We start from the raw sequence: 64,301 nt of genomic DNA, 5'->3' as shown, positions 1-64,301 counted from the left end.
GTGTATACATGTTTTACAAATGAAATAAAGTAAACAATAAAATAGATATATAAAATATACAGAGGTTGGTATGTGCAAAACAGTGGTATTTATATACAGTATGGAGTGCATAATGTTGAAGTTCCAGTAGTGAGGGTGAGGTGTCTATGAAGTGTTCAGCAGTCTGATGGCCTGATGGAAAAAGCTGTCTCTCAGTCTGCTGGTACGGGACCGGATGCTGCAGAACCTCCTTCCTGATGGAAGTAGTCTGAACAGTTTATGGCTGGGGTGACTGGAGTCCTTGATGATCCTCCCCGCTTTCCTCAGGCACCGCTTCCTGTAGATGTCTTGGAGGGAGGGAAGCTCACCTCCAATTATCCGTTCAGAGCACCGCACCACTCTCTGGAGAGCTTTGCGGTTGTGAGCGGTGCTGTTGCCGTACCAGGTGGTGATGCATCCAGTGAGGATGCTCTCAATGGCACAGCGATAGAAGGTCCTGAGGATGCGGGGGCTCATGCCGAATCTCTTCAGTCTCCTGAGAAAGAAGAGGCGCTGCGACGCCTTCTTCACTGTTTTGTTTATGTGTACTGACCACGTAAGATCCTCAGCCAGATGTACACCAAGGAAGCGGAAGCTGCTCACTCTCTCCACAGCGGCGCCGTTGATGGTGATGGGGGTGTGTACTCCTCTGCACCTCCGGAAGTCCACTATCAACTCCTTTGTCTTTGCGACGTTGAGGGTGAGATGGTTGTCTTGACACCAGTGGGTCAGGGCGCTGACCTCCTCCCTGTAGGCCGTCTCATCACCGTTGGTAATAAGACCCACCACTGTAGTGTCGTCCGCAAACTTCACAATGATGTTGGAGTTTCTAGTGGCCGTGCAGTCGTAGGTGTAGAGTGAGTACAGGAGAGGGCTCAGTACACACCCCTGTGGAGCACCAGTGTTCAGTGTGATGGGGGATGAGGTGGTGCTGCCCAGTCTGACCACTTGGCGTCTGTCAGACAGGAAGTTAAGGATCCAGCTGCAGAGGGAGCTGCTCAGTCCTAGATCCTGCAGTTTCCTGTCCAGCTTCGAGGGAACGATGGTGTTGAATGCTGAGCTGTAATCTACAAACAGCATTCTCACATACGTGTCTCTCTTCTCCAGGTGTGACAGGGCAGCATGGAGTGTCAGGGCTATGGCATCATCAGTGGACCTGTTGTGGCGGTATGCGAACTGTAGAGGGTCCAGTGAGTCGGGTAGTGCAGAGCAGATGAAGTCCCTGACCAGCTTCTCGAAGCATTTGCTCACGATGGGGGTCAGGGCTACGGGTCGCCAGTCGTTCAATGAGGAGATGGTGGAGGATTTGGGTACAGGGATGATGGTGGCCATTTTGAAGCAGGCTGGGACTACAGACAGAGAGAGGGAAAGGTTGAAGATGTGTGTAAACACTCCAGCCAGCTGAGCCGCGCATGACTTGAGGACGCGGCCGGGAATCCCGTCCGGACCAGTAGCTTTGCGTGCGTTCACCCTCCTGAAGCACTTCCGCACATCCTCCTCAGACACAGTGTGCGCACTGACATCATCCGCGGTGCGCACACTGTCCGGTCTCGTGGTGTTCGCTGTGTCGAATCTAGCGTAGAATACGTTTAGATCCTCACACAGAGAGGCCGTGGTCTGCGGTGTGCTGGTTTTCCCTCTAAAGTCTGTGATCGTGTTTAGTCCCTGCCACATACTCCGAGGGTTGTCAAAATGTTGCTCCACCTTGTCCCTGTACTCACGTTTGGCTGCTTTGATCGTCTTCCGGAGTTGGTAATGTGCGTGTTTGTAGTCCGATGTGTTCGCGGAGGCAAAAGCGGTGCTCCGTGCCGCCAGTGCTGTGCGAACATCTCCGTTAATCCAGGGTTTTTGATTTGGGAAGGATTTAACTGTTCTGGATGGGACGACATCTTCCACGCATTTTCTGATAAATCCGCAGACTGAGTCTGTGTACTCATCAATGTCTTTAGCAGCCACGTGAAACATTTCCCAGTCCGCGTGATCAAAACAGTCCCGCAGCGTAGACTCCGATTGGTCCGACCACCGGTGCACCGCCCTCAGGGTTGGAGCTTCCTGTTTCAGCTTCTGCCTGTAGGCGGGCAGGAGCAGGATGGAGCGGTGATCTGATTGGCCGAATGGGGAGCGGGGGAGGGCTTTGTATGCATCCCGGAAAGAGGTGTAGCAGTGGTCAAGAAGCCGGTCTCCACGAGTGCTGAAATGGATGTGTTGGTGTAGTTTTTGTGAGACTTTCTTCAGGTTACCCTTATTAAAGTCCCCGGTCGTGATAAACGCCGCCTCTGGGTGTGCGGTTTCCTCACTGCTGATCGCGCTGTACAGTTCCCTGAGTGCTCGGTCAGTGTCGGCTTGTGGGGGAATGTAAACCGCCGTAATAATCACTGCTGTGAATTCCCTCGGTAGCCAGAATGGCCGGCACTTAATCATCAGGTACTCCAGGTCCGGTGAGCAGAAAGATTTGACCGGGTGCACGTTCGCATAATCACACCAGCTGTTGTTGATCATGAAACATACACCACCGCCTCTGCTTTTCCCAGTAAGCTCCTGTGACCTGTCCGCGCGGTGCACAGAGAACCCCGGTAGTTGTATTGCGGAGTCCGGTACCTTGTCCGATAGCCAGGTTTCTGTGAGGCAGATCACGCAGCAGTCCCGCATCTCTCGCTGGAATGAGATCCGTGCCCGAAGCTCGCACAGGTTGTTCTCCAGAGACTGCACATTAGCCAGTAATAAACTGGGTAACGGTGGTCTGTTAGTGCGCCGTCTCAGTCGAACCAGAACGCCAGATCTTCTCCCTCTGCGTCGGCGTTTGCGGCCTCCACGGGCCCAGAACAAAGGCGTCTCAGGTGAGATGAATGGGGGGTCTGCAAACGGAGGGTCCGTGTTGCAAAACTTGAACTCCGGAAAGTGATGAGAAAGTCCATCTTTAATGTCCAGTAAGGTTTGTCGGTCGTACACAAGGAGACATGTGCTACTCGTGAAAAAATAAAGAAAAAGTAAAATTAAACACAAAAAACAGCTGTTGCTTGGGGGAGCTCGCGACGAGGCTGCCATACTCGGCGCCATCTTGGTTAAAAAGATGGCGCCACTGTAAAAAAGCCACTGTTGTGATGACAGCATGTTTATTGTTGACAGCTTTTCACTGTGGTTTTAGCCCCGAAGGCAAAGGACACAGGCACTCCCGATCAGCTGTCAAGTCCGCGCACACACCCTCCTCCGCTGTCACTGTTAACAAAAAAAGAGTCCCAGTCAATCACTCTTGCCCAGCACACATGTTCATCCTGGCTCCGTGCCGCCCTGGGAGCTCACTGCGCCACCACTCCTCTGCAGCTGGCCAGAGACCACACCCACGCCACACATCCCCACAGCCCAACTGAGGCCGGGGCCCATCGGGTCGAACCTACTCTCCCCATTGCGAGCGGGAGAGGAAATCGGCCACGACCATCTGTGCACCTGGCCTATGGATCACTTTGAACTTAAAAGGCCGCAAAGCCAGATACTGCAGAGTGATCCGGGCGTTGGCATCCTTCATGCGGTGGAACCACTGCAGCGGGGCATGGTCTGAGCAGAGGATGAATGGGCATCCCAGGAGGTAAAAATGGTAAATGGCCTGTATTTGTATAGCGCTTTTCTAGTCCCCAAGGACCCCAAAGCGCTTTACACAACCAGTCATCCACCCATTCACACACAGGGGATGGCAAGCTACATTGTAGCCACAGCTGCCCTGGGGCACTGACAGAGGCGAGGCTGCCGGACACTGGCGCCACCGGGCCCTCTGACCACCACCAGTAGGCAACGGGTGAAGTGTCTTGCCCAAGGACACAACGACCGAGACTGTCCAAGCCGGGGCTCGAACCGGCAACCTTCCGACTACAAGGCGAACTCCCAACTCTTGAGCCACGATCGCCCTATGGAGGTAGTAGCGAAGGGAGTCGACCGCCCACCGGATTGCCAGGCACTCCTTCTCCACGGTGCTGTACCGTGACTCCCGGTCCGTTAGCTTGCGGCTGATGTAGACGACCGGCTGGTCAACTCCCCCTACCTGCTGGGACAAAACGGCCCCAAGCCCTCTGTTCAAGCCATCAGTCTGCAGACAAAAGGGGAGGGAGAAGTTAGGCGTGAACAGAGGCAGCTCTCCACAGAGAGCCTGTTTCACCTGCACAAACCCTGCCTGGCACCACTGGACCAGATTTGGGGCACCCTTCCGGGTGAGATCGGTTAAGGGGCTGGTCAGGTCCACAAACCCCGGCACACACTGCCGGTAGTAGCCGGCAAGCCCCAGAACCCGTCTCACCTCCTTTTTCGTCTTGCGGCACGGGCAGGATACAATCGCCGCTGTCTTCTTCACTTGAGGACGCACCTACGCAACCCCCCCAAGTGGTACACCAAATACTGTAAATCCCTCCATCCAACCGCACACTTCTTCAGGTTGGCCATGAGCCCTGCCTGCCTCAGGGACTCCAGCACAGCAGCCAGCCGCCGCACATGCTGCTCCCACGTGTCACTATAGATGATTACGTCATAGAGGTAGGCGGCAGCATATGCAGTGTTGGATGCAGCACTCGGTTGATGAGACGCTGAAAAGTGGCAGGGGCTCAGAACAAGCCGAATGGAAGTGTATGGAATTGGTACAAACCGTACGGAGTGGAAAAAGACGTTTTTTCCTTGGATTCTGCAGACAAGGGAATCTGCCAGTAGCCCTTGGTCAAATCCAGTGTCATGAAAAAGCAAGCAACTGGTCCAGGAGCTTGTCGACCCGGGGCATGGTATAAGCATCAAAACGTGACACCTCATTCACTTTGCGATAGTCGACACAGAACTGTATAGACCCATGATGGGTCTGTCTAGCACAGACCCACCGCTGGAATGAGACAATTCTACTACAACGGCAAAAGCAAGACGCAAGTCACCAAGGTTCTTTGTGTTACTCGTGCACGAGGGAGACCCGACTGGAGCCGAGTGTTGTTCCGCTCACTTGACCTCCGTCAGACTCTCAGCCAGGTTCCCTGTAGCGCTCCTTTTATTGTGGCTACATGAATATGCATAGGTTCATTAACATATGACATCATACATAGGCATGCATGTGAACAAAGAATACCGTCTGTGTGTGTGTGTGTGGGGGGGGGGGGGGGGGGGGGGGGGGGGGTTAAGATGTGACCCCGTGAACGACTTTCCTAAACCTGCTTGCCTGGAAGTCCAGCAGTTCATCTAAACAAAAGGCACTTATACTAAAACAGATATACGTGTGTTTGCTATACCATATATCAGCGAGAGAAGGTACGACCTCTCTCATGACCCTAGGAGGTGTGTGATCTATGCCAGAACACTCTGAAGAGGAGTGAGCGCACTCCCCTCTTCACGCTACACAGGGTTGTTACAGACCTCCTAGGATGAGACATTCTTTCAATCTACAAACGATTATACAGGGTGGGCCATTTATATGGATACACCGTAATAAAATGGGAATGGTTGGTGATATTAAAGTCCTGTTTGTGGCACATTAGTATATGTGAGGGGGCAAACTCCTCAAGATGGGTGGTCACCATGGTGGCCATTTAGAAGTCGGCCATCTTGGATACAACTTTTGTTTTTTCAATAGGAAGAGGGCCATGTGACACATCAAACTTATTGGTAATGTCACAAGAAAAACAATGGTGTGCTTGGTTTCAACGTAACTTTATTCTTTCATGAGTTATTTACAAGTTTCTCTTTGTTCACAGCCATTGACATGTCGAAGAGGTTAACACGTGAGTGGATCGAAATTGTGTTGATATCTGGTGAACGCAGTAACCGGGTCATTGCAGCAGATTTCAATGCAAGACACCCTACGAGACCACACATCTCCCATGCTACAGTTAGCAAACTGCTTGCTAAGTTTCGTGAAACTGGTTCAGTGTTGGATTTGCCAAAAATGTGGATGCAAGAAAACTGTCACTAATGAAGAAACATCAGTGGCTGTCCTAGCTTCATTCAGCAAGAGCCCACAGCGTAGCACTCGCCGCTAATGTCACTGGAGAGTGGCATTAGTCGAACATCCCTTACAAACTCCAGCTACTGCAGCATCTCAACGAGGATGACCCAGATCGGCGCACAGAATTTGCAGAATGGGCAAAACAAAAATTGGAACAGGACCCTCAGTTCACGCAGAAGATTTTGTTCAGTGATGAGGCAAACTTTTATGTGAATGGTGACGTTAACAGACAAAACCACCGCTATTGGTCTGACACTAACCCACATTGGATGGATCCCTCTAAGAGTGTTGGAACAACAAAAGTGATGGTTTGGTGTGGTATATGGGGTACCCAATTGCGTTCATCCTCGTGAATGAACTTACGGATCATGGACTTCAAGGTTTTATTCAGCTGCTCCACCAACCCGTCAGTTTGAGGGTGGTAGATGCTGGTAGATGCTGGTCCAAATAGCCTTAATGACGGCAGAATAGCCCCGACGGCAGCCACCTTGCTGCCGCATCCTCCACATGACGAGCCCACGCGAACGGCCGTTCCCCTCCAGTCATCCTGCTGGCACAAAACCACCTCCGGTAGTCCTCCGGGGAGAGGCCCAATCTATCCAGTATGACCCGACAGATGTCCTCAAAAACCCCTTGCGATCCTGGGGGCAGACTCAGCGCCACCATCTGGGCCTCCCCCGTCAGTAGGGGCAGCAGCCGAGTGGCCCATTCCTCCTGCGCCCAGTGGCAGTCCAACGGCGTGGCCTGGAAAGTCTCACTGAATACTAGCGGGTCCTCCCCCTCCCTCATCCGGTGCAACGTCACCGCCAGCGGGGGAGGACGTGCCGGTGCGGCCGTGTTCCGCAGCAGCTGCTCCAGGGCCGCCGTCTGCCACTCCGTCTGCTGGTGCAGCATCGCCAGCTGCAGGTCATGCCACCTGCCGGGCCCCCATTGTTGCCATATCATGCATCATCTGGCCCAGCATTTGCAGCGGTTGAGCGGGCGGATCAGCCTGCCCTGGCGGAGCAGGCTGATCGTGCTGTGGATCTGACATCACGCCAGGATTTTGGCACCACTGTAATGTCGGACCCCGTTAAGTACACACAAGCCACTGTTGGATGTCTGGGGCCTGAATCTCCTCCATGCCTGCTTCAGGCCCTGAGGGGCAGGGCTATGGCTCCCCACACCCTCTAGCAGATAGTTACATGGAGAAACCTTTTGATTACAAGTGTGTTCACGCACACAGGTGTGCACACAGGTGTACACACGGTTGCTCACAGACACACACTATATCTTCCTGTCCCTCTTCCCCTTTGTTTTTCTTTCCCTCCCTTTCTTTCTTTCTCTCTTTCCTATCCCCCATTCATGCCTGTCCAGTCTGTAATAACTTAAAATAAAATAAATAAATAAATAAATAATGATAATGATAATAAAGATCAATCAACTGGACCAATATGACAGCCATAATGACCCACTTGGAAAAATAAATCCGTTTGGCATCTTTATTTGCCTTCAGACTGCCAATTCTGATTGGGACAGGCAAAAAGAAAAGAAAAGAAAAGAAGTTTGGTCCACAGCCTACAGCCCCATTTGACAACTGTTAGAATTCATATTCTGGCAAGAAACAATCAGCTAAGTAAAGATAAATGAAAGTACATCAAGAACCTGAAGGACGAGTTGCAGGAAGCCAAAACATGGTAGGTGTGTTTTATCATGATTCATATAAATGATGATGGATTTTTAGGCTAATAGTTAGGCTAAAACACTTACCTCTCATCTTTTTTTCTCCTCACAAAACGGATAGATCCTCCACTTCTTTTAAGTGTCTGCCACCGCAATTCTTAGCATATTTTGGTTCCTGCAACTTGTTCCGTCGAGTTAGGGTTATTCTTGTGCTTTTGGAAATCTGTTTTTTCCTATTTCTGTTTTCATTTTTCCTATTTCTGTTTTCTTTTTCTCCTATTTGTGTGCTGTTGTGTTTTGTGTGCTTTTGCAGCATTTTTCTTATTGCTGGTGTTTTCTTAAGTTGCAGTCCGTTTGGCCTCTCAGGGCCACCATATAAAACTCGTTGGAAAGCTCTCTGACTTTACTGGACACATTTCTCTTCATCATACCGTTATTTATTTATTATTGTTGAACTGTCTTCAAGTATACAAAGAGGCATGCTCTTTGTATACTGAAAACATTTTTTACATGATTTTTAAATGCAAGAAAAGTTGGTGCAAAATACAAAGAGCGCCTATGAATATAAAATCAAAATATTATCACACAAAAACTCTGCATTGTTTTACATTCTTTGAAGTCAACGATTTTTCTCTCCTTCAATTTTTGTACAGGAGCGCTTCTTCAAAGACGAAAACAGAAGTGACGACAGTGTGGCCGGATGTGACGTTTGGATCCCTCAAATTAAATGGCAGCGTACACATTGGCCATGCTTGCCCTGTAAGAAGTGCTGCTTTTCATTATTCTGTAACACATACATAAGATAATCTTAAAACATGTCCGGTCGACAGAACAACAAACTACCAAACAATCTCCCTCAACTTCAGAATCTCATTAAAAGAGATCCGCAGTCGTACGTCGAGGAGGTGAGTGTTGTTAGCTAAGATTGCTAAACGCATTAGCTGGGAGAGTTGTTTGGGAAGTGTGTGCCTTCTTTTACTCATGTAATCCTCTCGTTTTCGTCCGCAGTTTCTGCAACAGTACCGACACTATCAGTCCAATGTGCAGATCTTTAAGCTGCAGCCTGACAAACCGAACAAGGAGCTTGCAGACCTCGTTATGTTTCTCGCTCAGGTAACCCGGTGTGTTTTTGGTGTAGTGGATAGTCCTGGATCTTAAAAGTTGTCTCAATAAAATTATTCTTTGCCCTTCAGGTTGGTCACTGCTTCCCCCAGCAGCTGTCCACGTTTCCTAAAGAGTTGTCTGAGTTATTACTTAGTTACCACACAGTCCTGGAGCCGGACCTACGAATGGTGAGGTTGGGTTCATACACCAGGATTCATGTGAACCCGTCACTTTAGTTTTGCTAAAGACTTGAATGGTTTATATGCGTTTCTGCTGTCTTTGTCAGACTTTCTGCAAAGCTCTGATCCTTCTGAGGAATAAAGACTTGATTGATGCCTCAGGCCTCCTAGAGCTCTTCTTTGAGCTGCTGCGATGTCATGACAAGCTGCTTAGGAAGGTAAGACTAAGCTCTTTCCCTAAACAGCAGTGTAATTAAGGGGCATTACAGTTTTTTTCTCATTATTTTGAGAGCGCAATCTGGGAAGCTGTTGTTCAGATATTTATAAAGATAAGCAAAAGTTTTGTCTGTGTAAACATGTAGACAGTTTGCCCAAAAACTAGATCAATACTGAGCATGAGGACCATTCGTGATATATGGATAATAGAAATTATTTTATGTTGCTGTTTTTTTTTTTCTTAAGATTTAAGCAGGAAATTCTTAACATTAAGAATTTCGAGAGCCACCATGCTATCTGGGGCATCTTATCCATTTGTTGGCCAAGATTCGTTATTCTATATATACACATATATATTTGTACAATATGCTAGAGCAATAATGAAAAGAAAATATTAGCCTCATATTTTTCCACAGGTTGCTGTTGTAAACATGAGTGTGATTTTGAATGACTTGGCTGGTTGACTCAATCCAGTACAGCTGTTTTAGTCATAAGTATACTACAGCTGCTTGTTCATGTTCTGTTGATAGCTTTAGTTGGTTTCAAGCTTTTAAAACTTAGGAATTTAAATTTTAAAAAAGCCTGCATTCTGTTGTATTGACATCTGGTGGCTGTACATGACATTTGAGTACAGTGAACTGAACTTGTCATGTTTGAGGAACCAGTTTGCGATGATTTTAGTTTTGTGAAATGGTGTGTTATCCTGCTGTGATACTCATTTGGTACTAAGATTTGATGTACTCTGCAGTCAGTGATGCTCTTCTGCAGACCTTGGTTGTACTGAGTGGTTATTTGAGCTCCTGTTGCCTAAAGCAGTCTTGCTATTCACTGGATATTTTTACTTAAATCAGCTTTCTTCCCCATTCTGATGTTGTTTTGAACATGTCTACATGCCTAAATTCGTTGAGCTGGTGCCATGTGATTGGCTGATTAGATAACGCTGATGCTATAACAACCACTCGAACAGGTGTACCTAACAAAGTGGCCAGTGAGTTTAATTTTGCTAACTGGTGAATGTCTTATGTAGTGATGAGTTAATAACTTTTTTCAGCTGTTAGAGTTTCTGCAGACCTACCAATGGGACAGTCTTCTGATTGCTTCTGTTTATTTTTGTTTGTTTTTGTTGCTTTCATGTAAACAGTGTTTTTCTCTCTTTAGACTTTGTACACACACATTGTAGCAGACATCAAAAACATCAACGCAAAACATAAAAACAACAAGGTCAACACAGTAAGTACACAGCTGTTGTGCACCCTGATATTGTTTGATAGTCTTTGTAAAATGGTGTGCACTCACAGCGTTGTGCTGTCATTCGTTACAGATGTTACAGAACTTCATGTACACCATGCTGAGAGACAGTAATCCGATAGCAGCAAAGATCTCATTAGATGTGATGGTAGAGCTGTACAAAAGGAACATATGGTGGGTTCAAAGTGAAACAGAAACGTTAAAGCAGCTATTTTACAGCCAATGTATAATTATTTTGTTTCAAACATGTATTTTTTTTTGTTGCAGGAATGATCCCAAAACAGTTAATGTTATCACAACTACGTGCTTCTCCAAAGTGACAAAGGTATATTGTCCTAGACTTAGACCTAGAGCTAGATAGATCGATAGATATATACATACATATTAAAATACTTTGCTTATGATATTGATTAAGTGGAAACATTAGTGCTTATGACCAGCCACTCTTCTTGTTTAGATCCTTGTGGCAGGCCTTAAATTCTTCCTGGGAACAGATGAAGATGAGAAAAATGAGAGTGACTCAGAATCAGAGGTAAGCACCAAAGATGGATAGTTTGATGTATGATATGTTATGATACAACATAGTATTTTTTTTTTTTCATGCTAAGGTAGAATGCATTTGAAACAGACAAATGTGGTTTAGATTTGTTGTGCAGTATTCAGTAAGATTTGGAGTGGGGTTTTTTTGTGTGTGTGTTTGTAAAGAATGAAGGGCCATCAGCGAGAGACTTGATGGCGAAATTCTCCACTGGCAAGAAAACCTCCAAGAACAAGAAGAAGCTGGAAAAGGCTATGAAAGTCCTCAAGGTGCCACTGTTTTACCTTCTACTGAAGGGACTGCTTCTAATTCCAATTGTGTAACTTTAAGATGGTTAACAGGACAGTACTGAGAGATTATTTACTGCTGTGCTAGGATGAATTGTATTAACTCTTTATCCTCGCATTTTCTCTTAGAAACATAAAAAGAAGAAGAAAGCAGAAGTTTTTAATTTCTCTGCAGTTCACCTTATTCACGACCCTCAAGGTATCTAATTGTTCAGCATCACTGCAGCAAATGGAACACACAGAATTTCCCTCAAGGTCATTTAGGCTTCCATTCATAGAACTGCATAAAATCAATTTTATTTTCTTTAGATTTCTCAGAGAAGCTCTTAAAGCAGCTGGAAGACTCAAAGGAGCGCTTCGAGGTTAAGATCATGATGATGGAGCTCATATCCCGACTGGTTGGAATCCACGAGGTCGGTGACTCATCTGTTTTTTGTTTTTTTTTTTGTTCTTTCGTAAATGAGTTTATTAGATTAACCCAGTTTTAAATGCACCCTTCAGTCCTGTGTGTCGGGTCTGGTAAAACATGTACTGGCTTCTATTGAACTCCACATTTAAATCGCAGCTGTTGAGGCATGAGTGAGGTATGCAGGGTTTTTTCTTTTTTTTTCTTCTTCTGGCGAGTAAACACTTGGTGTTCTTTTTCTTTCACAGCTCTTCCTCTTTAATTTCTACCCTTTCATCCAGAGGTTTCTTCAGCCTCATCAGAGAGGTAAAAAGAACTCACAGTTAAAGAAACAGATGCTCTTTTCTGTCCCGTACTGTTGTTTATTCATCTAGACCCAGTTTTGGGGATGTCTGCTGCCTTCTCTTGAATAAAATGGAAATAATTGGCTCTTGCTTTAGTGAGTGATGCCTCATCAGCAATGTCTCTTTGTACCGTGTTACCTGAGAACAAAAAGTTCATCTCCCAGTGTCCACCAGCTAGATGAGATATGAACATTGGTGTCCTTTCTTAGTGGAATTTTCTTAACTGGGTCCACATTACTTCTGGTGTGGTGGTGTAGTTTAGTTTAAAAAAAACATTCCTGATATCTCCAAAACTCAGCAACCCACCTCAAAACAATCTAAATCGATACATAGCAGTACTAGCTAAGCTATTATTATTAACATTTAAATTAGAATTTTCATGAAGAAATCATTTGTCCATGAGACTTTCCTAACTAGCTGCTGTCTTTGCAGATGTGACAAAGATTCTTCTCTGTGCTGCTCAGGCCTCCCACCAGCTCGTTCCCCCTGAGGTACATTTACTCCCCTTTACTCAGTCGTTTTAAGCTGGTTTAACACAGTAGTTTCACACTGCTCGTCCTGTTTAACACTGTTCTGCTGCAGATCATTGAACCTGTGATCATGACAATCGCCAACAACTTTGTGACAGAGAGAAACTCTGGGGAGGTCATGACTGTGGGGTAAGTAGATCTTTATACGATAATCAAAAGATGCGGTGAATTGAAAAATGAGTCAAGCTAAACCTATAACATACACCGACCAGCCATTTTATTAGGTACACCTCTGTGTAATCGTGGCACAGATTCAGGAAGGAGCTCTAGATTTTCCTACCTGACACGACAGCGTCAAATGATTGCTGCATATTTATCAGCTGCACATCAGTTAAGTAAATCTCCTGTTCCGGCACACTCCAAAGGTGCTCTGTTGGAATGAGATCTGGTGCCATTTCAATACAGTGAACTCATTGTCATGTTTTGAGAAAACTGTTTGAGATGATTTGAGCTTTGAGACATGGTGTGTTGTCCTGTTGGAAGCAGCTACCACACGTTGGGTACACTGGTTATAAAGCGATGGACATGGTCAGGGACAAACTCAGGTAGGCTGTGGCATTTAAATGCTTAACTGATAAGAAGGGGCCCAAAGTGTGGCAAGAAAATACACCCTGTACCATTGTTGAGTCAAAACAGGATAGAGTCATGCATTTATGTTGTTCTTCTTTACATTCTCTGTAAACTCTAGAAATAGTTGTGTGGGAAAATCCCAGAAGAACACCAGATTCTGAAATACTCAAAACAGCCTGTCTGGCACCAACAACTTCAGAGTCCCTTATATCATCTTTCTTAGGTCGTCATTACGATGTGCTTAAATGAGTTGAGTTGCAGACATGTGATCGGTTGATTAGATGTTTTCATCAATGAGAAGTCTGTTAGGTGGCCAGCGAGTGTTTATACAGTGTTTTTGTAGCTACCTCTTTAGTTTTACTCTATACTTTTATATTAAAACTGACTTTTTTGTTTATGTTTCAGTCTCAATGCCATCAGGGAGGTGGCAGCACGCTGTCCGCTCGCCATCAACGAGGACCTTCTGCAGGACCTGTCCCAATACAAGACCCACAAAGACAAGAGTAAGTAATTGGTCTATTTCAAGTTTTTGTGATTGTGTTGAAGTCTGTATTCATGTTCACATGATGTACACTGCCTTGATTTTCAGATGTAATGATGTCTGCCAGAGGACTTATCCAGTTGTTCAGGAGTCTTAATCCACAGATGCTGCACAGAAAGGATAGGGTGAGCTTCATAGAACTCTATATGAACTTCAAAACATTTTCAAAAATGATGATTTGCCTTCCGATTTGCAGTAAAATGAGGAAAAAAGATATTTTATGAACATTTGAGTGAATTGTGGGATGCTATGTTTTCTTGACTTAAGTAGTCAAGTAGTGGCAGCACATTTAAAAATCTAATGTAAAATGAATGTTAATAAACCATAAAATTGTTCTGAACGTTCAAGAAGTACAAAGGAGATAAAAGATGGAGATCAGCCCATTCTCGTCACCTGGGTCAATATGTTATATATTCATAAATGTTTTCCAGTTCCTAGAATAGTTGAAGCTACACGTCTGTAAGTATAAACCCTACTTGTCATTCAGGGGAGACCCACTGAGGCATCGGCAGAGGCCAAGGTCAAAGACTACGGAGAGCTCGAGGCTAAAGACTATATCCCCGGAGCCGAGGTCCTGGAGGTGGAGGAGGAGAACAAAGAGGGAGAGGACGATGAAGGTTGGCCACTGTTGTAACATCTGCCTCTGTGTACGTACGGAATGTGTGAATAATATATTTGTATTGTTTTATATAACAGACGGCTGGGAGAGTGCCAGTATTAGTGATGATGACGAAGATGGGGAGTGGGTGGACGTTCACCACTCATCTGATGAAGATACAGGGGAAGTGGTGAGTTTAAACAATTAACAAACATAGCTTGACAGATTGCTAAAACCTCATTATTCATACTATTTCGTGGTAGAAACAATGGTATATATTTATAAAGCTGTTCTGGTTTTTCATGTTTGTTTTTTTTGTTTTTAATCAGGCAGAGAAGCTTCAAAGCATGACAGCTGAAGAAAGAAAAGCCAAGGCAGCGGCGGTCAGCGCCAGCAGGCTCCTCACCCAAGATGACTTCAAGAAGATCAGTCTGGTCCAGATGGCCAAAGAGGTCAATGCTGCACCAGGCAAGAAGAGGAAAAATGTGGACAGTGATGACGAGCGAGACAAGTAAGGGCACGAAATGAACCTTAAACATTCAAGGCACCTAAAATGAAATGTATTTTATTGAAATCTTAATAGTTTGTGCAAAACAGTTTTACTCTGAGGTTCACGGTCTCTTGAATTTAGCGTGTGGGCCTTTGTGCTGATTAGCTTGTTGAGAATGATGGCCAACTTATTTTTTTTTTTTCCCAGAGGAGAGCTGCTGACATTGAGAGATATTGAGAGACTGCACAAGAAACCAAAAGCGGATAAGGAAACACGACTGGCAACAGCAATGGTGAATAAATTATGATGGAAATGTGCAGATTTGTTTAAATAAAAGAAAAAAATCAGTTCATGCATATGAAACACTAACTCTGGGGAGTTTAAGAAACTCTCAGTGCATTTCAGAAGTGTAAACCTGATTTATTGTAGCATTTTGGCCTAATGATGTGTTTGATTTCCTAGGCGGGACGGACAGACAGGAAGGAATTTGTCAAGAAGCGGACCAAGCTAAACCCACACGCTAGCAGCAGCAACAAGGAGAAGAGGAGAAATAAGAACTTCATGATGATGAGGCACAGTCAGAACGTCAGAACTAAAGGCAAACGCTCCTTCAGAGAGAAACAGGTAAGTCACACATGCCTATTACAAATGTGTATGTAAACAAGAAACTACTTTGGCATTTCACCTGGAAATATATTTTTTTTTTATGCGTCTTTTAATCTAGATTGCTTTACGAGAGGCTCTCCTGAAGAAGAAGAAGCAGTACAAGTAGCAGAAAAGGACATTGTGTTGTAGCTGCTGGCTAAACTTTGTGTAAAAAAAAAAAAAAAAAAAAAAAAAAATCTAAATTAAAAAATGTAGATCCTTTAATTGGACTGTAAAACACACTTTAACATGTTTGTTTTTTCTGTGGATAAACAGCATAATTTACACATTTTCCGAAATAAATGATCTTTGATAATTGTGTGAATGTGTTTTACTTGAGTTGGTTGTCATTTTTATTCACCATATACTTTTAATATTATAGTGCAAGTTAAATGTAAATATCTCGTATGTCAGAGTACAAGCGCTGACTGAGAGTGTTCTCTGTTTTTGTACCAGGTCTCTGTTCTATTTAACTACATTAAACACAGCGCTCTTAATTTTGATACTATCTGCTGGAACACTGTTGCATATTTTTAAGCCATGCCTCTCCATGTTTGCTTGTGTATAAACTTCCACGACTTGTTTTCAATGTTGTTTGCAGGGTGCTATAGAAATGCCAGCCATACACTACTGTTCAGTAAAGAGAACTCCTCAGGGTACAAAGGTGTTAATGTGCGATCTTATGTAAGATTTTATTGGAGAATAGAGTTGTGTAATTGTAATTACAATCTTAAATGTCCTTACTTTGCACATTTCTCCCCACTTTAGGGCTTTATTTGTCCCAAGTGTTATCTACTGTAACCCACTTCTTTAGCTTCTTATGTTATATGTGTGTATGTGTGTGTGTGTGTGTGTGTGTGTGTGTGTGTGTGTGTGTGTGTATGTATACACACACACTATAGTACTGTTGTACTGCTTTTTAGATGCTTTAACTTTTAAGCTGGCACCATTACACTGTAACAGATTTGATATTGATATTTTTAAATATCGGTATCAAATTTAATGTCTTAGATGTCAGACATCAACGTTAAGGTGTCAGTATCTCAGAACCGAGAGGCAGGTGTGTGGGGGATATTTCAGGGTGTCACAGAGACCGCTTTATTTAGCTTACATTTTGTTACTTCTGCTTCTTTTTCTGTACTTCTTTGAAACTACATTACCCGTGAAGCACCTGGAATCACAACAAACGTGCCACTACCAAGCAGCAAAGCATTCCCCTCAATGAAGCCGGCATCTTAATTCTCTCTGCGACATGAGGTATTTCTTTATAATTCATTTGAACGCTTATGAAAATTAACTTTTTTATTTATTGCAGTTCTGCTGTAACTTTTTTGGGGGGCTAAATTTGTGCCCTCATCTTGTCCGTTTCCTGTCAGACAACGTTAGCTGTCATGCGAATGCTAATCTGCCTAGTAGCTGCTTTTAGCAAACAAGCTAGCCAATAATCTGCTGCTAGCCTAGCTGTCTAAATTTATAATGTACAGCAGTGTAATTTCATTTCCCTGGTTTTTAAGACACAAACGAGCATACTATGTGTAACTAACTAGTGGTGCTAATACTGTGGAGACTAAACCATAATTGCGTCTCGATTCACAAATTGTTGACCTTTGGATGAATGTATGTTGACAGAGATTTTAGTTCAGTTGTTTTGTCGACCGTTTTGACCGAGTTTAACAACCTACATGCAGTAAAACAATCTTGGATGAAACCTTTCCTTAATGTCCTTTACGCAGAACAGCTAGATGCAATATTTAAGTTGGTGCAGATTATTTAGTGCAGTGAGGGCTACTTAAAGCATGAGACCTGTACAAGATATAATATCTGATAAATGCGACAATAATCTATAGGTGTAGATGAAGTGTGCTAAATGCTATCCATGGCAGAGAAGATGATGTAAATACAAACTCTGTGCAGATTACTGTATTGCAGATTGGCGCTTTGACATTTATCAGACACTTTCAAGAGCTGCCTGACCCTTAACTCAGTGTGCATTCACTTGTCAGTTTTATTAGTCAGTTAATGACAAAGAACAACATTTGGCCTCATTAAGGGCACTTGCAGTGCTCCCTTGGAAGAAGGTGAAGTAATTTGACATGACAACTGTAGGTAGGTCTTTGGAAGAGCGTGACTCTCTTTGTATACTAAAGTGCCTCACATTGGTCCCTTTAGTTCGTCAGTGGGAGTCTTGATTTTTGTGTCACATGAGAAAATGTGGTTGTTATCATCCTTCTGTGTGCACTTTGAACAGTTGTTGTGCACTGCATCTGTTGTTAAATTATTGACTCTCTCACTCCACTTCCTCTTTATAAATAAAATAACACAGTCTGATCATCTTAGCATCTTAAAACCACCTCCAACGGTTGCTTAGGCCAACCCAGCTTTTGCCTTTAAAAAAAAAAAAAAGGATATTGCTGCATCCCTACATATGTTGAAGCCTATCCACAAGCCTACAAAGTAGAACAGAAGTGGCGATTGGCTTTGATCATAAGTGCATATGATGGGACTTGATGTTTTCTGCTCTTTTAGCTGAGAGGACTAGTGATGAGGGGGCGATACACTGAGGCTATTCAGTATCAGGGGCATAGCTTAGAAAAAGCGAGACAGTACATCATCTGTAAGGCGTAGGTGGAGCTTAAAGCTTCAGCTGTTACTCTCACTTTCTGTTCTTAAATAAAGACGTATCAATTTTGGAAATTGTTCATCAGATTCACCGATAGGTAGGTTTTTTTTTTTTAATGGGTTAGATTGTTGAGGGTTTTTTTTTTCATTTTAAAGTGTGATTTGTGTGTTTGAGGGAACTGCTTTTCCTGTGTTTTGCTGAAGTAGTAAAGAAGTGACACTAAAACGGGGGAGGAATACTGACTAAACTTGCTCAGCTGGCAGGCCATGTCCACCACGGTCATGTCCCCCACCCCTCACTTCCTCTTCGTTGCCTCTCTTGAAGGTTGCTGTTATTTGTGCTGAGTTGCAGTTGTTGATGCAGTTGAATTCAGTGGAATTTAAAAATTGCGCTTATTATTGATTACAGGCTGTGATTGGACTGTTAGTATTGTTGGGTTGGGTTTTTTGTTGTTGTTTTTTTTAACAGTCTTACGCTACAATCCAATAAAACTGAGAAAAGATGAACAGCGATAGAGCCTTATGAATGACTCATGAATATAGAGACGGGAGAGGAGATTCACTATTCCACTGCTTTCCTTGTAACAGACACTTATGTGTAAACATTTGCAGTTATTTTAACATAAAATCATCTGATTTAAATCGAATTAAAGCATCTGTATTGTTAAAACACTGCAAAACAAAAAAGACCTAAGTGGAAAGAATATGATTTTATGTATTTACTGGCTTCTATTTTTACCATCTAGGTGTTGTTTCCTGTAGCCCACTATGGCACCGGGGGATGTGGTGCCAGACCATGCCAAACAGCTGAAGTCCAAGGAGAAGCGGCCTGCAAACAGGGCATTGAAATCAGAATGTGAACCTGACGGGTCCTTTGTCTTTGAGGCTCATGAAGCCTGGAAGGACTTCCATAACTCGCTCCGGCATTTCTATGAAGTGGGTGAACTCTGTGACGTCACGCTGAAGGTGGGCCTATACACCTGGACTCGAGAAAGAGTTGTTCCTTTTTACTTTTTGTTTTTTGGTTGTTGTTTTTTTTTGTTTTTAGATTGGCCTATTCACAATTTCAGAGCTAATGCCAAAATCACATCACATGGTGAACATTAAGGAGTAAATTATATATATTAGGGCTATACAGTTATTTTTGATCAATATTGAGATCGTGATTATTTGTCAGGATAATTTATTGATTTCCATGACAAAAGACATTTTTATTGCTCTTTCATGGAAGTATAATGCTATACTATATAATCCATATTACATTCTTAATAATATACAGATCTGTGTATCGAAATAAAATCCACCTGATTTGGGTGCAGCCCTTACAGGAAAACTGTAATGCAAAGAAAAGACAAAGATAAATCCACAAGGCACTGCTTTCTCTTTTACATTGTGAAAGATGTTTATTCACCTGGCTCAAGTGCATCCCCTAGGAGCTAACGTTTCACTCTATTTATTGGATTTTCATGATGTGAATAAAACTTGTAGCAAAGCATTTGACAGCAGTGAGGTCCCTCATTTTGTATATAGCGCAGCTATTGCCACATATCGCCACACATAACTCTATGAGGGGATAAAATATGTTTTGTAGTAAAGTTGATTATTTTCCTGAAACATCCATTTACTCATCATGTTTAGTGGACACACATCTTTAGCCAAAAAGAATACAGTTGTGTCTGTGATTTCAGTCAGTGTTTGTAAGCTCCATGAATGCATTGTCGCGCTGCACAGCTTTCGTGGACGTCTGAGTTGATGTTGCCAGGTTCACCTTGGATTGTTCTTCTTGGCTTTTATGCATTATCATACTGCAGTTTGTGGTGTGATTTCAGAGCGCTTAATATGTTAGGTGGGTTGTGTTGTGGTGTAATCTTTTGCACATAATCTATTTTGGTTGCACTAAACCCAAACAGCAGATGATGATTCACTTGAAGGAACAAGTTCATCAACTTCCGACTTCATCCACACTATTCCAGGAAACGTGATGCTGAGTGGTGAAGGGAGCTCCGGTGTTTGACACATGCAGACATATAGTCAGGCAGTGATTTAGGGAATGCTTGAGTTTGTTTCACTGTTGGAGCACACATTTTTCAGTGTCACTGAAGGAAACTAGTTTTGATTGAGATTAAAATTTGATTAATTGTGTAGCCCTAATGTAATGATGTCAAAGTGTGCTTGTATCATGTATTTTCTGTTTTTCTTTTTCTAGGTTGGCAGCAGGTTGATACACTGTCACAAGTTGGTGCTGGCCTGTGTTATCCCTTACTTCAGGTATGTTTTGCCTGTATCGGTGTCTTAACCCTGGTTTTTTTTCTAACGGCCATAGTGGGGAGACTTCTTGGATTTAAAAAAAAAGATATCTGCTTGTACAGAAAAATGTACGACCTAAGGACACAAAGTTTTACTAACGGGTTTATTGTCTCAGTTGTTAGTTTTAAGCCTTATCTAACACAGTATGGTTTGATTTTGTATATTGTGTTCTAAGAACGGTCCACAACTCCCTCATCATGCCCAGTTTGCAAATAAATAAGATAACAATGGCCAAAACTGGCAAACCAGTGACTTTTCCACCTTTTGTTTGTTAAGTTTTACTTTTTCTTTAGTTTTTCTTTACAACATTGGCTGCTTTTTCGGTAATTTTTAGTCCTTGTAGCTGACAGTTTTCAGAGAAATGCATAAATTGCTATTTTCCCAAAGATCTATCAGCTCAAAACCTGCAACAGCATGGTGTGCAGTGTGTCCTCACAAAAAAAAAAGAAAGACAAAAGAAGCAGCAAGCCCAGAAACAATAAAAACCTATACAGTGGTCCCTCGTTTTATCGCGGTTCACTTTTCGCGGCCTCGCTGTTTCGCGGATTTTTTTGTGTGCAATTTTGCATGTTTGGTTTTTTTTGTTTTTCTTACAGCACATTGTGTTCTTACAGCGCATTGTGTTCTTCCGTAAGAACACAATGCGCTGTAAAAAACAGCGCATTGTGTTCTTACGGAAGAGGATTAGGGCCACTGGGAAAAAAAAAAAAAAGTGGGCACGTCTTTTTTTTTTCTTCTTTTCCTGAATTCTGAGAAAAAAGTCAGAATTCTGACTTTTTTCTCAGAATTTTTTTTCCAGTGGCCCTAATCCTCTTCCGTATGTTCTGCATCCCGATCGGCTGTAGACCATTTTCAATAAATCTCGTGCCGTGTCTCCTGTACAGTACAGAATGCGTTCAGCTTGTCAAATTTACATAAATTTTCGCTAGCAGAAGACAACAAACACAACAGTGTCGACATCAAAGGATTATAAGGCGCATTAAGTGAAACCAAACAAGATAAGTCAAACTTTACTCAACTCATTCTTCTTGCTTCCTCCACTTCCGTACCATTAATTCATTAATGTTGAATTCTCTCACAGCTGCTCTATTCCCATGTTCTGGACCTCAAAACAGGGTTTGACTTTGGTTTCATTCTATAATACTGGAATTATTTTTCTACGAAGGTTTGAACTTTGAGAGAGTTTAAACAAGAGAGAAACGTGTCAAATTGTTCATGCCTGTCTGAGAAAAATGTATAAAGTGTGTAGTGAGGGGTTTTACAGCCTTAAAACATCTATAATAATTGTAAAAAATAAAGTTCGCTACTTCGCAGATTTCACCTGTCGCGGGTCATTTTTAGAACGTAACACCCGCGATAAACGAGGGACCACTGTACTGCAGATGAACAGTATTTGAAAAAAATTTTAATATTTACATTACAATAATTTATTTAAAAATCCAAACTCTTATTAGTGTTTAAAGTTTATTTTCAGCTAAAATCAGTTTTTATAGACTAAAAGGTTACTGCTATCAAAGTATCTATTTTTGGCAACTTGTAATGTGAACCATGGTTGCATTTTTAAACATTAGCTGGTGCCTTGTTTTGAATCTTTGTTTTCAAGTGACTTTTTCATTTCCTCAGGGCCATGTTCCTGTCAGAGATGTCTGAAGCCAAGCAGGAACTGATAGAAATTAAAGACTTTGATGGTGATGCCATTCAGGACCTGGTGCATTTTGCTTATTCCTCCAAGCTCACCTTAACTGTGGATAATGTCCAGCCACTGCTTTATGCTGCCTGCATCCTTCAGGTAGACAAGCACAACAAGCACTAGCATCTGATTATAACATGAACAGAGGTGTCCTGCATTTCAACAGAGGTGGAAAGAGTACTAAAATATTTTACTCAAGTAAAAGTACTATTACTTTGCTGAAATTTTACTCAAGTACAAGTAAAATTACTCGTCTAAAAATTTACTCAAGTAAAAGTAAAAAGTAGCTCATTTAAAATTTACTCAGAGTAAAAGTTACATAGTTACTTTTTTTTTTTTTTATCAGCAGGGGGACAGCCTCTTCTGAGTAGTGCAAAAAAAGACAGTGGGATATAAATCTCAAAGTAGTTATTTTTTAATGAAAAGAAAAACTTTACAAATTAAAGTGCAGTGGCAGCTAAACTGCAAGTGTATACATGAAAGTGTATACATGAAAATGGATAATGGTCACCAAACCAATCAACCAAACTGTCAGGTATCACAGTGTTTTCAATACAAAACCATATCATTCTTTTACATGAGAATGCGTTCTAAACTGTCAAATAAGAGAACAAGTACTGAACTGTACGGCAGCTGCTATTAAAATGTTTTTTTTTATTTTATTTTATTTTTTTAAACTTGGCCCTGCCCTACTGTACCTCTAGATTAAAGTTCCTTTGTGTCCATCCTAGAGTGTTACTCTCTGAACTTCCTGTTAATTTTGAGGAGCAGTTGATTTTCAAAGTTAGTAGAGCTCATCCTTGCTCGCTTTGCAGTGAACAATAGTCCAGCACAGCTAAAGAGACGCTCGCAGGCAGCTGAGGCAGGCAGGCCAGTGTTAAGTTTGAGAGAAAGTTTTTTGATGTGTGGAAATGAATTCAGCAGATCCATCTTGTCCGAGACACAGGCAAGGTACCCATCCAGCTCCCCTATACCTTGTGGCCTTTTGGACTTCATTAAAAAAAGAAGAAGTCTTCTTCATCTGATGAATGTTGCTTGACTTGCTCCACCCCAGCCTCTGCCATCTGGTCAAGGTGTTGTCTCACATAGATCAGACCTATTGAATGACAAATACACAACACATTAAATATTTCTGACATTTTATTTTGGATAAATGAGGCAACAAGAGTTTATTATAGTGCATGAATTACAAAAACTACAGTTTGTGTAGAAAGGTGCATGTTATTGTACTTTATTTAATTAATAGTTAGTTTAGTTAATTAATTATTGAAATTCATAAGAAACAACTGATTACGGCATGATATTAAATTATGAAATCAGACCTGCTTCTATGATATCAGGCCTCTCAGTCCAGGTGGTCTTGAACTTCGGAAGAAGGATTGCAGCAGCAATCAGTTCAGGGTCTTCCATCATCCCACCAAAGCGCTTTTGGACACCATCCTGAATGGCTCTGATGAGTGGGAGACACATTTTGGTGGAGGTCTCCAGTCTGCTGAGTTTAACTTTTAGCTGGAAGATCACAGGAAGGAGCCACCCCATGTGCGTATTGGTCTCAGACTGAAGGAGGTTTAAAGCCTTCACCACAGGCTTCATCACAGTGCAGTACTCAGTCAGGAAAGCAATTTCAGCTGGACTCAGCCTGTATGACATAAAGCAAAACGATTTTTAGTAAATTACCTTCAGGCTTAGATGTGGAATGTAGAACCAAGTATGGACATGCATTTTAAAAATTCAAAAAGAGGTTTTAAAAACAAATAAATGAGGTAGCTCCAGCATTGTTTTCCACCTGTGTCATTTATGTCAGGGCTCGCAAAATCGCTAGCCCGACGTCCCGGGGCTAGCGATTTTTCCAGTCGGGCTACCAGAATCTATCCCTGCCCTGCCCGTCGGGCTATCATAGGAAGGAAAAATATATGTCAATGCTTTTGCATTCTTTCGGAAATGTAGCTGGGTAAATATGTCTTTGGCATCGGTGAACCACTGTCAATATGTGACTAGGGCTGCTCAATTAATCGAATTTTAATCTAAATTACGATCTGGGCTTTCAACGATCATTAAAAATGACTGGGCCGATTATTAGCACCTCCCTCGTGCTTTACTCTCGCGCTGCTCCGTGTGGCAAATCGAGCGCACCTCTCTGCGTTTCAAACACGCGCCACAACAATTAAGAGGAGCTAACAGAGGGAAGCTCGGAAAGCTAAGCAGAAGTTATTTGGAGAGGAGAGTGACTGCCGTTGGTTGAAAAGAGAGGTAAAAAAAACCCTTCAGTGGTGTGGAAACATTATGGGTTCGCGGAGTCAGACGTGGATCAAGTAGACATAGTGTGTAAACTTTGGTGTCGTAGCTGCACCACAGAGCGACATGGCAAAGTTCACTAAACATAGATGTTTACATTTTATTTTTATTGCAAACATTTGCACTGTTATCAGTATTTGCACACTATTTTTGACAATCTTTAAAGCCATTATTCAATACATTGTTATTGTTAAATAAATATCATCAAATAATCGAGATCTCAATTTCAGTGAAAATAATCGTGATTATCATTTTTGCCATAATCGAGCAGCCCTATATGTGACATATTGAAATCGCATTTGAATTTGCGCTTGTTTTTTGCTTTCACTTTGCAATCGCGCGAACTGTGTATAGAGAGCGACAGTACTGATTGGTGAGTGACGATAATTTGCGCACCAATTCCTCTGACATCGTCTTATCAATCGTTAGTTTACTATCAAACATGACAAGTGAAATCTCCCGCAGGAAGCTTAAACATGTGAGAGGTTGATCGCGCAGAGAATCGCTGAGCGTTATGTGAGTGCGTGTGTAAAGGCAGCAGGATATATATTTTAGTTCTGTTGAGCCAAATAAGACCGGTCAGGGTGAAGAAGTGACAGCCAAAGAAAAGCTTACCACAAAACGGAAAAGTTATGACAAATCAGACTATAAGGCAAAAAGAAAGTGCAGCTTTCTGGTTTCATGGACAAAAAAGAATTTCTGTGGCTGGAATATGACAAGCTAAATAACCAGGGGTGCACATAAGAGGTCCGCAGGTGCGCATTCGCTGTCAAAATACGCGCACAAGATAAGAAGTTGTAACGCGTGTTTGCGTCCATAAGATTTTCTGGAGGAGGACAGACATTTGTTTAGAACTCTTAAAGATGTCGAAGAAGCTCCTTTAAGCAATTACTCTGGTGTTCCTCCACCTCCAAAGAAATGTCAGATGGAGTCCGAACCACAAAAGAAGCGCGTATTCTAGGAAAAGTGGTTGCAGGAGGTGAGCTGGCTTTAAACAAATGATGAACAGAGATTTGGTGCAGAATGTGCCGTGAAAATCCCACTGTAGCAGACAAAAACAGTGCCTTTTATATGGACGCAAACGCGCGTTGCAACTTCTTATCTGGTGCGCGTCTTTTATTTTGACAGCGAATGCGCACATGCGGACCACTTATGTGCTCCCGTGTAAATAACATAATGTTCTGCCGGGTGTGTTGTTGGTTTCCCTCGATTTCTGAGTCGACAAGTGCCTTTGTTACTGGGACCAGTAATTTTTTTTTTTTTTTTTTTTTTGGGACCAGTAATTTTAAGAAAGACCCCCATTAGAACCCATGAGAAATGCAAGAAATGGTTCCCTTTCAGTCGATTCACTCGGTACAACACATAAGTATGGGATATCACGCCCTCGCGTGTCCTGGCTGAAGAAACCTTTATTCACGCCTTTAAGGCAGATGACGTGTGATGACACGCGCACGGCCCCGCCCGCACATATAGCCGCTGTCATCACAGTCATCCCTCAGTTCTTACGCTCTTCACCTCGCTGAGAACACCTCTGCTGAGTTGGGCTAGCTAGCTGCTGCTAGTTAGCTCCGTTGTCTGCCAACTTGAACTTAGCTTAACTGCCCCTGTTGGTGTTAGCCTCCACCGCCCAGTTGGTGCGTAGGCTGCCCGCGGAGCGCTATTTTCAAGTTTTTCTTGTGCAGCGTTTCGCTTTGCGTTTTGGAATGGACTCCAAACCGAAGCGAGCAAAGCAGAAATCTTCTGTTCGCCCCTGTCCTCAGGGATGCGGTTTCTCTTTGCACGACAGCGACCAGCACGATGCCTGCCCTGTCTGCCTGGGGATCGTCCACGCTAGGAGAGCGTTGACGGAGCCCGAAGCCTGTGCGTTTTGTCGCCAGCTCCGGCGCTCGACCCTGGAAAGACGGGTGACGTTTGTGGAAAGAGTGCTGGGACGCTCGGCTGTCGCACGGCATGACCCTCTCCTTTCCGAGTCTGGAGCCCCGGCTTCGTCCGAGTCCGAAGACGAGGATTTTCCGGTCGATGTCCCCGCGATTAGCTGGGCTGACCACATGGAATATGTTGACGGGTTAGCCGATGACGAGCCGGAACCATGCAGGAGCGCTGACGGGCTTCAGCCTGGGTTGAAGCCCGCCAGCGCTCCCCAGGAAGACGATGACGTGCTGGACATCGGCCTGGACATCCATGGTTTGTCGGAGGATGAGCAGGAGAGCTCATTGTCGGCCCAATGTGCCGCCGCTGCTGCGCCGGTCGGCCACGATGACACTTCTCTTTTCTCCCTGTTTCGCCGTGCTGCTGAGAAGCTGCAGGTGGACTGGCCCTCTCCTCCACCAGCTCGGAAGCCGTCGCGGTTCGCGGGTTTTTTCCTCCCACCGGAGCCCGCAACGGCCAAAAACTGCCTTCCCATGTTCCCAGACTTTCTCTGCGAGCTAACAGCGTCATGGGACAAACCTCTGTCTACCCGCGTCACTGTGCCCGGCTATGGACAGTACATGGAATTGGACGGCGCCGAGGGGGCTGGCTTAGCTAACCCACCCCCTATGGAGCCGTCTCTGGCTGCTTATCTGGCCCCGTCCCATAACCATGGTGTCGGTGGCCCCGCAACTCTGCCGTCCAAGCACTGCAGATTCTCTGCCTCGCAGCTGGAGAAGATTTATCGGGCTCAGGCCGGCACTGCTCGCGCCATGAGCTCCGTCACCATGCTCCAGACGTACCAGGCAATGTGCCTGGCGGAGCTTGGATCGCTGGTTCCTGATGACAGCCCGCTGGCACCTCTTCTTAACGAGGTCAGAGTCACCACGGATTACATCCTCCGTGCGTCTCGTTGTGCAGCGCTCTCCCTGGGCAGAGGGATGGCTTCGACAGTAGTGGCGCAGAGGCACCTGTGGCTGACCCTCTCCGACGTCCCGGATAGGGACAGAGCTGTGTATCTGGACGCACCAGTGTCTGCGGCTGGGTTATTCGGACATTCACTTGAAGCCATTCAGGCTAGATTCGATCTGAGGAAGAAGCAGACGGAAGCTCTGCGCGACATCATCCCCAGACGTCAGCTCCAGCCCAAGCCCGCAGCTAGCTCTCACAGGCCCGCCGCTCCTCTGACGACTGGCAAGAGACCGGCGCCCACTGCTGGAGTGGGTGTGCCGCCGGCGAGAGCACGTCCTCCGGCCCGAGCTCCACGCCAGTCGGCCTGGAGCAAAGGCCCACCCTCGGGCCCCCGACGGGACCCGACGCCAAGGAGGAAGAAGCCTCAGCCCTCCTAGCTGTGGTTTCGAGTCGAGAAGGGGTCCAGCAGCAGGGAGACGCTGTTTTTACCCCTCTGTTGCCGCACAAGAGGTGCCGCTTAAGTTCTGTTCAGGTTGTCAGCCCCAGAAGGCGCTGCACTTTCCTATCACCGTCTCCCAAGCACAAAACCCCTGCACACAAATTGCCTCAGGTAACTCCCTGTTCAGGTGTGTTAAATGTTCAAGTGACCACATCGAGTGTTCCCGCTGTTTTTCATTGTTGTGCCCCAGAAAAGGTGCATCCAACAAAATGTATGAATGTACATGTTTCCATGTTACAATCAATAAAGAGTGTTGTTTATTCTCAAACAATCACAAATGCTCAGCCTGCAGGCAAAATGAGCCAGGTCAGGCAGGTGATGCAGTTCCCTGCAGACACACTGGGGGGCGACGACGCCCCGCCGACGGTGCTGCAGGTCAGCCGGCTGGCTGCTCACTTCCCTCAGTGGCGCGCTTGCACCCCCTCTCCGTGGGTGCTGCAAACCGTTGCCATGGGTTACCGGTTGCAGTTCCGGGTCAAGCCGCCTCGTTTCCAAAGAGTCGTAAACACGACTGTCAACACCGAGGCAGCCATGATACTCAGAGAGGAAATACAGGCGCTATTGCAGAAAAGAGCAATACGAGTGGTCCCCGCTTCGGAGACAGACAAAGGTTGGTACAGCCGTTATTTTGTCGTTCCGAAAAAAGGGGGAGGGCTTCGTCCCATCCTCGACCTGCGAGTCTTGAACACGTATCTACGAACGTACAGGTTCAAGATGCTAACACTCAGACAGCTCTTGAATGCAGTCGGCCCGAGAGATTGGTTTGCGACAATCGATCTAACAGATGCTTATTTTCATGTCGCTATACACCCGAAACACAGGCAGTTTCTGAGGTTTGCATTCGAGGGCGTAGCCTACGAATACCTAGTGCTGCCGTTCGGGCTGTCGCTCGCTCCCTGCACCTTTACGAAATGTGCCGAGGCAGCGCTAGCGCCCCTCAGAGAGAGAGGCATCCGCATCTTAGCCTACCTAGACGACTGGGCTCTCGTAGCTTGCTCCAGAGAGCAGGCGGAGACACAGCTGTCGCTGGTTCTGTCACACATTCAGACACTGGGGTTCTCTGTGAACTTTCAAAAGAGCTCGCTAATCCCGAGTCAACAGATTACTTTTCTCGGTCTGGAAATATGCTCTCTTTCCAGCCGCGCACGTTTGTCGGAGCACAGAGTGGCCGCGTTTCATCGCTGCCTCGCTCAGTTTCAGCTGGGACGCAGACTGCGTTTCCAGACGATATTGCGCTTGTTGGGCATGATGGCATCTATGATCGCCGTAGTGCCACTTGGACTGTTAAAAATGAGGGCGTTTCAACGCTGGACTCTCTCTCACCGTTTGTGTGCTTCGCGTCACCTCCGGAGGAGGCTGCCGGTAACCGCGTCTTGCATGCTAGCTCTCCGTCCTTGGAGGGAGCCCAGGCTGCTGCATCAGGGCTCTCGGATTGGGAGGGTGTTGTTTCGCAAGGTGGTGTCCACAGATGCTTCCCTAAGAGGGTGGGGAGCGCTGTGCGAGGGTGCGTCAGTGAGAGGGATCTGGTCCGCAGCTCAGCGCCAGCTGCACATCAACCACTTAGAGCTGTTAGCAGTGTTCTTAGCTCTAAAGCATTTCCGTCCAGTCCTGCAGGGCCAGCATGTCTTAGTCAGGACGGACAATTCAACAGTGGTGTCTTACATAAACAGGCAGGGAGGAACACGCTCTCTTCCCCTGTTGCAGCTGTCTCGTTCTCTGCTGTTATGGTGCAGTGTTCATTTTCTGACTCTAAGAGCCACCCATGTCCCGGGCCACCTGAACCTGGGGCCGGACCTTCTCTCCAGGGGGGGTCCTCTGGTGAGAGAATGGAGGTTACACCCTTCAATAGTGGCTCAGATTTGGGATCTATTTGGCGAGGCGCAAATAGATCTTTTTGCTTCCAGGGTAAATACTCACTGCCCCCTGTACTTCTCCATAATCGACCACGATGCACCCTTGGGCTTGGACGCGCTAGCGCACCAATGGCCAGACGTGCTCCTGTATGCATTTCCCCCAGTGGAAATGATATCTCCAGTTCTAGAGAGGGTGCGTCGGCATTCCCTCTCTCTGATCCTGGTGGCCCCTTGGTGGCCCGCGAGGTCGTGGTATGCAGAGATAATCAGCCTGCTAGCAGCGAGTCCTTGGCAGCTTCCTCTCCGCAGGGATCTCCTCTCTCAGGCGGGAGGAGAAGTGTTTCATCCGCGCCCGGATCTGTGGCGCCTTCATGCTTACCTGCTGAGAGGTTAAACTTGGTTGCTAAGGGTTTGCCACCTAGTGTGATAGCGACAATTCAGAGCGCTAGAGCCTCATCTACTAGAGGCTTGTACGCTTACAAATGGCGAGCCTTCGAGCAATGGTGCCAGGACCGCCATACTCTCCCATTTCAGTGCTCTATTGTGGATGTTTTGACATTCCTGCAGGAGCTGCTGGATAAAGGCCTTTCGTTTTCGACAATCAAGGTTTATTTAGCAGCTATATCTGCTTGTCATATTGGCTTTGACGGGGTGACACCAGGTGCTCATCCCCTCGCCATACGTTTTCTGAAAGGGGTTCGCCGGCTGAGGCCCGTGCTTAAGTCCAGTGTCCCTGCTTGGGACTTGTCTTTGGTGCTGGAGGCCCTTTGTAGCCCCCCGTTTGAACCCATTGAGTCTGTGGATATGAAATTTCTTTCATATAAGACCGCATTACTTCTCGCTTTGGCTTCAGCGAAGCGAGTGGGTGACCTTCATGCGCTGTCTGTGCATCCCGCCTGCACACAGTTTTCTCCTGATGGCCACAAGGTCGTATTGCGTCCAAATGCTGCCTATTTTCCCAAGATCATGCCTGCATCTTATAGCTCAATGGAGTTTGAGTTGCTGAGCTTTTGCTCCCCTCCTTTTGAATCTGAGGAGCAGAGGAGGATGCATTCTCTTTGTCCAGTGCGTGTGCTACGCACCTACATTGAGCACACTCAGGATGTGCGTTTATGTGACCAGCTGTTTGTCTGCTTCGCTAATCCAAATAGAGGTAGAGCTCTGTCCAAACAGAGGCTGTCCCACTGGATTATAGAAGCTATCTCACTGGCATACGGCACCAGAGGTCTTGCGTTGCCCCACGGGGTGGGAGCTCATTCCACCAGGGGGATGGCGACCTCATGGGCTCTTTTTAGAGGGGTGCCTGTAGCTGATATTTGTGCAGCAGCTAGTTGGGCATCGCCGCACACTTTTGTGCGGTTTTATCGGTTGGACGTTACAGCCCCTTCGGTGGCTCATGCTGTCCTTTCTGCTGGGTCTACCACTCACTAAGGATGTGGTGGTCCCATTCCGGTTCGGTGGCTGCTCTGCGGGGCGTGTATATATGTCCCATACTTATGTGTTGTACCGAGTGAATCGACTGAAAGGGAACGAATAGTTATGTCTATAACTTCTGTTCCCTGAAGGAGAGGAACGAGGTACAACACAGGGTGGCCCCACTGAGCAGTTGGCTCGGTGAAGAGCGGCTATCGAACTGAGGGATGACTGTGATGACAGCGGCTATATGTGCGGGCGGGGCCGTGCGCGTGTCATCACACGTCATCTGCCTTAAAGGCGTGAATAAAGGTTTCTTCAGCCAGGACACGCGAGGGCGTGATATCCCATACTTATGTGTTGTACCTCGTTCCTCTCCTTCAGGGAACAGAAGTTATAGACATAACTATTCGATTATTGCTCAGTCTGTAAATAACATACTAAAAATCAACCTGAAAAATCTGTTTAGAACAGCCTACTATGTTGCAAAGAGTGAACTACCATTGGCAAAATTTAGCAGTCTTTGCAAACTTCAAAAAGCAAATGTCCTAGATCTTGGTTCCACTTGCCTCTTACCTGTGATTTCAGTGGAAATTTCAAATTCAGGATCTGACACAGACTGATTCCTGTTGTACAGTTCTTGCAAGTTCATAGAAATTTCTGTTCAATTACAACCAAGTATTTGAGTTGATGATTGTAATTTTTATACAATATTGTAATTTGTGTTTCAACAATTTTTTGATTAATGTTTTGTTTCCGTTACAATATTATACATTAAAGTATAATATTGTAACGGAAACAAAACAGGAAACAAAACATAAAAAAAAATTGCTCCCTTTTTTATTCGGGCTACTTAAATTTATTTTGGGCTACCAAAAACTGAAGAGTCCCTGCCCGAAGGGCTACCAGGGATTTTGAAATTTTGCGAGCCCTGTATGTCATACTTTAGAAATAAGAAATAATACTCACATTTTCACTTTGAATTCTTCACAGACATTCCTGATAGCATCCTCCCCCTTCGCTTGTATGATCCGTATGATTCTCTCCAGAGCTGTGTATGTTGAGTTCCACCGAGTTTGATTTGGCCGGATGAGCTGGAACTTGCATTCACTTTCTACAATTTCTGCTGCCATGTAGGACTGACCTGACTTATTCCAGATTGCTTGGCATTTCCCAAAGGCTGCTCGTGACAGCCGTTTGTATGCATCATTCATCTCTTCTGCCTTGGCAGCATCTGTTGTGGCAACTAAATTTAATAGGTGGCATGCACACCTTTGATGTGGTGGAAGCTGGTACTCAAGACCACCATCTTGCTCCAGGATGGTGAATGTGTCCAGGTAGTCTGCTTTGGTCTCTTCAGAAGAGTCTTGATCTGACTCTGACTCCGCTTCCTCTGGCTGACTTTGTTCACCAAACACACTGAATGCTTTAATAAAGTTCGAGCCACTGTCTGTTGTCGTTCTTACTACTTTTCCCCTTATTCTGTATTGACAATGAATGTCATCAAGGGCACAAGCTAGGACATCAAAGGTGTGGGACCCTTTCAACCTCTGGCAAGCAAGGGCAGCAGATCTCCTCTCCAAGGTTTCCTCATCTATCCAATGAGCTGTGACTCCTATGAAACCTTGCTGGTGTGCTGTCCAACAATCTGTAGTGGTGGCAACATGGCTAACTTTACTGAGGTGCAACATCAAAGTTTTTTTCATCTGATTGGCAGCTCCCTCTATTCTGGTCCTGAGAGTGGGTCTGAAAATGACTTTGCATTGAGGATTCAGTGTCAACAAAAGTTCTTTAAAAGAAGGTTGTTCAACCACAGAAAATGGATGATGACCTTCACAAATGAAATTAATCATGAGCTTGTCAACCTTTGCCTGTGATACTCGTCTGTTTGCACCCAATGCCATCACATCACTAATTTTTGCTTGCTTTCTTGGGGGTTCTGGTTGCTCCAGGGCTCGCTTCCGCGTTGCTATAAAGTCACTGAAGGCTTTCAGCTTGGATGGATGTTTTCTCTGTTAACAAATTTTTTAAAAATCAGCATGTAAATCAATTTTGTTTTAATTAAACACACCAAATTTTACATAAAATATTTTCCCCCATACGTCCCTAATAAGACATCAATGCATTACATAGCTACCGCTGATAAATTATACCAATATACCTCGTGTTTTTTTTGTTTTATTGGACAGTAACAGGCTAGTTAACGGGAGGTTGCAAGTGCTAATTAACAAGTAACAGAAGTTAGCTGTCTTTGACTAATCTAAGGTAAGTGAGCGCTCTGTTACTCTTTTGCCTGCAGTGTGAACATATGTGGGTTAAGTAAGAAAGTAGCCGCTTCTGTCTTTAATTTAACTATTTTTTAAAATAAATTATTATTATTAACAAACAGGGAAAACATAGGTAGGTAAACACATTTTCTTTTGGTAATTTACCAAGCCAGTAAAAAAAATGTAAGTTGCGTGGACAACAACGTGCCCGATTACAGCAAGTTGCTAGTACCACCCAACATTAGTCGTGTTCTTCACAGATGTCTTAACTTAATGTGATTAATTTGAGCACAGCCTTTTTGCTACCATAACGGTACGAGTTGTATTTAACTTACCTCTACATGCTTGCGCAGGTTTGATGTGGAATTTTTAAAAGCTGCTAACTCGGTCTCTCTGGGCAAACACAGCTTACACTGCATAATAAAGCTGTTGCCTTTCTTGCACTTGAAGCCGAAATGATCCCTTAAATACGGCCAGGGGTTCACATCCGTTTCTTCGAGTTCAGGGTCAGCAGAATTCGACGGGGCTTCTTTTTTCACTGGATCCGTAACACCGATGTCAGACTCCATCTTTAACGTGACCTTAGCGCCAATTTGTTCTACTACCCATCATTCCCTGCAGTATTTCCGAAGCGCAATGTGTTTTTTTTTTGTTTTGTTTTTTAAATTTACTCAGTAACGGGTGTGATTGAAAACGTAGCGAACTACAATACTTTTTAAAAAATATACTTAAGTAAAAGTAAAATTACAGACTTGAAAAATGACTTTAAAAAGTACAAATACACAAAAAAACTACTCAATTACAGTAACGCAAGTAAATGTAATTCGTTACTTTCCACCTCTGCATTTCAAGTATAGTTTTGATTTACCACATTAATGCATAATGACAGTTTTAATCTAGAAAAACACTGAACTATATAATACAACTCATAATATTTGAAGTTGATTTATTGCCTCTTTCGAATAGGTTGAGTTGGTGGCGAGAGCCTGCTGTGAATACATGAAGGCACACTTTCACCCCACCAACTGCCTGGCAGTTCGAACCTTTGCCGAGAGCCACAATCGGGTGGACCTGATGGACATGGCTGACCGCTACGCCTGCGAGCACTTCACAGAGGTAGTGGAGTGTGAGGACTTCACATGTGTGTCTCCCCAGCACTTGCGTACATTACTGTCCTCCAGCGACCTCAATATTCACTCGGAGACACAGGTGTACAATGCAGCAGTGAAATGGCTAAACGCAAACCCACAGCATCATGAGGCCTGGCTGGACCAGATCATGTCTCAGGTTTGAGAATGGCCTGGAAAGGTTTTTTATTAGTGTTGTATTTTTGAATGTGTGTCAGAAGTCAGAGTTTACCACCTGGTTTACTGATTACCTGAATGTTTAGGTGAATAACTGTGAGTAAAAAGGGTGTTATATAATCACTTTAGCATCCGCATGACACCCGCATGTATGTTTGTCTCTCCTTTAGGTGCGCCTGCCCCTACTACCAGTAGAGTTTCTGACTGGAACCGTGGCAAAAGACGAGATGATCAAAGGTAACCTGAGCTGTCGTGACTTGATGGATGAAGCCAGAAACTACCACCTGCACCTCAACAACAAGGTGGTTCCAGACTTTGAGTATTCAGTCCGTACCATACCCAGGAAGCACACTGCAGGTACCTTTATATGGTGGTGCTCTGCTGTGAGCATGTAACAAGTCTTTTGTTTTATGGCATTTAGAAAGACATTACAGCACATTTTCTTATCTTTATAAAAGCACACTTGCAGACATAAAACCAAATGGCTTTTTGCAAGTTCATGTGCAGTTACTATTTATATTACATTACATTACATTAGTACCTTAAATCTGCTGTTATAGGCAGATGGTTTGGGGGTTTTAATTATAGTCAAGCTAGAAATAAGTAGCACAGTGCTGATGAATATCACTGAAACAACCCAAACTATCTCATCATTCCTAATGCTCCTCACTTCAAATAGTCACTGTAACGTGTAACTGTGCTTGCATTTTAAGAATTAAACATAATAAAATTGAAAAGGTGGCAGTGAGACATCGTTGCTGAGCTGCAGAGGCATATTATAGCAGTCTAAAGTATGGTTGCGCAATTAATTGAATTCATTAAATGTACACATGATCGAGCGATATCGAAAATGCGTGCTCTGTCAGTTGAACTCAACACAAAAGCAAATCAAGGGCTCCTTGACTCCTTCCCCTATAAAGAGGACATTTAATGACCTCTCCTGTACCCTTAATGACCAGGTTTTACACCTCAGTAAATATCAACAAAGACGAGGTTTGATGACAATTTAGAATAGGTTCCAGGTTGTTCTGAGGGTAGCCCTAGTAAGCTATATAGACAGAAACCATCACCAATAACTTTTGAAGCAGGCCTGAAATAGGACAGAAATTACTCTGTTCAGAAAAGAGAAACTCGGGTTACCCCTAGTAGGCGTTCAGGAGGGAAAGATTTGAATCAGTGCCTGACTACATAAGCCAATCACAGCTGTTCCTTGTACCATGCAGCTTGAGGTTTCCTGGATTAATCTGGCCAAGTAAGACTATGTTAAAAGGAAGATGTACAACAAAAATCAGATGACATCTGATACAACAGAAGGTACTGGACATTTAATGGGCAATTTGGCCAAAGCTGAGTGTCCATTAAACACTGTGAGTAACACAGTGTTTAATGGACAAAGGCTTTGGGAAAATGGTAAACATATCATGCCTTTCCGCAGTTATTTTGCAAAAGTGACAAAAAACCTACACTGTCACACCATCACAGGGGAAAAGGCGGGGGTGTCTCAGGGGTTCCGAGTATTTTGCTACAAGTTTCTGTCATGTCCGTCATGCAGATACAATAAATGGAGTGAAAGACTTTATATTTTGCTTCTAGAAGATGCACTGATGTCACACTGCATTGGTTTGCAAACATGTTTTTTTTATTAAAAGAAATGTAGGACAGTGTATAAGTGAAAGCGATGCTCTGCTTGATGTTTCGAGACTTCTCTTAGTAAAGAAATTCAAGACCTAATTTTCACTCGGATGCTAACAAATAGCTTTCTCCTGCTTCTGGCGAGTAATTTTAATATGTGTGTTGCTCTGTCCACCTGTGGATTGTTCTCTGGGATTGTAACAAAAACACTGCACTGAGTTTAAAAGTTGCTGCCATGCCATGAAAAATAAGGGCCCTGAATCTCATGCTCAAATAAATCTTTCAAAACTTTTAATAACTTGTAATTTATATTAACTTTTCCATGTTGGCTAAAGTGTTTTTCATCTTCTTTCTGAAGACCTCAGAGTGCCAGGCATTTGTTCTCTCCAATTGTTTCCTCAGGAGTTTTGTTCTGCGTGGGTGGCCGGGGCGGTTCTGGTGACCCGTTTCGCAGCATTGAGTGTTACTCCATCACTAAGAACAGCTGGTTTTTTGGCCCTGAAATGAACAGCAGACGGCGTCACGTGGGCGTAATATCTGTAGGAGGTAAGAAAGATTTCGTATGATTGCACTACAGAATGTAAACAAGAACATTTTCACCTGAACGATGAAATGTTGAGCTATGGAAGCTGAGGGAGTAGAGTACAACATACTCAGTAAAGTCAAAAGTGGGCACTGATGAGCCAGATCCTCCTGATCACTCATACGGTTAAATTGTCTCATACCAATATGGTTGTCAGTCGGATGCTCCTGTTCAGTGGTGCTGAGCACTAGGCAAGTGTTCTTGAGGAGAAAGAAATCATAACCATGAAAAAAATGAACAGATGAGTCTGATCCAGGAGAGCTGCACCTTCCAATTAACTGGACATTAAGGATCTGCTGCTAATGCTTGATACTAATAGGACTTATAAGATTTGGCCAATCAGTGATTTTCTGATTAGTGTGCAGTATGTCAATATTAATGGTATCAGTTCATATTCTGGTCATGTGATGGTAAACAAACAGGGAATTACAATTTGTTTTCTTCAGGCAAAGTTTATGCTGTTGGGGGCCATGATGGTAATGAACACTTGGGAAACATGGAGATGTTTGACCCCTTCACCAACAAGTGGATGATGAAAGCGTCGATGAATACCAAAAGGTATAAATCGAAAATTTGCTCCAGTGCAACTCCTGAAGAAAAGTTGGAGTGATTTAAAAATATTTAATGTTATGATCACACAGAAAGAAAAAAAATTACAAATTTCGATTGCATAAATTCCTGTTCCATAGTAAGGAATGGACATTTCTTTCTGTGAAGCATTAACTGTATAGCAAGTTTCATGAACATATGTATTTCAGGAGGGGGATAGCCCTGGCAGCTCTTGGTGGTCCTATATATGCTATTGGAGGTCTGGACGACAACTCCTGTTTCAACGACGTGGAGCGTTATGACATCGAAAGTGACTGCTGGAGTGCCGTGGCGCCGATGAACACCCCCAGGGGAGGAGTTGGATCTGTGGCACTGGGGGTAAAACTGAAGAGAAAGGTCAAAAACATCTATCTGATCTGTGATATGTACTCAGCACTTAACTACCTTATACTCTCCCATTTTCAGAATTTTGTGTATGCTGTGGGAGGCAACGATGGCGTGGCGTCACTGTCCAGTGTGGAACGGTTTAATCCTCATCTCAACAAGTGGACGGAGGTCTGCGAGATGGGACAGCGTCGGGCTGGAAATGGAGTCAGCAAACTTAATGGCTGCCTCTATGTAGTGGGTAAGAGGAATTGTAGGAGAACACTTGTCATATTCTTCTCTACAGGCTGATTCGTTGGATAGTCCAATAATGTTTGTTGGAATTTACTGCACGGAATTTATATGATGCAGTTTGTCAATGTTTTCTTCCTCTTTCATGGGTGCTTCTTTGGTGAACCAAACAAATGCTCGAATCCGGAAAGCTGAAAGTTTATTGTTTGTAAAGCTGTTTGGTAACTGATTCACAGAAAGAGGATTTTATTGCATCACCTCAATTTAAAGAGTTGTTTGAGGTTCACTGAAGTGTCTGTTATGAGATTTTACATGGTAAATAGCTTCAGGTAAAAACATGTAATACTGTTGTATAGCTACTTGTATAGCTGCTTATAGAACAAAATAACTACGTTTGTTTGAGTAATTAGTGAGGGTTTGCAGCTATCCTTGAAACCCCCACAGAAAGTATTCTAATAGTCGTCATAGTGTTGATATCTATACTGAGGTGTCAAAACTCATCATTAAGCCTACAGGGGAGGTCGTTAAATGCCGTCTTTATGGAGACAGTGTTAAAAAAACAGGTGTTAAACCTGATTGTGAGGTTTTACTAATATTCTCAGCATTTCACGCATTTTTTTATTTCGCATGGGAGTTTCACATTTATAACAACATCCTAAACATTCCCCCCAAAATAACATTTTTATGACTGTCTTATCTTATAATTTTCCAAAGGTGGTTTTGATGACAACTCGCCACTGAGCTCCGTAGAGCGCTTTGACCCACGAATGCACCGCTGGGAGTACGTGTCAGAGCTCACCACCCCACGTGGAGGGGTCGGGGTCGCCACTGTAATGGGAAGAGTGTTTGCAGTCGGGGGACACAATGGAAACATTTACCTGAACACAGTGGAGGCTTTTGAGCCACGAATGAACAGGTCAGTAGGAGAAGAATGAGGATTGTGTTTCTACATGTACAGAGGTGTGAGAGAATAACTTTTTTCAGTAGGCGTGAAACTGATCAGTAAATGTTCTAGATGCATTCCTGTTTCAAATGGTTTTTTTCCCCACTATTATTCTTCAAGAATATGTATATACATAAAAAAGCAAAAATTAGGTATTATATTTATTAGATAATTCTTAATAAGAGTCTGATGAAAGTAGGGTTACTGGCAGTGGGCAAAATGATCCAACATCATTAATCATCTTTTTACAAGAATACATTATGTCAACTGCTGATTTGGCTCCTGGTATCATTCCTAGCTTGGATACCGATAAACCATTCACTTGATTTGAAAATTAAAATTAATATTAAAATATAGGGACTTGAACCATCTATCATTGTAATTTGATTGTTTTTTTGAGCTACACTCATGAAAGTCCATAATTATAGATTATGTGGTACATTATATATGTACCATATATTTAGCCTAAAACATTTGAAGGACTTGAGTAGTTTTCTAAATAATGGAATTTTAAAATGACCTCTAAAAGTCCACAGTGTTCTTGTTGTTGATTGTCTATTGATTTGTGTATCTTTGCTGTTCAGATGGGAGCTGGTGGGCTCAGTGTCTCACTGCCGTGCTGGAGCTGGAGTTGCTGTCTGTTCGTCTCACGTCAGCCAGATCAGAGACGTCGGACAAGGCTCCAGCAACGTGGTCAACTGCATGTGAGCTCCACTCCACACACTATCAGGCGACTGGATGCCAGGCCACCGTCACATCCGATAACTGCACAAAATCGGAGAAATTTCACCCGATGTTCAGTTTGTTCAATAAGATTTTACTGACTTGAAGTGCACATTTGACAAATCTGAAGTCTTCTGTGACAAAAAGACACTTTGAAGACATTTGTGACTCCTGCAGGTGTTCTGTACAATCATTGATGTTGTATTTTGTACTGTACTTTTCCTTGTTTCCCTGCTTTGACTGAGTTTTGACTGTTTAAGGGAAAATAGTAGCTGAGCCATGTACATATACAGACCACATGAGAATGAGAGGGGTGCTTTGATTCATATCGTGAACAAGAACGTTTTAGTTGGCCAGTATGAAAGCATTCTAACCATCAGTCCTAATAGGTCTCTCTGTACTCCATCGTAATCTTTCAGAGAGATGTGGCACATTAGTAGTTTGAAGGTATTCATACTGGATTCAACACTTGCCTGTGCACCAGTTCATTTAAATTATTCCCATGAATCTGAAATGTGATGTGAAAATGCCACGAAATGTCCAAGACTGTTGTCCCCTCGCATTTCCAGATTAGTGAAAACAAACTTTTAAAGGTTTAGAACAGCTGAAGGTAAGGCAGAGCTTACTTGAGTATTTGTAGGTATTTTTTCTCCATTTTTGTGTTTTGATAATCATTTAGAGCTCACTGATCTAAATCATTGATTAGTGACTGACTGGTGAATTACGCTGCTGCAAGTGCCAAACACACAACAACTGTAAATTCCAGTCCGGTTTAACAATCTGCTGAAAGTCGACTCATTTACCTCGACTTTAGAGCTGCGAAAGGTGTGATCACTATAACTGAGAGATGAGGTCACTCCTCATCTCTCAGTTATAGTCATCACTAAATCATTAAAGCAATATGGTGCATCTCTTTGGTTCTTTTCCATTATTACATCGAGATCTGGTCAGAACTGACAGAAGCTGACTTTGAAAACACTGTCAGTGTTTTCAGATTTATAAAAGATTGTGTCTGTGGATGGTTGTTCCGTTATATTTTAATATATGAACACTTTTGTATATCAATATAGCCGTCTCTTTGGCATTATTCTTTACTAACTAATCTATTGCTGTGCACTATTTTCCTAGACTAGATGTGAAGTCTTGAGTATATTTTTGTCAGAAATGGAGAATTTAAAAAGTTTCAAGTTGTTCATCAATACATGCTTATTTCTGCCATATGAAGAAAGAAAATAATATTTCTGATAATGTTTGTATGAGTAAAATACATATTATTGCAGATTTCTCTCTGGTATTATTAATATCATTTTTACACTAAAATTAAAGCCAACTTTATTAGTAAATGAGTTTTGTAAACTTTGCTGTGTAAACTTGGTGTTCTTCCTCCTTTTGACTGCTTCCATTTGGTGGTTTATTTACATGGTATCAGTTGGCACAATAAAGATATATGTAAATGTTACTTGGTGAGATTCCTCTTTATTTCTGGATAATCTGATGTTTGTCTTCTGGCTTAAAATGTTAAAACAAAAACAACAATCATGGAAACAACAGTGGCTATTACAAAGTTAGTACATTTACCTCATAGACAGTACAAGACTTCTGCAAGATACTCTCCTCTAATAGATGCAATATCTGGTTTTCTGAAGAAGCAAAAATATTAATGAAAAAAACCTGGAATTTATTCACTGTGTTTTGCTGTTAGTGTGTTCATCATTGTTATTAATTTTAATGATATGTTTCTTGAGTTAACCAGCTGTCTGTTTTACCCCCACTGTCAGCCACTATCCTCCTATGAGGTTGTTCTGTTCTCTTTACTCATTCATTTTATGAGCACCACTATCAGAAGTCCTGACACAGTGACTTTGGTAAAATGGAGAAGCTGTTTATGGGCCTTGCTTGTTGATATTTAGCAGCAAGTAGCAAGAGGAAGTGATGCTATATAGCCTGATACCTGGTGTGTCCTCTCTTTAATCTGTGGGATTGCCCAAGGATCTATCTTGGGTCCCCTTTTAATTACTATGTATAATCCTGTCTGAGTAAAATGGGAGAACATTCCTTTCCCAAAAGTCCATCAACTGGTGTCCTCAGTTGTCAGATATTTACAGACTCAAAATGACCCCATATTTTTCCTTAAAAGGTCATTTAAAATTTAAAATGTAAAAGGAAATCTGTTTCCTATGATCTATGTCCCCTCTAGTTTCTAGCATCTAGAGAGTGCGGATGATTAGTAATGCTGCTGCAGGCTAGGGACAACAGAACTTTTCAGATTCACTAGCTACCTGTTAAATTGTGCTAAATTGATTTTAAGATTTACTCCTTTTTTCATTAAATAAAAGGTCTAGTTCTAGTATCTGCGGTCCCCTAACTTTATGTGAACTCCACCACTGCTTGAGATTCTCTATCAGATCACTAATGAATATTCTTAATTTAGTGGCCTGACATTTTCACCCACTTTTGCATGACTTATTTTTTTCATAATTGTGGAATTTGTTTTAAATATACGTGTCCTTTTTTTAAAAAAAATATTTCAAATCTTGTTTCCATTTTATTCCTGATTGCATTTCTATTTATTGTATTTACAGTGGAAGTTCAGCTTCTTAGAAAATTTTGTTACAGCTTTTTTATTTTTTAGCATTTCATAACACTTTTTTAAATATGATACATAATTGTAGCAATGAAAGAATAAATGAGAATTTAACTGCAAATTTGAGTTTATTGTTTTGTAACATCCTTATAAACCATGTTAAAAAGTAACAGTTCAAGGCAGAGGTTTGGCAGTACATATACGATTATTGACAGTCGACATGTGGTTGTTTATAACCTGTGTATTCTGGAGTGGAATGTGTGCATGCGCTCTTTCTCCAAATAGTTGCACTAGTTACACAGTAGACTTTGGATTTTTTGTGTAAAAAAAACAAAACAAAAAAACACCCCAAAACTGGTGTGTTTGCATTTTTATATACTATGAGAAACCTACCTGACATGCTGTTTGGACCAATTATTTTGTGACAATGTCACAAATCAGTTACATCAAATTAATTGCTGATAAATTTTTGATATTTGAGTAGCAATGACATTTTACTCATACAAGAGCAATTAGGGTTTCATGTTTTAAAAATATTCAAGAAAAAAGTTTAGTTAACAACAGTCTGAAATGAAATAATGTAAAAATAAGCTTAGAAAAAAAATCTCGGTTTTCAATTGAAAAACATTGTTTATTACTGATAATTGTTGTTAGGGTTAATACCACATGGTGAAATCAAAACGCCCATCTTAATTTTTTATTCATTTTTATTGGCTTGGGTTTTATTGACACACAGTAGCAGACTGCTGCAGTTTTTAAATGACCATCACATCTGTTTTACTACTTTCAGTCTTTGGACCCTGGAAGACTGCTGAAAAGAGGAAAACCAAAGAAAAGCTTCTCAGAGGGGGCAATACTTGGAGCTAGAGCACATCACTCACTCACACATACACTGCCAGGCTCAGGGGACGTTAGAGAAACGACTTTGCAATAGTAGGATGTGCATAAGCACTCCTTCAGACACCAAAAATATTAATTAAAAAAGCAAACAGACAAAGAATGCTTCTGAAGCTGTTGAGCTTTGCTGCTGTTCTTACTGGAGGTAAGTCAGGCTCTTATAATTATATTTTTAAATTGTATGTTTGACAATCTTATTTTTATTTTTCCTCTTTTTCCCCCCAAAAATGTGCCAATCACAGAAAGTAATGATTCGTTTTTTTATTTTGAAAAACAGAGATTTTTTTAATCATCTTAAAAAGCAAAACATCAGAAATATGGACTGCACATTTTACAATCCTAAGTTTTCTGATGTAACCTAGCTGCAGGAATAATAATTACGTTTTGCAATATTGGTTTGGAAGAACATGATGCGCAGAAGATCATGTGACCCAAAGTCTCAGGAAGACACTTACGAATCTAAATGTAATAATTACTTCCATTAGCGCAGTATATTTAACTGCAGATATCACAGAAAAAGCTTTTTAGTCTTTATTAATTGATGGTTAGGTTTAGGTTAGAATTCAGTTCTTTTTTATGATTGCTTGACTAATTAAGGATTCGTGGAAATCATGTGCAAAGTTGTTAAAGTGAAACATTTACCCAAAGATTTGTGCAAACTGACTGACATGGCTAGACTGTAGCTCTGTCATGCGACTTTTATGATTGATGAGCATTCAGCGTTCAGCTCATCAACTGGGGGATTTGTGTACTTATCAACCCAGCAAAGTAGTCACAGTCTCTATAATAAAAGCCATTATAGAAATTCACCTGAAGTGGAGAAGTAATGTAAATATCTAAACATCAGACTATGCTGTGTGGAGCTGAGCTGGCAGTGACATGTGAAGTCAGTGCAGTCATCCACCAAAACTTCTCTTCTCTGTATGTCTTGTAAAATAAAAAGAGAGAGAGAGAGATCATAGTGAAGAGATCATTTTCTCCCATAAGTAGTATTACATCAAAACCGAAAAGGAGCATATTATATCTATGTTTCTGTGGCTGGAAATGTGCTGCCTCACATGCTAACTTTCCTGCTTTGCTGTGTTCTTTCAATATTTTCAGCTCATAGCCAGTGCCAGTCAGGCTGGAGGGAGTATGAGAACAAATGTTACTTCTTTTCAACTGATACAAAGTCATGGTTGGAGGCAAATGAATTTTGTCTGGAGCATAACAGCAACCTGATGAGCATTCAGGACATTCATGAGCGGGTGAGAAACAAAAAACGGGAGACATAACAGAGATTACATAAATAATGTTGTATCATTTCTCACTCAAAGGTTTTATATTTTCATGTCCTGTTTCTAGTTATGGGTGAGGACACAAATCAGCTCAGAGATCTACTGGATCGGCCTGAATGACCGCACCGTGGAAGGTGTCTGGGAGTGGAGTGATGGGAGTCCTTTTATACAATATCTGTCGTATGTAATGCGTTTACTACTCTAGTGAAGCCCAACTTATTTATTTTATTTAGTAACCATGGTTCTCTTTCACACAACTTCCATTGCACGTGTACTCATCTTTGTGGGTGAGCTTTTCCTTATCCGACTTGAGGGTCAAAGCCATGGTTGGGCTTATCAGAAAGGCGTGAAAGTCATTAACATAATACCTGATCATTAAAAGGGAAGACTAAGAAATAAATGAAAGATATGTAAGGTATCTTTCTTAATTTTATCCATAATAATTATCCATTACGCTCCTATTTCAGATACTGGATGTCAGGCCAGCCTGATGACTGGAATGATAATGAGGATTGTGGTCAGGTGGTAGGCTATAACTTTGGAGAGTGGAATGATGAAAACTGCGATACCAAGAGGAAATACATCTGCAAACACATCAACTGTAAGTGAAAAGAGTACAGTGGGGGAAATTGGTTTGATCACCTCTTTAGCCACGCAGTTCAATCCAGTTTTATTTATACAAGTTTTGCACACATCGCATGCAGTGATCATTTGATATAATGGATTGTGGTGTAAAATTTACGTGATGTATTAACATTGTTGTGTATACACCAGGCCAACAATACAATATAAAAAATTGCTTCACATTTTCCTAGTCACCATGTATGTTGTAACCATAATAAAATCTGAGTGTTGAACATCCATGTCACCTGAGACCACTCTGTGTGGAGGGATTGGGGCCAAATACTCAAAATCTCTGGTTACTTTTACCATGTGCATGCAAGATTAGTATGCATAAGTACACCATGCCACTATAAGCTGGAAATAGCTTTTTTAAAAATGTCAGTTGTTTAAACAAATCTGGAAGTTTCTCAACTTAGACTTTAATTGTTTATAATACCCATAAATCAAGTGCAAAGTTTGTGATGTCTGTTTGGGAATAACAACCAGAGAAATAGTAGTGAGCCTAAGAGGTTTGGCTTGAAAAAACAGTAGTTACTAAATGTAACCCTGATTCTATGAGTATGAGCGTAACACCCCAAACATGTCATACCACTGGCTGTGCGATGTGGCCAGAGCTTAGTCTGTGCCTAAGGACACGTCGTAAATCATTCTTCGCTATAGCAGCTTAAACATATTTTCTTCCTTCCTCCTCAGCAAATCCTAGCCCACAGTGTGACTTAGCTAACGGGTGGATGACGTATGGCTCCAACTGCTACAAGTTTAAATCAGACACAAGAAAGAGCTGGACATCAGCTAGGCATGACTGCGTGGCGGATGGAGCAGACCTGGTGTCCATTACGTCAGCAGGAGAAAACCAGTTTGTCACGGCAAACATGGGTGAAACACATCTTGACCTCTGGATTGGGCTTTCTACACTGGTAAGAGAGGCATAGTGTAGGATTAGTAAACAGACTTACTTCTTTCTAAATGGATAATTTGACCTTTGTTTCTCCAGAAATGCAACAAGATTTCATGTCAAGTGGAAGTGGGGAACAGTCAGCTTGCCTGGTCTGATGCTACACAAGTGGGCTACACAAATTGGGCTGAAGGTCAACCCACAATGTAAGGTTTCATACTGTTGAAACAGACTCTCAAAGTCAATATTAATTGACTAAATCTTGCTTCAAACTTGCATTTTCCAACAGTGACACTCAGGTTGGCAGCTGTATTGCAATGATCAAGGATGAAACCAGTTCATTTGGAGACTGGAGGTCCCATGTCTGCAGATACGAGCGTCCTTACATGTGCAAACGTCCACTGAATAGTAAGACTGATTGTTTTGGAAACACAAGGTTTACCATTGTGAAAGCATTTTATTTGGTTTCTGTTTTTATCTCTCACTATTTCCGACTCTTGTTTTCCCTTCTCACCTGCAGCCATCTGCCCTGCTGGCTGGCAGAGCTTTGGTGGCAGTTGTTACTGGATGGTCAGTAATATCAATCTCTTGACCACCTGGCACGAGGCTTTTACAAAGTGTTCTGATATAGGGGCTCACCTCCTGATTATAAACAGGTAAAGAGAAAGAAAATTTGCAAGTTCCCAATCAAAGTGAGACTATTCTGACCAATGATAGTGTTACCAACTTCCTAAATAATAATAAGGTGCATAGTCTTGTCTTAAGAATTTAGCCTTTGTGAGTTCAGGCATTTGATCACACACAATGATTCTCATCTGGCACATTTGTTCCGTTCTTCATGTGTAGTCAGGAGGAACAGTATTTCATTAATGGGAAGCTCCCAGACTTTCATCAAGTGGACATACCTGACATCTGGATTGGTTTATCAGGTCCTCTGAAAATGTGAAAAAAGACATTGCCATTTTATACACGATTAATAAGAAAGCTGTCTAAAATCTAAAGTTATTTATGTATGTAACATTACCAGATAAGGACCAGGATGGCCAGTTCAAATGGGTGGATAAAACCGAACTAACCTTCTCAAACTATGGTGCCGGTTGGCCCAGAAACACTGAGAACTTCTGGGACTGTGGACAGATCTTTACGGGTAAGGATCGGTGCTCTGTTGCTCCGTTCCTAAGCTAATCGTTTCGTGTGTCATTAGAATGAGGCTGCTATTACAAGACCAATTTACGTTCTCAACATTCTTATCCAGGAAATTATGACGGCAAATGGGAAACAACCAACTGCTTTAAGAGCCTGGGATACATCTGTGAGATGACTGGGGGACAGAACCCGAAACCAACTTCAGCTCCTGGTCAGTAAACTTCACACTCTCTCTTTCCTTGCGGTCAGACCACACCTTTACTGATAACTGTTGATTTGCTTTAGATTCCCACTGTGACACTGGATATTTGTTGTATGGGGACTTCTGCTATTACTTTGAGACCAAGATGGTGAAAAACTGGCAAGATGCTGAAGCACACTGTACCAGAGAGCAGGGTCACTTGGCCAGCTTCCACACAGAGGAAGAGCTGAGTTTCCTGATTGGTGAGTTACTAAGAGAACACATCAAACTATAACTAAAGTGAAGTATTTCATTAACACACTCTATCGATGCTGATGTGTTTTTGTCTTGACATTTTGATAGCTCACATGCCAGGGGCAGCCTGGGTGGGTTTGAATGACATCAATGTTGAAAACCAGTTCGTATACACTGATGGAACACCTGCAGTAAGTGCCAAAGCCGGAGCAACCTATATGGCACCAAAACATGTATTTCTAGCCTATTTGTTTATACTGTGTAAAAGTGTGAAAACATTCATCACAAACCTAAAAAACTTTTTCTTGAGATTATCCTCTATCCTTCATAATATTTTACAGTGTCAAAATTTTACACATGAAAATACTCACGGTTTCTCTTGATCTCAGGATTTTCTCCCATGGGCGGAAAACCAGCCTGACAACTGGCAGAATAATGAGGACTGTATGCACATCACAGGAACGACTCACAGTGATCCTGGAAAACTCAATGATGACTTCTGCACAGCCACAAGGGATTATATCTGCAAAAAAGGTGTGATAAATGCATTTTTGCCTCTTCCTGAATTAATTTTATATATTGAGTTTATATTTAGAGTTATTCCTTGTTTTGTATTTCTGTAGCCAAGGGACAAGGGCCTCCTCCCCACCCTCCAACATCTGGACCAGGTCAGGCTTTAAGCTACACTGACAAATGATGATTAAATACATTTATCTCAATATGCAAATGTGTGAGCAGTTGTGGTTGTTACAGGCTGGAACGATAAATGTGGTTCTTGGACCGCTGATCCTTTTAATGACTACTGCTACCTGTTTAACTACCTGTCGATGAGGACGTGGGCAGAGGCTCGAGCTGACTGCGTCAATCAGGGAGGAGATCTACTCAGTATCACTGAGCCCTTTGAACAGACCTTCATACAGGGTATGATCCTTACATCTTTATTTCACTGTTCAGATGAAAAAGATGGTCATTTGTTGTTAAACAGAGTGTTACAGAGGCACTGCTTAGTTAATATTTGGGTATTAGAATCATATCATACTATAATACATCAACATCAAAATACAAAACGATTAAAAAACACAATACATCACATAGGAAGATTACAGAATGCATGTTACAGATAAAAAAAACTGAATGAACTGTAACTGTATGAAAAAAAAGGGGTTATGAATGATCTCATTCTTTCATATAAGTTGCTAAAATAGGTTGATAACTTGAGGGCTAAAGGATTCTATTGAATCGTGCTGTTGCTCCTAAATATGAAATTATGACATTTTAAATCATATTTCAGTGTAATAATATACTAAATGTGATTTTTTTTTTTTTTAATTTTAGACGACATATTTTAACTGCTTTTCTCAATTTCTCAGTCAACTTATCACTTTTCAGTTTGTAGGTGTTTCAGAGCTGATATGTGCAGATCTTTGCTTGAAATTTATGCTTGAAAAGTTTTGCAGTTTGGAGATTGTGTAGCTTTCATGTATTATAGAATTTTGGAGCAGTGTCACTAGTGATGTCTTTTTCAATGCTACCACTAGTGGGCACTGGAGACTTTTCCTCCCCTAAATACTGTAAATCATCTTCAAAGACTGACTGGGTATACAGGTACACTCCCACTTTTGGGAGTGGCTGGTGCAACAAAGCAGAAATAACTGCAACCAAGGAGTGAAAAGGGCATAGAACGTTGCTCATTAGTCTGGTGTTTTATCTTTATCTTCACATTTTACTGTTTTTTATTTCTTTAGATATATTAATAATCTCAACTTGCTATCATTTGTTGCTTTTTTAAATGTTCTCTCAGCTTTAATCCAGCAGAGTCCCACTGGGATCTCTATGTGGATGGGGGGTCATGACTCCATCACTGAAGGTGGTTGGGAATGGACAGACGGCTCTCCGTTCAGATTCATCCACTGGAATGCAGGTTAAAGGCCAAATCTGATGCTTTATAAATACTTACAGACTTAAAACTAAAGACTAAAAACAAAAACTAAAGTGAATAATATGCTTGTCTTTTCTCACAGGGAACCCAGATGACTATTATGGCGAAGACTGTCTGAGTATGCTCATAAACAGTGGCTACTGGAATGATGACAACTGTGAGTACAAGAGAGGATATATCTGCAAGCGGAGAGGTGAGAAATGATGCTCCAGATGATGCTTGGAAAATAAGAATTTGACAATTTTCAGATTGCTGAGAGATGTTTACTTTTTCCAGGAAGAACACCTGAGCCGCCTCCACCTCATGATGGTAACAGCAACCTCAGTGTTAATTTGAAACAATAAAAAGATACAGTTGAGTAACAGAGCAAGAGATTGCCAACATAGCATTTCTAAAAATACTAGTTTTCTTTAAAAAGCATAAATTATTTCAGTTTGCACATAATAACAGAATTATTACAGAAAAACCAAAAATGACCGCAGTGAATATATCATTGGCCTTGTGAAAAACTAACCCCTTTATTGAGCCATAGCACAAACCACTGCCGTGCAATGATGTGCTGTAAATTTTTAATGCTTAAAGTTTGTGAAATCAAGTTAAAACTGAGGTTTATCTTCCAATTTACACACAATATAAAAAACTGCTGTCTCAGTTGTCACCTGAAAAACAAAAGAAATCAGTTTAGACTTGAGAAAAAGAACTGTCACTGCTCACAAAGCAGGAGATGGATATAGTTATCACAGCATTTCTAAAGTTTCAAGAACTGGAGTGAGAACTATTATAAAGAAAATCAAAGAGAGCCACACCTGGCAGATGTAGAAAGTTAAAGATTTCAAAGAATGAGAAACATGTCTACCCCAGAATAACTGCAAAGACACTAATGAATATCTCAGCCAAGTCAGGAATTATAATCTTGAAAAGGACAATCACTAGAACTCTACACAGGAACGGACTGTGAGGTTACAGACCAAGAAAATACTCCTCTTCTGCAGAAAATATGAGTTTAAGCTGGACTGAAGTATACTATAGACAACCTGGAGAAAGGTTATGCATACTGGACGCCTTTGGTCCTTTGGTCAGATGACATGAAACTAGAGCTCTTTGTCCACAGAAACACTGCTTCTATTGAGAGAAAGAAGGGAGAGGTTTACAACCTTAAGAACACTGACAATGACTCAAAGCGTACATCACTCCTGGTGAAGAACAACCTCCAGCAGACCAAAGTGGACGTTACTGACTGCCCTTCACAAAGTCCTGACTTGGAACATCTTGAAAATTTGTGGGGTGAACTGAAGAGCCATGAAAGAAGACCATCGAATCTGCAGGAGGTTCAGAGAATGGGCTTGGATCACTCAGGAGACGTGTGAGACCTGCTGAAAACTACAACAAATGACTGCAGGCTGTTATCCAATGAAAAAATAAAAAAAATGCAAAACTGACTATTGGTATAAGGGAGGCTAATAATATTTTGGTTTTGGTGAAAATTTTTTTTTCTATGTGCAAAGTAAAAAATTGTAAGCCTCCAAATTAATACTAGAATATTTGGAAAAACTGTGTTAAAAATTCCTTGCTCTGTTTAAAGGTACTTGGGAAATTTTCATGTTTAGGCTAATTATTCTACCCTCATCTATAATATATATTACTTTTGCACTGGAATAACGCATCAACTTTTTATTGTAGGCTTTTTGACTGCACTGGTATGCCAGGGCTCCGCTGCTGTCCTTCATTGTCCACAGGACAGTGTGATTAACATCCAGTCTGCTTTCTACGGACGAAAGAATGCCGACATCTGTCCACACTTCGATGGCTCAGGAAGTGGTGCTGCACATTTGTTACAACATATATTGATGATTTGTATTTGATTCAGTGATTTTTTTGAAAACTTTATCTGCAGGTATGCATCAATGTAAATCAAATTAACTCATCAAGTAAATATTGATATTACTATATTCTAGGCAGCTGCACAGTAGACGGCATCCTTCCTCAGTACAGAAAAATGTGTGACAACCATCAGTTCTGCTTTGCGTATGCCAATGTGGACCCAGACCCCTGCCCCACTGTTTCCAAATATCTTGAGCTCATCTACAGCTGTGAACAAAAAGGTAACTTCTCCATCGGTTTCTCTAAACATTTTATAATCAGTGCTAATGTTTACTGTAGTATTACATATTTATCTTGAGTTAGTGCAATTCCGGCTTCATGCTTTTGTGCTTTGAATGCTCAGTGTGCCTGCATGGCTTGGGTCTTGAACATGGCAACATCTCAGATGCCATGCTCTCTGCTTCCTCCTCCATTGGCTCCTTCACTCCTAACAAAGCTCGTCTAAATGGAAATTCCTGCTGGATGCCATCAGGAAATGGTATGCACCAACCCAGTGATCACACATGTGTAATAATATTTGAATTGGCAGTTAAAACTTGAGGTTAGGGTTCTGGTTTTTGGCACAACAAAGGTCTTATCTTCTACCCTGTCTCTGTCCTCTTACAGCTGCTTCAAGCTGGATTCAGGTAAACCTTGGTGAGACCAGAAAAGTGACGGGGATTGTGATTCAGGGTTGCCCACAGAACGACCACTGGGTCACCAAATTTAAGATTCAGCACAGTATGAATGGATTGACCTGGACTGACTACACAGCTGATGGGAATGTGAGTAAGAAGTGCACGAAACTGCATAGCGACTTTCTGTGGCCTACCACCTGCCAGAAATCAAGACTGTTCAAAGCCACACTTGGGAGCTCTTGGAGAGGTTTATCTGTTTAAATATCCATGATAACAATTTTCTATTTCTCTCATTTATTTCCAGTTTTTACCAGGAGCAACAGACAGAAACACTCCTGAGACTCAGCTGCTGGGAACGCCTGTGTCAGCTCAGTTCATCCGCATCCTTCCAGTGGAGTTCAGCAGTCAGGCAGGCCTTCGGTTTGAAGTGTTAGGATGCACGCCAGACTGTAAGGAAACTGACTTAACTCCAGATTAAACCTTTTTTCAAATACAAATCTAAATTTATATGGTTTGTCATTATAAAATATCGGTTGTTCAACAGATGCAGTTACATGTGCCAGCAAGCCCAACTTCAACTTTGCTAATGATAAAATGACGTAAGTAAAAATATATTTTTCCTCTTTTTTAAAAAACAAATATACTGTAATAAAGTTGAATTTGTAGCTCTTTGTGTCATTGTTCTTTGGATTATTAGTCACACATTTCTACACTAATTTTCATATGTCTTTCAGTGTCCACTGTCCAGCTGACTGTGCCAAAGTTGATTACACAGTGTATGGCACTACATTGTATCGAGGGGTATGTAAAAAATAAATAAATAAAGGAACACTTTTTAATTAGAGTATAGCATCACGTCACTTAAACTTCTGGGATGTTGATATGGTCAGTTAAGTAGCAGAGGTTGTTAATTAGTGTCAGTATCACCATTGATACCTAGACCCAACAGAGGTTGCACAGCTAGTCCAACTCCTCCAGGCTGGCACACCAGTACGTACCATTGCCAGAATGTTTGTGTCTCCCAGAAAGATAACCAGCATGTGTTTCCCCTTTTGAAATCTGATGTCTTTTCAAAGATTTTTTTAATGTTGTTCTGGCAGTGCAATGCATTACCTCTCTCTTCTTTCTTAAACAGGACTCAAACATCTGTGCAGCAGCTATCCATGCTGGAGTGGTGCTGAATGAGATTGGAGGAGACTGCACTTTGCTAAAAGCTGACGGACAGAACTTCTACCCTGGATCCACGAGGAATGGCATCACCTCACGGCAGTGAGTAGATGAGGTTCCTAGTTCTTGTTTTGTTTTTAGTAGCAGGGCAGTCCCGAGAGGCTGATTCAATGCCTTTACTTTCAACAGATATGATGGAAACTATGCTGTGTCTTACTTTTTTGCAGATGGAGGTAAGTTGACATGCAGTCAGAACCTCTTAATTTCTTTCAGCTTCCACTTTTTGAAGAAATAATGATGATTTTGTCAGTTAATCGTTTCTTTTTCCACTCTCTCCCACAGAGCTGAGATGCTCAGGACCTGACTGGTTTGAGTTTGGGGACTTCTGCTACAAACCTTTTGGAGACAAAAAGACGTGGCATGATGCTCAGAGCAGCTGCAGGGCTCTGGGTGCTGAACTTGTCTCCATCCTCTCCATGACAGAGCAGAGCTGGCTGGAAGGCTACCTGTACATGGGTATGGATTTACACTTATTTTCTCTGTGTTTAAACTAAAGTAGATGTTAAAGGTTTAGAAAAGCCTTTTACATTCTTATGTCACACTTGATTTAAACTTGATATTTTTTTGTCCTTCACAGCCACCAGTGATGTCTGGATTGGTCTCAATGACCTGTTATATGCTGGCTTGTTCTCATGGTCTGATCAACACATAACAACATTCACGTACTGGGCACCAGGGGAACCCAACAACCATGATGGGTTCAGTGAGGACTGCGTCGAGATGTTGCACCAGGTGAGAAACCTGGAAACCGTCACTGGTGAAAGCAAATAAAGTGATCTTTGTAGTCAGTTGTGGTCTTTTTGACATCAATCGTAATTTTCCTTCAGTCTGGCCGATGGAACGACGTGACCTGCACAGAACTCAATACATACGTCTGCAAAATGCCCAAAGCACATTACCCACCGCCTTCTGTACAGCCCACTGTGTACGGATGTCCTCAGGTGCGACAAACATCGACTTAAAGTCACATTTCTCTGCCTTTTCAAGTTTAACCTCGCACTGCAGAAGTGACAATGCCAGATGTGTAATAAGGTGTTTAATGTGTGTGTCAGGGCTGGGAAGCATATCGCTACTCCTGCTACTGGATGGAGGAGACGACTAGGAGCTGGTCTGATGCTAAGGCCTTCTGTGAGGAGCAGGATGCCGTCTTGCTGCATATTGAAGACATGTGAGTCACATGTCTGTCTGAGGGTGATATAAGGTTGCTTATTATTGCCAAACTACAGATTCTGGATCATGATACATAAAACTTAGCTTATACTTATGGTGCTATAATCCAGTGTCACTCAACAACACTCTTATCTCTGAAAAACTCATGAAGAAGAATTTTCCTCCCCTGCGATTCACAGAATATTTCATACTTGTTCTGTTCCTCTGGAATTCAAATAATTTCAAAATTTTAGATTATTTTTTTAAATTGCTCCACTTGTATAGGGGCAAATTTTTCCAGCTGAGGTAGTGCACTCCAATAGTCTTTTTTGTACATTATTGTCTTTTTGTCATTATCATCTCTTTGTTCTGTTTTCCTGCAGCTATGAGCAGTCACATTTTACAGCGGCGCTGTCAGGAAAGACTGGTTTTTGGTGGATTGGCCTGCGTGCTCATGGGGGTGCAGGTGGAGGGGTGGACTACATTTGGGATGATGGTTCATCTCTCAGCTTTACTCACTGGGACAGAAACCAGCCAGGTACTGACCTAACACTGACCTAGATAAAGCTGGCTAGCTTGTCTCACTCTGCATTTCTGAAATATTTCACTTTTTCTGATGTTAAAGTCCCATTGACTTTGAATGGAGAGCCAGCTTTCTCTCACCTCTGCTTTGTATGTTGAACGTTGTGGCTTCACGTACAGAATGGGACATTTTTCACAATGATTTTGTTTTTTTGGTATATATATCGTGTAATACACATCAACACATATTTGAGATTTGTTTCTCCTCATCTTAGACAGCAAACTGTAAACATTTTCCTGTGTACAAAATTATTTCAGAGGGACAAATCTACTACAAGGTAAATGTCCCTGAGGTGGGCTGGTTTAGCTCAGTTGGACGAGCAGGCGACCATATGCCGCATGACTGATAGTGGCCGGCTTGGGTTCGAGTCCGACCCGCAGCCCTTTGCCGCATGTCTCCCCCTCTCTCTTTCCCTCCACTTTCCTGTCAGTCTTCACTGCATCTATCTAATAGAGCCAAAAAATATATTAAAAAAATAAAATGTCTCTGAGGTGAAGGTGACTACACTTTGAAAAAAAACCCCCCAAACTTGTAGGACTGAAATTCTTCCAAACACTGAGCAATTCCATTAGGTACAAAGTAGCTGCTATCTCAGGTACAGTACAGTTTGCCTATTAAAAAAGCTAGCCATGTGTTTATAAGCTATCTCCCTTCTGCTTTGTTAGCCAACCTCTTTTACCCCCAACCTTTTCACTGCACCAGAGGCAAACTACAAAACGAGTCCGCCAGTAACAACAATCCCACCCTAATTTCTCCAGAATTGTATAGTTTAGTTTTTGTTATTGTTATTATTATCAATAATAAACACAAGAAACCAAAATCTCTTTCTGCCTTTAGATAACGGTGGTGGTACTTGTGTGGCTATGACAACGGGTCAGGTTGGTGGTTTCTGGGATGACAGGCAGTGCTTGGACAAACATGCCTTCGTATGTGAAAAATACAGACCTGACATCAGCCCGCCCACCAAGGCCCCGACTCCTCCTCCTGCACAGGGCTGTGCTGCTGGCTGGACAGCCAAACCTCATTTCAGGCACTGTTATAAGGTAATAACAGCACAAAGTTAAACATCTAAAAGTGTGATTATCTGCAAGAGAAGGTCAGTGATTCATTTTCCAGGGGTGATTTACTGCAGCTCTTCCACAACGTGGACTGGTCCTTGAAGAAGAGCTGGGAAGCAGCGCTTGAGGACTGTATCGCCAGAGGTGGTAATCTGGCCAGCATCCACACTCAGGAGGAAGAAGAGTTTCTTGCCCTGTACAGCAAAGGCACTACCAAGTGGATTGGTCTCAGGAGCAACCCAATAGAAGGAGGTGAGCAAAATATATGTATTGCAGACTGGACCTGGTTAAATGGAAGCCAAATAAAGAATAAACCTAAAAAACAACTCCTCCCTTATTGCAGGATATTCTTGGAGCGATGGCACGCCTCTGTCCCACACCAACTGGGGTGACGGGGAGCCAAACAATCACGAGGGTCGGGAGGACTGTGTAGAGATGGTGAGCAACGCGAATGGCACCTACTCGTTGTGGAACGATCTCAACTGTGACGCTCATCAGGATTGGATATGCAAGATTACTAAAGGAACGGATCCCATCCTTCCCCCTGAGCCCCCATCCCCTGAACCAGGTAACTAAGGCACCTGTCGTTTCTCTACAGAGGGATCAAGTCATGAATTTGCTTCCCTTAAGGATAGAGCAATTTTTATATGGATTCAGACCCTCACAAACCCTCACAATGTCTGAGTGTTTGTTTTTTCCTAACGTTTCAAACTTCAGCTCCCGAATGTGGCACAAACCCCGGCTGGAGGAAGAACAAAAACATCTGCTATTACTACAATGACACCGACATAGTGGACTTCCACACAGCTTTGACACGGTGCTATGCAGAGAAAGCCAGACTTGTGTCCATACTAAACAAAGAAGAACAAGCATATGTTAACAGCATGGTATGTTTTTTAATCTTTAACTTCATTAGAGATTATTTACTGTGGAAAAATCAGTGATAAGTTTTGCTGCTGTCTCAGGTGGGGACAGGAAAGGTTACTGCAGCCTGGATTGGAATGAGGATGTTTGGCACAGTAAATGGACAATACATGTAAGTATATTTCTAAGCAATTGCACCAAAGCAAAGAAATGTTAAATGGATCGTTTTTGTGTAATTTTCTTTTTTCATAGTTCTGAGCAGCAGAGTTTCCATGTCAGATCACAGTATTTAGGGATATTTCATGTCCTTAAAACTGATATTTAACGTAACAGATCAGAACTTCATGCTGAGGGTCTAGGGGAGGGGGAGAGAGAAAATGTCAGAACAAAAGTTATATAAGCCAGGCCTGTATTACAAATAGCAAAGTTTTACAGTCTTTGGTTTGCTATGTTTTAGTTTTTTTGGTCACATTTATACACAAAAATCAGTCCACAATGAGAACTGCCAAAAGACAGAAAATATCTTTTTGTCTTTATTAATCATTAGGCACATACAGAGCCCTACAAATTCACAAATTGATTTTCATATATTTTGCTTTTCTTTTTTTCCTTTTATGTACTATAAAATTGGAAAAACTGTAAGGTGCCCACAGCTGACTGTAAGTCAGATTATATCATCTGACTTCAATAAATATTTGCAACCTCACACAGTATGCAGAAAAAAATGTGAATGATGCACATATTTACACGTATGGGACATCAGGAGTAACTTCATCAATTGAAGTTGATTGCTTAGATGAACTTAGATGAATACCACGTGAAATGCCTGATTTATTTAAAGAACAGCTGCCCCAACCTCAAAGATCCCACAGTTTGAATCAAATTATGAAGGAAAGGTTTGCCCTTATACCGGAACATGTTGACTCATCTTCATCTCACTTATTTACAATGCCATACTGATTACAAAGAGAAAAACTTGCATTCAATCTGTGCTGTGTTATTTTTGTTAGTACCCTTATGTTTGACCTAATTTGCGTTGCTGTCGGTATATCGCACTGATGATTATGAGTTCATATATGTGACCATTGTTACCATTGCTCTGGTTAGTAAATTTAGACCAAATTCACTAATTTACTACTGGTTAAAAAAATTCAACATACTTTAACAGATTTGAAGATAAGGAAAATCTTTTCTTTAAATGTAAAACTGTAAAATTTAAATTTCTGTTTTATGTGCTCAGGTGGGTCGACTACTCCCCTATGACATACACTCACTGGGCTCCTGGTGAGCCCAACAATGCTAACGGGGAGGAGCAGTGCGTGCAGATGAACAGACATCAAGGTACTGCACCTTCTGTCAACTGACAATTTAGATCAAATACACTATTTTTTTTTAACTAATGTGTCTTTATGACTTAACTATAATGATGCGTGCAATATACTCTGACTTGTTAAGGTGGATGGAACGATGCCAACTGTGGTCGGGCTTCAGCAGGTTATGTATGTAAGAAGTTCCCCGGAGATATTCACACTCCGCCTCCACCAACACAGCCCTGGGAGGGCAACTGTCCTGCAGGTAACATACACAGTTTAAATACAAATTTGGTTAAATCACACAGGCTGACTAATGCTGCTGGTTCTTTCACATCAGCTGGAGTATTTTTTCTCTGTTTATTACTCATTACGATTTTCCTCCTCCTCTGTAGGTTGGCTGCGTTTCAACAATAAGTGCTTCATGTTCAAAGGAAAAAAGAATGATATTAAAGGAAATTGGTCGTATGCTCGAAGTTGGTGCAGGGAGCAAGGAGGAGACTTGGCAGTCATTGATAACCAGTATGAGAATGGTAAGCTCAGCATATAACCATTAAACAAAACATTATTAGAACAGAGGTTTCCTCCACAGAGACGGCTCTTTACATTTCCGTTCTCTCCTACAGACTTTGTTGCTAGTTACCTGAGGGACCTGGAGCTCCCCACATGGATCGGTCTGTCAGATCTCTTGGTGGAGAATCAGTACGCCTGGAGTGATGGGGTCAGCCCAGTTCTGTACACCAACTGGAATGACAAAGAGCCCAACAATGCGAACGGAATGGTGAGGACACTTTGCTTCAAATTGTCACTAATCGAGTGAAGCAGATGGGAAAGTACTGTAAAGTTGTGGGCTCATAAACAGGGAAAGGACACATTTAGCCTTGACTATTCTTGGTTTGCTCAACAGGAAAACTGTGTGACGATTACTCATAGCCCCCTGTTAACTGGCAAATGGAACGATGACAACTGTGATAACAATCACAGCTTCGTCTGCTCCAGAAAGAAATGTTAGTAAACACTCCAGAGATAATTCTTCCTGCTCAGATGCAATTGCATTTCACAGACTACAGAAAACATTTTAAATGCATGCTAGCTTAAACCTTCTTATTAAGTATTTGTCAATCTCCCTAAATATTAGCAAGCAGTATCCAGCCGCCTCCACCCACAAAGAGCCCCTGCCCAGCAGGCTACATCTCATGGTACCTGAACTGTTACAAACTGGTGGAGGAGCCGGCGACCTGGGATGCAGCTCAGGCAGCCTGCAAGGATCAGGGAGGCAATCTGGCCAGCATCGACATGAGCTACGACCAGGCCTTTGTGGCCGGAGCGGTCCTGCAGGGAAAAGCTGATGCCTGGATTGGACTGAAGCGCAAGGTGCTGTTTAGAGAGAAACAGAAAGGTTTTGTTCCATGTAGAATTCAGAAGAATTCTTATTAAATATGCTACAAATAGAACAAAAATACTCCAGGAAAGGCACTAATTATAGAAGGTGAAAATACCTCATTGCAAGTAAAGATCCTACATTAATAAAAAGTATTGAGAAAATGTTACTAGGAAGATTTACTTTAAAAAAAGTAGATGCATTTCAATTAAACTGGGAATCAAAGGCAGACATCTCTAATATAAAAGAAGCTACCAGAGCCATTACAAAAACAACAACTGAGTAATCAGTTGTGGATTTAAACCTTCTGTGTCTTCTCTCACTGATATTTCTGGTTTTTTTCCTGCACTCTTGGAGTCACTTCCTTTATGCTTGTCTAATGGCACTGTGTGATCCATGACAATCTAAACATTTAATCATATGTTGTTGCCTTGTGATGCAGGATGATGGTTCCTACATGTGGACAGATGGTTGGCCAGTTTTTTTCACTCAGTGGGGACCAGGAGAGCCCTCTAACTTTAAGGATGAGGGTTGTGTGAGTATGCATGCTTCGAGGATGTTCCACGGGACCTGGAATGACACCAAGTGTGACCTAGAGAAACCATACATCTGCAAGAAAACCTCAGGTACAAGCTCAATCAGAACTGAACTTTTTTTCTTTTTTAAATTGTTTCTAGTCAGTTTCTGACTAATTATATATTTTTTCATTTATATAACCTTTAATAATAACACTTGTCTCTCAGAGAAACCCCCAACCACTCCCGCCCCTGGTGATGGGATGTGTCTGCCCTTTGCGATACCCTACGGCAAGTACTGTTACTATGTGTACAGCGGTGAGGTCGGCTTCTCTTGGCCGGACTCTGAACACTACTGCCAGGCAGGCAGGATGGAGCTGGCCTCCATTCACAGCAGAGCAGAGGTGGAATTCATCAAGAGCCTCAACTACAGCAAAAATATGAACCTCTGGATTGGCCTTACCAGAGATAACAACTGTGAGTTTAAAAATGGAAAGAAAAAGAGAGAGACTCATTGCTTTCACAAGGCTATTGTACCAGGGCTTAATTCAGTAAAATGCATCAACTTTTTTTTTTTTTTTTTTAAACCTCCAGTTGGCTGGGCCTGGACAGATGAGACCTCTGTAAGCTTCCTCAACTGGGCTCCCAATGAGCCCAATTCAGCGTTTCACCCAGGGAACATGGCCGAGAACTGTGTGGAGATGTACAAAGACGGACGCTGGAATGACAACAACTGCATGGAGAAGAAAAGTTTTGCTTGCCGCCACCCTCAGTGTAAGCATTTTTCTATTTCCCTTTTTAGATGTTTTAATGCAGCACAGATGCAAGGCAATTTCTGCAGCTTTAATAACGCTTATTGAATTTGGTAATGATAAGCAGCGGAATAACAGGCTCTTTGTAAATCTGTCTTTCAGTTTATCAAACAGATGAGAACAAACATCCAATTTATCCCACTGAAGCTCCAGCTAACAGTAAGTGACAAATATGGTTGCTTTAAAATATATCTTGGTTCTCATGCCAGCAAATAATTTTTAAGCCATGCATTTAATAAAAAACAAACAAAAAAACCCTCAACAACAACAACAACAGGTCTAAATCAGCTAGTCCTTGTAGAGCAAAATCTCCTATTTGGATTTCTGAGACTTTGGGGACATTCGTGGTTCCCAGATGATAAAAAACTACTTTGGAAATTCCCCAACTTTTCACCTGTTGCAGCCTTACAGGTTTAAGTGTGGATTTCAGTTACTAAGTTGGATGAATGATCATGGCAACTGTTAATAATGTCCCCTGCCACAATCATTAACAAGTGCACTGATCCCCTTATTTTATTTAGTACCACACACACAGACTAAAGTTTTATTTCCTCTAAAATTTCCCATCTGCCTTAACCTTATGTTGTCTTTGTTGCCAATTTAACATCCAGACACAACTATTACACAAGTACTGAGCATGTTAGAATACTAATAATAGGGTTTAGTGTAAAGCATCACTGAAATACAATAGCATAGTGTGATTCTAGCTGGTTAATATCTCACCTGAGCTGGTTTGTCTCCATACAGACGTAGGGCTGATAGCCGGCGTCGTCGTTGCAGTCATTGTGGTCGTCACCATAATAGTTGGACTACTGTTCTACGTCTTCAGTGTGCGTGGATATAAACTGAGCACCTTGAGCTTGCCAGCAAAAAGCACCAGTAGAATTGATGTGGTAAGTTTTTAATTAGCCCGTCATGGTTGGACAAATATATTAATGTCAGTGCTAAAACTCATGTCATTCTTGTGTTGCAGCCTGCCTTTACCAACCCCAACTTCGTAGGAGAATCGGACACATAAATGGTCGAGCTTTTCACATTAACACTGATATTTTTTGCAAATCAATAATATAGTTTGTTATTTTTATACAACGCAGACTATCCCTGCTCTCAAAGGGCAAGAGAGAACATGCAAACTCCACACAGAAAGGCCTCAGTTGGCCGGTGGATTTGAACCCAGAAACTTTTTGCTGTGAGGCATCAGTGCTGCCAGTCAACATGTTGTAATACGCTAATACCATTAAAATGTAGTGAGATAACATTTCCCCATTTTTCCACATGTAATGATGTCGATATATAGCCAGTTGCTGTTTTGCAGATTTTATAGCAAAGTGCCAAATTATTCTTTTTTTGAAATAAATAAACGTAAACAACCGTGTTTTCATTTCCAGTGTTTATTCATGTCTGTACACTGCAACACAAAAATTTTATTTTATTTTTAAACATATTTTACAAAATGAAAAACAAACATCCTTCAAAAACCCTTTTTAGACACGTTTCCAGTAAATAATTTTTTGGACAAATCTGTTGCGGAGCAACTCATAAATGAAGCACCAACAACCAAAGATAATGAGAATAAAGCCACAGATGAGAAAGTACAAGAACCCAGGAATTCAGAAAACTGATAAAGTTGCACAATTTATAAATCCTGAATGACAAATTTTGCAGTTTCCATCCATGGAGGCATCCAAGGTAAGAAACTGCTGAGGATCTGTACATAAAATGTAATCCCACATTCCATGGCACCAGTGTACGTGGTCCTTACTTACAAAAGAATAATCATTTTATTTATGAGAAAATAAAATTCAGAATACTTTGATCATTTTTCAGCCCTTATTTAAATCTTGTAACTACACCGAAACGACCAATTTAAAAAGTGAAACTTCCAAAACCCAGTGGCACATATGGCACTAGTCTAAACCAAAGTTTCTTTTTCTGCTTCAATAATTACTCACTGATCATTTCTGTATCCCCCTCCCTGTGTAGAAAAAAACCCAAACAAAACATGTGTAACCAATGTTACCAACCCAAACTGTATTGCTGTGAGCCAAACTTGGAGTAAACAATAACGACTAACACAGTCACATTGGTCTTGGAAACAGCCCTTCTGCACAATAATGCGCTGAAATTAAGTACAAAATACTCAAAACTCTCATTAGTAAGCCATAGTTTCCCACTGATTAAGTTAAAGTTTGCCAACCAAAGTGTGGGAACACAGATCAAGCTTACTGGTGCAAAAACTGAAGGGAACATTACATAGCGTCACCTTTGTTAATGACTACAACAATCTAGTTTAAAGGCAAAACAGACTGACAAACAGGCTTAAAGTGACCACTACATCCACCATCACAGCCAAAGAAAGACCTTTTTCTTTTGTTTACACAAGGACTTTAAGACACGCCTTAGGTTCACATTTTGCATGCATGGAAATGATCACTGGATATTGAAATGTTTCCTTCTGTTCATGAAGCAATAAAAATGAAAGTGTTAGGGGACAAAATCCACAGTCCTCATTTTGCATAAAAATGCTTTTGTAAGCCGACCTCAATCTGATCTTTTTGTTCAAAATTCCCTTTTTCTGTTCAGCTGCATCTCTGGAAGCAGATCCAGTGACCTGTGTTTACATTTGATCTGCATCAAGAGCATATAAGGAAAAATACAAGTTAAAAGCAGTGACGTGTCCACTGAATCTGACCATATTGGCTTGTAATGGCCAATTTCAGCCAGGTCACCTGACTCTACCTTCTTGTTCTTTTAAGCAAGCTCAACAAAAGCTTTAGGCATTAGCAGTGGTATAAACAGTAGCACTGCGCTTCCTTTGTCCTGAGGATGTACCATGTTTGGCCAGCTGCACCTCATAAATGCACAAATTGAGACGAGATCAGGTTGCAAGATATTTTCATACCTGGTTGTCTGTGCCAACCATGTGCAACTACAGTACGTCTGTAGAGACACAAGCAAGAATTTGGTTACACAAGAAGAGCACTGTGAATTGTGTACCTTTTCACAGCCAGCATGGACAGGAGGAATGATCAAAGGGACCAGAAACTCTCTCAATGTGAGCGTTGCTTTTATTTGACACTTGAACGCTAAAGTTTCCACGAGGAGGAGGCCAAAAGTGCAATCTTCTTTGACTTGATGACAGGAATAAAATGAAGTCTGCTTTGGTCTAACAAACTAGGCACTACAATTAAACGGTACTGCAGCCAGATCACACCGTACCACAACTTCACCATTATTCCAAAAACCATTAAACATGATTCACCAGTGAGTCAGGTACTTCCCAATCATCATTCACACAAAAACAGCATTCCTCACAGGAGCAGAAAGATAAGACACAAAATGAAATGTTTATAGCTTGAAATCAACAAGACTACACTTGCACCTGATACACAACGGCTTCTGAAAATGCCTGTGCAGATACAGCCCCTCTGAAATAAAGGTTTTTCCAATTCTGCCTCTCACCTTTGTTCATATGTCAGCTGTACCCCAACTTACCTTCATTCATCTGATTGTGATTAATGCATATGCTCATCATTTAGCCTTCTTATTGCACCTGCACTGTCTCTGTACAACCACGGTGCTGTCAGTCTGACAAAGCCAATTTGAAACACCGGAAAACAGATTCCAATACGGAGAATTTAAAATGAATAAATTAA

At 42.1% G+C, this 64,301-nt stretch overlaps 3 protein-coding genes across 4 annotated transcripts; all 3 read left to right on the top strand.

The window, feature by feature from the left end:
• Nucleotides 1-8,355: 8,355 nt before the first annotated feature.
• sdad1 (SDA1 domain containing 1) lies at nt 8,356-15,597 on the top strand. The gene is made up of 22 exons (XM_063480611.1): nt 8,356-8,547; nt 8,651-8,755; nt 8,836-8,934; nt 9,033-9,143; nt 10,300-10,371; nt 10,463-10,563; nt 10,657-10,714; nt 10,847-10,921; nt 11,095-11,196; nt 11,344-11,413; nt 11,524-11,627; nt 11,869-11,926; nt 12,397-12,455; nt 12,547-12,623; nt 13,470-13,567; nt 13,654-13,730; nt 14,093-14,222; nt 14,302-14,393; nt 14,533-14,714; nt 14,901-14,985; nt 15,156-15,317; nt 15,418-15,597. The coding sequence occupies exons 1-22, from the start codon at nt 8,458-8,460 to the stop codon at nt 15,463-15,465; spliced, it is 2,055 nt and encodes a 684-aa protein (XP_063336681.1). The 5' UTR covers nt 8,356-8,457; the 3' UTR covers nt 15,466-15,597.
• Nucleotides 15,598-16,486: 889 nt separating this feature from the next.
• On the top strand, nt 16,487-40,914 carry klhl8 (kelch-like family member 8). 2 transcript variants are annotated; one of them, XM_063478322.1, is made up of 12 exons: nt 16,487-16,595; nt 18,704-18,923; nt 20,164-20,225; nt 21,888-22,053; nt 34,068-34,217; nt 34,576-34,762; nt 36,440-36,583; nt 37,067-37,178; nt 37,379-37,547; nt 37,635-37,794; nt 38,499-38,700; nt 39,312-40,914. In XM_063478322.1, exons 2-12 carry the CDS (start codon nt 18,726-18,728, stop codon nt 39,433-39,435), a joined length of 1,674 nt encoding a protein of 557 aa, XP_063334392.1. In that variant the 5' UTR covers nt 16,487-16,595; nt 18,704-18,725; the 3' UTR covers nt 39,436-40,914. The 2 variants fall into 2 exon arrangements, with proteins under 2 accessions (XP_063334392.1, XP_063334391.1); XM_063478321.1 differs by having other exon boundaries at nt 34,068-34,388.
• A 2,119-nt stretch (nt 40,915-43,033) lies between these two features.
• LOC134630734 (macrophage mannose receptor 1) lies at nt 43,034-61,725 on the top strand. The gene is made up of 50 exons (XM_063478318.2): nt 43,034-43,076; nt 44,033-44,178; nt 44,276-44,388; nt 44,676-44,809; nt 45,526-45,749; nt 45,827-45,933; nt 46,017-46,135; nt 46,248-46,383; nt 46,574-46,656; nt 46,755-46,874; nt 46,983-47,084; nt 47,159-47,317; nt 47,418-47,500; nt 47,699-47,843; nt 47,933-47,977; nt 48,063-48,230; nt 49,111-49,230; nt 49,331-49,441; nt 49,525-49,557; nt 50,929-51,066; nt 51,204-51,350; nt 51,473-51,607; nt 51,736-51,893; nt 52,051-52,195; nt 52,291-52,345; nt 52,481-52,547; nt 52,882-53,015; nt 53,103-53,146; nt 53,256-53,429; nt 53,551-53,705; nt 53,801-53,914; nt 54,026-54,141; nt 54,506-54,660; nt 55,543-55,748; nt 55,838-56,015; nt 56,107-56,331; nt 56,481-56,650; nt 56,729-56,799; nt 57,868-57,968; nt 58,083-58,202; nt 58,333-58,470; nt 58,564-58,718; nt 58,845-58,944; nt 59,076-59,311; nt 59,761-59,944; nt 60,062-60,310; nt 60,428-60,607; nt 60,748-60,804; nt 61,393-61,538; nt 61,619-61,725. Exons 1-50 carry the CDS (start codon nt 43,034-43,036, stop codon nt 61,661-61,663), a joined length of 6,489 nt encoding a protein of 2,162 aa, XP_063334388.1. The 3' UTR covers nt 61,664-61,725.
• The last annotated feature ends 2,576 nt before the right edge of the window (nt 61,726-64,301 follow it).

Source organism: Pelmatolapia mariae, linkage group LG7 (genome assembly GCF_036321145.2).
Source record: "Pelmatolapia mariae isolate MD_Pm_ZW linkage group LG7, Pm_UMD_F_2, whole genome shotgun sequence".
Lineage (NCBI taxonomy): Eukaryota > Metazoa > Chordata > Actinopteri > Cichliformes > Cichlidae > Pelmatolapia > Pelmatolapia mariae.
The sequence above is the reverse complement of the archived record's forward strand: the minus strand, read 5'-3'. Positions and strand labels throughout refer to the sequence as shown.

Bases quoted from the DNA above. Each gene is read 5' to 3' on its own strand.
- LOC134630734 (XM_063478318.2), top strand. From the start codon at position 43,034: ATGCTTCTGAAGCTGTTGAGCTTTGCTGCTGTTCTTACTGGAG. The intron at 45,934-46,016 runs GTAAGGTTTCAT...ATTTTCCAACAG, and splicing joins GCTGAAGGTCAACCCACAAT to TGACACTCAGGTTGGCAGCT. The intron at 47,318-47,417 runs GTGAGTTACTAA...ACATTTTGATAG, and splicing joins AGAGCTGAGTTTCCTGATTG to CTCACATGCCAGGGGCAGCC.
- klhl8 (XM_063478321.1), top strand. From the start codon at position 18,726: ATGGCACCGGGGGATGTGGTGCCAGACCATGCCAAACAGCTGAAGTCC. The intron at 34,763-36,439 runs GTACCTTTATAT...TTGTTTCCTCAG, and splicing joins ACCCAGGAAGCACACTGCAG to GAGTTTTGTTCTGCGTGGGT. The intron at 36,584-37,066 runs GTAAGAAAGATT...TGTTTTCTTCAG, and splicing joins GGGCGTAATATCTGTAGGAG to GCAAAGTTTATGCTGTTGGG.
- sdad1 (XM_063480611.1), top strand. From the start codon at position 8,458: ATGTCCGGTCGACAGAACAACAAACTACCAAACAATCTCCCTCAACTT. The intron at 11,927-12,396 runs GTAAAAAGAACT...CTGTCTTTGCAG, and splicing joins TCTTCAGCCTCATCAGAGAG to ATGTGACAAAGATTCTTCTC. The intron at 14,394-14,532 runs GTGAGTTTAAAC...GTTTTTAATCAG, and splicing joins ATGAAGATACAGGGGAAGTG to GCAGAGAAGCTTCAAAGCAT.